General features: G+C 41.2%; 1 pseudogene across 1 annotated transcript; it reads left to right on the top strand.

Moving 5' to 3' along the window:
* The first annotated feature begins 490 nt into the window (after nucleotides 1-490).
* On the top strand, nucleotides 491-46,863 carry LOC311170993 (chondroitin sulfate proteoglycan 4-like; annotated as a pseudogene). The gene is made up of 11 exons: nucleotides 491-560; nucleotides 6,172-6,335; nucleotides 6,746-10,308; nucleotides 11,986-12,439; nucleotides 15,413-15,587; nucleotides 24,632-24,830; nucleotides 28,593-28,724; nucleotides 34,331-34,499; nucleotides 43,668-43,866; nucleotides 44,493-44,770; nucleotides 45,085-46,863. The product of its transcript is annotated as a chondroitin sulfate proteoglycan 4-like (transcript).
* The last annotated feature ends 14,085 nt before the right edge of the window (nucleotides 46,864-60,948 follow it).

Here is a 60,948-nt window from a genome sequence, read left to right as displayed (position 1 = left end):
ACCTCCACCCGCCATAATTTATTCTAGTTAAGGGAACCAGCAGCTTCAAGGCCATTTTAGAGTCCTACCTGTTCCAAGAATCTTCTTTCCTCCTACCAACATCTCCAGCTTGTGTTCCTCACTCTCCATTTGCTATTCCCGCCTAAACTCGGTCACAGATATTGGCAGGGTGGGGAAGGAGAGGCCCTTCTCTCTGCCCTCCAGTGCACGCCCTAGGCCTTGGGGCCTCCACACTAGCCTGGTTTCACCTTCAGCTGGCAGAAAAGGTCTTATCCGGCTGTGGATCCTAAAGTAAGGCAGAACTGAAGGGGCACAATAACTTCGGGGTACAAAAGACTCTCCCCGCCCAGGTTCAGCCCCTAGTGTGGTTGGGGGCGGGGCCCCCTGCGGGTTTCAGGTCCCGGGCGCTGGCGGGGAGGGGCAGGCACAGGTAGCCTGGGCTCCTCCTGCCGGGCAGTGAAGTCCCCGTGGCGCTGGCTGCTGCGGCAGGATGAGGAGGCTCCGGGCGCCGCGCCTCGTCCTGCAGGCCGCCTGCCTAGGCCTCTGCAGGGCCCTCAGAGGTACGCGCCCCCCAATACTCTCCAATCCCGGTCCCTGGCCAGCCACGCGTGGAGCGCCCAGGAGAGGAGGTCTAAGAGGGTGTTCAGGGGGGAGAGCATGAGCTGGGGGCGGGGAGGGGGCGTTGGGGCAGGAAACAGTCTCGGTGACCCCCTACTTTAACATTAAGGCGGGGTATTCCTGTGCTGGGCGGCTGGGGGTGGGGACTCCTGGGCCCTGCGCTTTGGCTTCTCGCTTCTTGGAACTTCTTACTGCCAGCCCTAGCGGCCCCGGCGCCTCCAGTCCCCATCAGTTGGGGGAGCCACGTCGGGGCCCTGTTCCTGGCTTCTGCATGGTCTTCCCAGTGGATTTGGTTTCCAAGCTAGACTCCTAGCTGCACTCTGAGAGCAGTTCTTGCTGCCCTCCCTTCGGGTCCTTTGTAGCTCCTTACTCAAACCCTCTTGAGAGTGACGACCTTAAACTTATCACCGAAATTCTCTGGCCCCTGGCCTGCTGTTTTATAAGCCTCTCATATCGGTTTAAATCTTCACTGGAAGTGCTTTACATTTCTATGGCGCTTTTCAGAAGTGAAAGATGTCTAATAGAAACATACTTATTGAAACTTGTTCCTTAATTGAGCTGACACTTGAGCCTTCCTGCCCTCTGTGGCTCTTGAAATTTAATTCAGTTCAATAAAAGTCTTCCTTGGCGACGTTTTTAGAGAACACATTCTAAATCAAAACGCTCGTATATCTTTGTAGTATTTGGATTACATTCTGAGTGCTTATTTATATTAATTTCGACACACTCAAATAGTGCTCTTGCTGCCTACATGCCTGATGATTTTATGGGGAGTTTTGGAGTAATGTTTCAGCATGACCTGTTGTGGGACACCTCTCCCCAGCCCTGTTTGCCCTGGGTCTGCTTCCAGACCTCCCATTTCTGCTCCCATTCTGCTGTTTGAGAGCCCTGTCTACCCCAGAGCTCTTCACTTTTCTTCTTCTTTCCTGTTCTTTCTCTGCCTCCTCTCTCCCCCCTTCCTGCCTGGTGCATTGTATCTGGAACTGGAGGGCTAGGGGTGCAGTGATCATGTCTTTGAGGAGCAAGGTTGAGCTGCAGGCCAGGAAGATCTAAGAGGGCAATGAATGGAGTTGGGTGATGAAGGGCTTCATAGCCAGGGATCCACCTGTTCTGTGTAGGGCAATGAAAAGCCCATGGCTTCAATCTGGAGGCCAGCATGTATTCTCAGGATGAATTTGGGAAAGTTACTTCAAGTCTTGCTTCTATAAAATTGGAAAGACAATAACTTCATCAAAGAGACTTGGGGGAAAAAAACCACTGTGTAAGACCTTCTGGCCATTTGAGAACTACTCAATATATGCTCATTTTCTGCCTTTAAGACTCATCACGCCTTTTCCTCATTTTTTTTTTTTTAAGCGATGTGAAATGACTTGGCCAAGATCATTTCCCTTTCCTCATCTTAACCCAGTTAACTTGGGTATGAGGCAAAGGTTAATGAGTGACATATCTATTTAGGGATACAGAATGTTGATAGGGGACATGTATTGAATAAAGAATTCCATACCATGTGCTTTAACATTTATATTGCCCTTCACCTGGGGCTCTAATTGCATGGAAGATATTAGATACCCAGGTCTTACCAAAAGCTATTTTTGGGGCACTTTGAAGAATATTTTTTTCAGTAGCCAGATGTGTGATCTGAATTTAAGATTCTTCTTTATCTCTGTGGTTGATTCAGGCTGTTTGAAGAATGTAAATGTCAAGGGTTTCCAAAGTCATCTTTTATGGAGAGCCTACTATATGCCGGCACTGCTCTAGGCACTGGAGATTGGGTAGTGATCAAGATTTACAGAGTCTCTGGACCTCAAAATCTTACCTTCTATTTGGGGTAGGTGGTATTGGAACTACAAAATCATCAAGAAAACAAAATAACTAGAGAGGCTGATTGGGGCCTTGGAAGGAGTAGCCAGCTGTGTGCATTTGCAAGTGTGCATTTGTGTTTATACATGTGTACACTGATTGAAACTTCAGGGAAAGCCTCAGTAGCCTTTGCCTATAACCATTTGCCCTCTCACCCTTCCTGGCTCTGCAGATTCTCCCCTGGCTGCCCCCTCTTCACACTGCCCAGCCAGGCTGGAACTTTGGTTCCTTGCAGTCACCTCTCTTCTCTCCAGTCTCTCCAAGATTCGTTTTTTCCCCTACCAGGTCTTCCCAAAAGCCATTGCCTTACCTCAAAGCCTCTTGCTCTTCCTTTCTAGATTACTTTGAGTGCTTCTGCTGTGGTCTACACTTAACAATTAATAAGCAACTGTAATTGCTTGATTAGCAGTCTGTCTTGCTCACCATTCATTCTCAAATACCAAACAAAATACTTGGTATATTTGTGGATGAAATAAATGTGCAGAGAATGGGGCATTTGAATCTGCTTAGGAGAGACACTCTATAGTTAATTACCCCCGCTCCCCAAACCATACCTTCTGCTGTACCAACGTTCAAATATCGCTTGGATGTGCTCTGATAGACTGCAAGTCCCTTTGACTAATTCCCCTACTTCCAGTTCCATGACAGTACCTAGCACATAATAGGTGCTAATAAAGAACCCCCCCCAATGCCCCTCAAACAGATACAAAACCAAAATCAAACAAAAACCCAGAAAGACAGAATTTGGAAGGAAAAGAAACTAGTTCTAAGATCGATGAAATGAATAAGATAATCACGCTCCTGGGTAGAAATTATAAAATATATGAAAAGTATTTTATCTACTTTACTACTTCATTTTGATTGCCATTCAACCATTTTGCCTTCTATTTAAGCACAAAACCAGGAAGTTGCTCTAATTTTTGTTCAACTTGATTTTCTAACACTTCATATAGAAATCTCACTTTTTCTTTTACTGCGGGGTGGGACACCTGTCTTTAGGAACAAACTTTACGTTGCTTCTGTTTGCTTTTTATTGTTATTTTGAGGCACCTAGTAGGGGCCACAAAAGTAATGCTTCAGCCTGTCAAACCAGTATTTTAAATCTGCCTCCTTATTTTTTCCCTGGGGGCCATGGAAATTTTGCCACCAGTGGGTCTGGAATTTAGTGCCAGAGAGGTGAAACATGGGAAAAATAGGGATATTGTTTTTATTAATGTTACTTAGTGATTCTCAGCAGATTTTAAGATTTAAAAAACATTTCCTGATTTTGAAAACATAATAAAATCTCTTAGTCTGTCGAAAATTGGAGTAAGGGGATTCAGTAATGGGACGGTCAGAAGATAAGCTAGGATTAACTACTGGGTTTGAAATTGCTTGTTTCATCTTTCTCACGTTAACTCTGTTGAGTTTAATTATTAATGATTTTTTTAACTAGAGAAAAGGTTGCTTACACATTATCTGAGAAAGCCTGTGGAGATCTTATTCTAGTTTTTGCTAGGCCTGACTTATTCAACTATGAAATTAAGGTGTTAGCTTAGGTTGGCTCAATAAATATTTGCTACCTACCTATCTTAGGTTGGGGTTCCTAGAGAAAGAGACTTAGGCAGACATTTTTTACACAAATATTAAAACACATTTCTAAAAAACAAAACAAAACACTCACCACCTTCTGTTACAGCCTCTCCATCCTTACTCCCGCCTCTTCTGGTAGCCTCATGTTCTCTCACTAGTGCTTTTCATGACACCCCTAAGGGGAGCTATAGTATAGCTGGAGTCCATTTTCAGCTTGTACGCATATGATGAACTCACCCAGCCAGCAACCAGGCTCAGGTGTTGTGCTCCTCCATCAGCTGGCACCATAGTCCACCCCACCCTCCACCCCACCATAGTCCTATGTGTAAGTTGAGGAAAAGGTGCTGGCATAAGAATGTTTGACACGGAGCTTTGGGCACCACTGCATGTAGCTTGCTTGTGCCTCTGTGTCCTATCATAGTCCACCCCAGATATATCACTTCCATCTCTTTACCCTCTTCCTCTATCTGTCATGGCAATTCTGTGATATTTGTCCCATGGAGAGTGGGTCTATGCCTTTTTTGTGCTTCTAGTATCCATTTAGCTATGAGTTCACACTATTTCGGGCATCTTTGCAGTGTGTTATATCCGCCGTCTCTGGAGAGTGCTCCTCTTGTGCCACATGGATTCAGGCAGTTGAACAAAGAGTCCTGGAGTCCTTGGTGGATTTTTCAGGCATTAATCCTCTCTCAGGGAACCAGGCACACAGGCATACCAGGCAGGGAGGCTGGCATGCAAGGAGACAGGCACAGACCAGGTAGGGAGTTGGCTGGAGGCAGGCAGGCCACCCAGCCTCCCAGCCCCCCATGAATCTTTACTTCTTTTTCTGGGCTCTGGCATTCTCTCGTGGTCTTGCCTCTTCTGTAGTCACATGTCCTCCTGTAGCCATCCTTATACCTCTGGCCTCTAGGCTCAGGTGTGCACACTTACGCATGCGTGCACACCTATGCTCCAAGTGTTCACAATTAGGCACGCACGCCCCGCGACCACGCTCCCAAGCGCCTTCTGCATTAACACTGTCAAGGCCACAGGTGATAGCCACAGAAGCTAGTGGCAGAAAAAGCCTGACTAAATCATTTACCCTACAGCTTCCAACTCGATAAAATGTACCTTCCTGCCCCTTTGACCAGTACATTCAATTCTGGGTGTTTTCTTCCAGCCTTTGGCAGGACAGACTGGGGAGGTCTTACAGCTCCTTCGGGACTAGTCCCACTACTCCCACATCAAGCCCGACAAGGGGATCAGGGGATCAGGAGCAGAGATGGGGGTGTATTCTCAGGGGTCACATATTGCTTGTGGAAAAAGGCCTCAGTATCTTCTTTAAGTAAGAGAGTAGTGCCAACCCTAAAAGGGGAATAACCACATCTGTAGGTCAAGAGGGTTTAGAGGCGTCTAAGGATCCAAGAAATTAAAATGTCCTCTTTGAACGTCAAGATTCCATTCTTTCTCAGCTATGGCTTAGTCTTGTCAACGAAAACCTGTTTTGCTTGGAACTTGAACTTTATTTGGAACAAGACTACTCTGACCATCAGTGCCCACGTGGGAATTCCTGCTGTAATAAAGAAGACTTTATTTACTATTCTAGATTTCACACTTAGCTTGGAATTGTCGACTAATGCCTCCCAGTTTGTGCTTACCTGTCCCCAAAGCTTCATTCAAGTTTAATAATAGACACCTGATTCCATTTTCCTCTTTTTAAAAAAATACGATTTGTCCTATATTTTTCATAGCTTGATATTTCTTATCCAGCTAATGCTTCCTTCCATTGTTAGACCAAATAGTTCACCATCAGTGATTAACCCTTTGAAAGGGAAAGAACCAGCATTGGGTAAATGGAGAAGTAAAGTTGCAATTAAGTATCATGAAAGTCTCAATCTTTTTTGCCACCCCTTTTGAGAATTCTGAAGAGGGATTGACTCTTCAGAGTTGTTCATGTGGTGCAAGAGATCACTGGGCCTTTGCACTCCCATGTCTGATCTGTGGACAGAAGCAGGGATGGCCTTGGACAAGGCAGCTTTCATCAATAGGGTCAGTCCCACAAGGGCGATGTCAATATAAAATGGAATAGTCATTGCATAATACTTTTACTAACCTTTACATCTTTAATTTTTTTTTTCATAGCATCTTTTTATGGTGAAAACTATGAGGAGCTCAGCATCATAGAAGTTTCCTCTGAGTTATCTCTTCAGTTAAGATTTCAAGCCAGCAAATCACAGGGATTACTTTTTCATGCAGCTGGGAAAAATGACTACTTTGTAGTAGAACTTCTATCAGGAAATTTATGGGTATGATTTTTAAAAATCTTTAAGCATTCAATTAGAGAGAAAAACAGTGAGAAAAAGAACAAAATAGTTAAACATTTGAGAATTGTTATTTCACTAGAATAAAATCATGCCATTTATAGGGGCTGGGATCTGCAGTTTTATCAGCATGTCTTAAATGTTCTGACTCAAAATTTTTTTAACTAGCATTCAATATGCAGCCCATAACCTTAATGTGCAGTTCATAAATGTGGGAGGTGTCTTCATGTCCAAGTTTTCCTTCCTTCCTTTCCCCCTTCCTCTCTTCTTCTCCTCTCTCCCCAGCATCCTTTCCCCTCCTTCTTGTCCCCTCCCCTCTCTCTTTGTGAATGGACCCATTTTCTTAACAAAACTTTATGAGATGAGATTGATTAATTATGATTTTTCTCTTTTAGGTGAGAGTGAATTTGGGTACAAGTGAACAGGTTCTTCTTTCTGAGCAAAGACTTCAAGTGGATGACTTGGTTTGGCATTTGGTGGAATTATACCATGTTAAGGGCACTATCTCTCTGATTATTGACAAACATTATGCAACAACTGGACAGATCACTGGTGGGGTAAATGTTTTGCATTTTCAACTTGGAATCTACATAGCGGGACATAGTGGACTTGACATGCCTTACTTAGATGGAGAGTTCCCCAATTTCCGGGGGTGTATGGAGGATATAGTATTTAACCAGAGGGAGAGCCTTACATCTCTTAAATCTTACCCTGGTTTTAAGAAGATAATGAAGTATCACTAGGTGCAATGACCAGTTTTTTGAAGGGGAGGATGAAACCATCAATTTCTTTAGCTCTAGGTCCTAGGTCACTTTCCTAGAATGGAGGGTACAAGGGGATGGGCTTCTGGAATTTAATTTGCAGACTGGAACTCAACAAGCCTTGCTTTTATTTCAGTCAGGTAGAAAAGGAGATTTTGTTGCTTTGGAAATAGATAAAGGCCTACTGAAGGCTCATGTAGGAAATAGAAAAAGTAATACTCAGCTTTCTTCTTTTAGAGTTAGTGACAACAAGTGGCATGCTATTCAACTCAAGCTCACTGGAAGGTATCTGGACCTGATGGTAGATAAACAAGGAGTAAGGATATTGCCACCTTTGCAAAGCAAGCCATTCGTATCTGAAGGCCCCTTCTTTATGGGAGGTGTTGATCACCATACTTGGGCAGAAGTTAAGAGGTTAAAATTTGCTTCTGTGCCTAAAAAATCTCTTCATGGAATCTCTTTCAAAGGGTGCTTAAAAGGCTTGAAAGCAAACTCAAAAAAGAGAGCACTAAAGGATGGCCTTGTTTCTAGAGAGATTTCTGCTGGGTGTAAAACGAAGAGTATTGATAATGAAAATCCCTCTACAACAACAAAAAACCTGCTCCAGTCAGAAGTTTCCCTTTCCACTGCTGTCCCTAAGACTGGCACGCCTTTTGTTCAAGATATGAGTAGCTATTTTTTGGTTCTGAATAACTTGGAGGTCCAGGAAGGTGGGCAAGCCTTACTGGCACAAAGACATATGAAGGTGGGTGTGAAATTTAAGGATCTGAATATCCATCATTCTCAAATACTATATAAAATAAAAGAAATGCCTGCTCATGGGTTCCTTCGATTAAAAGTTCTCCTTGAGCAAGAAATGGAGAAGGCTTTTACTATGTTAGATTTGGGGCAAAGAAAAGTTTGGTATGTCCACAATGGTTCAGAAGAATCTAGGGATTATTTCACATTTGCAGTCTTTTTCAACATCAAGAAGGACATGCTATTAAATCCTCATCATGTTGCACATGTGTTTAACATTATTGTCATCCCAGTAAATGACCTCCCATATCTTAAACTCCCTGCAGGAAACTTGCTTGTCTTGTTTGAGAACTCTAAGAAAAGACTGACTTCCAATACAATACATGAATCTTCCAATACAATACAAGGACCCTGACACAGGTTCCTTGAGTCTTAGTTTTTCAGTTCTTGGCAACTTTAATGCAGATGCTGGGTTTTTAGAAAACATACTTGACCCTGGGTGAGACATTAATGGTTTTACACATGGGGATTTAAGGAATGGCAACATTTTCTATGTCCACAGGGGTTATTGGAACTCTCGGATTGTCCTGAGAGCCAGCGATGGAGACCTAGTCAGTAATACTGTGGTGTTATGGGTCACAGCTGTTCCTTGGGACTTTGAAGTGGCCGATAGACCCAGTGTGACTGTGCAGCAGGGTGGCACAGTGCCAATTACACAGAGTGACTTGTCAGTGGAGGTTAATGGTGAACAGCATGAAATGAAGACCTGCTATGTTATCACTCATCTGCCTTAATTTGGCCAGATTCAGCAGTGAGGATCAAGTGAGAAATGGAACAAGTTAATACCTTTTCTCAGCATTCTATTGATTGGGGTCAGATCCGGTACTGCAGTACATTCAAGGAATTGTAGCTTGAAAATGTTACGGATCACTTTACATTTAAAGTTATCATAGAAGGAAAAGTCAGCAAAGAGCTGATGTTTCTTGTTACTGTACAGTGGCTGAAGTTTACACTTCTGAAAAATGTTCCTCTTGAGATCAGTCACGTTAACAAGTAAGTGTTGAATTCTGATCATTTGCAGTATGTGACAGAGGGTGTGAATGTAGCCGAGAGGGAACTACATTTTAAGTTACTGATCCCACCTAAGAACGGAGAATTGTTCCTTGGCAATGAAGTTCTAAAAACAAGCTCAATCTTCAGCCAAAAAAACATTACAGACTCTGAGATAACTTATAAGCCACAAGGGAGGCCCTGGAAAGATGCACAAGATCCATTTGGATTCTTGATGCTTGCAAAACACATTGAATCAAAAGATTATACTTTCAGAATAAACGTCAAAGCAGAAGATATGCACATTATTTTAACTAGCAAAGGGTTATTTGTAAAAGAAGGAGAAAGGAAAGTAATTATGAAATCAGAATTATTCGCTCAGACCTCGGACAATCAGCATTTCCAATCTACAATTGTAAAGAGTCCTCAACACTGGAAGTTGAAACTTCTGAATCCTGCAGATTCTCTGGGAGGACATGACAATATCATTGTATTCACTGATCAAGACATAGTGAGTGAGCTGCTGGTGTACGTCCATGATGACTCTGAGATCAAGTGTGATGACTTCCTCCTTGTGGCCTCCACCATGGGACCAAGCCAAGAGGGAGTGGCCAGTGGTCTTGGCACAGAACAATAGTCTGCAGAAGTCAGTCACCATTTCAGTTGAGTTAAAGAATGATGAGAAACCCATGCGTGTGGTAGATAAGGTTTTCCACGTTGTGTGGAATGGCCAGTGCTTGCTGACCCTGGCAGATCTCTGTTACCACAACCCTGATTCCAATTTTGATGATGGGCAGTTGCTGTATATCTGGTGGGGCATCCTCAGTGGGGATTTGGTTTGAGCCAGTGACCCCAGTCAGAAACTCTACTAGTTCAAGCAAGACGACTTGAGGGAAGGATGGGTGCTCTTCAGGCATCGAGGGGCAAACTCGGCCCGCTTTGTGCTGTTTGTCACTGATGGTGTCCACTACACATCATCCCTTCTCGAAGTCAGTATGGCGGACCCCTGCGTCCACATAACTAACAATACAAGGCTGCTCGTGCAGAGAGGAAAGGATGGCCACCTCACTGCAGCCAATCTCAGTGTCACCACCAACCAAGATGTCAGAGCGGACCAAGAGATCCAATTCTACATTGTGCAGCCCCCAAAGCATGGCGGGGTGCTGGTCAACACCTCGGTGTCCCACTCATTTTCCCAGCATGACTTGAGGCAAGGGCTTGTGATTTATAGACATGGAGACAGTGGCAACTTTGATGTGTTCACCCTGACAGTGAAAGATGTGCACCTAGAAGTGGACGTCTAGGTGTGAGTATGAGCAGAAAGCCACCAAGGTCACACCCAGGTTCTGCACAGCAAGTCCCTTGTAGTAGAAGGAAAATCAGTGAAACTGAGTAGAGCAAGACTCCAGGTAGGTAGTTGTCCTGGCACTATCATCCTCACTGTCCCAGAGCCAAGTCAATTAGTTTGCTTTTGAAGGTTACCTTTTTTTTTTAAGATTTATTTTTATTTATATAAGAACTGGGGTACAGGCCACAGGCACGGGAAAGTGAGAGGATTCACCAGAGACAGAGCGGGGAGCAGAACAGGCAGATGGACTGAAGGCACTGCTGAGGGGAACAGCGGGTGAGACAGGAGAGGTCTGCCGCGCCATGTGGGTATCTCCCTGGCCGGCTGGGAATTGAACCCATGATGTAGAGGCTGCGGACAGCTTCATAGCGCTGCGTTCAACCTGTTGTGCCACCGGGGAGGCCCTGAAGGTTACCTTGTATGGGTGTCTCTCTCCAGCTATTAGGATGACTTTTTGTTTTTTAAGTGTAGGTGCCATTAGGAAGAAAAACTGGAAGGGTGTATGATTTAGATATGACTAAATTTCCTATATTTGGAAATGGAATATAAGTGATAATATAAAACTTTATTTTAAGCTTTGTGTTCATACATTCATGTATGTATGTGCATTTGCTTTAGTGCAGGATGAACTGGAAGTGAGAGGGATGTACATTATAGTAAATTAAGAGATTTTTACTTTTTCCATATTCCATAGCAACTCTGCCAGTGTTCCACTGGATCTGATTTATGTTTGTGATGTGATGAAGCGGGGTATAAAGACTTAGTATAACTTAAACATAAAAACAATTCATAAAGTAGCAGGACACACTATTACATAGCTTATTTCCATAGCTCCGAATTCAGTCCCTTTTTGTTTCTTGAAATTGATGGATAAAATTGGCTATTCCAGTGGAACACCAGGGTCAGACATCACACCAGAAACTACCTGGTTTTTGGGGGCTTCTACTTGGAAACTCCTAATGGCACAACCCTGCTGATCAGAGTTAGAAGAGAATGTTCTTTTTAGGGTAGTCCTCTGTGGGTCGCATAGCTGTGATTTATGGCAGTTGATTGCAAATGCAAGCCTATTCTGAACCTACCCTCAGGATTGCAAGCAAATTTACTTGTTTGCTAAATGAGGTGAGCAACATCAAGAAAGGTTGAATTCAAATCAGCAGTAGTTTATAAATGAAATTTGACTATGAGGCCCATGAGCTTTTCTCAATGCTTTTTCAGTATCTTAGAAAGTTTAAGCTTCACCACAAGGGGGCAGTGACTATAAATCAGTTACAATGACAGTTTTGAGGTAGATTTTGCGGAATCATTAAGTTAAATATACATTGAAGTTGCTGAGCTAGTTGAAGTAGGAAAGAAAAGTAAACTTTCCTCTAACGTCTTGCAATTTTAGTGACTCAATTTAGGGACTGCTTCTTCCATTATCTTTGATTTCTTCTCCTTATACCATTTTATTTCTTTCACTTCAACTTTCTGAATCTGGGCTTCTTAGTGGGCCTTGATTGATGCCTTTTTAACATGTTAGTAGGTATAGCGTTGACCATTATTTTTCTTTGCAACCACAGCTGAAATAAAAATATTATAATGGTCACTAGAATAGATCTAGGCTTAAACTGCCTATCACACTTGATTATAATGTAAGCCAATTATGAACAATAGAAAACAATTTGCTTCATCAAGAGTCCTGACTCTACATGTATTAATGTTTTTCCTTTTGTGATTGTGTTTTGCATTTGAACTCAAGTCTGTGCATGAAGATAATGTTCCTTCAGAGGCAGTGTTTACAGTCAGAACTCTGCCCTGCATGGACACCTGTGCAAATCTTCACCAGAAGATGGCTTGGGTGCAGATGAAAAGTCCCCCTTGACTTTCATGCAACAGAATATTGATAATGGTAATATCCATTATGTGCAGACAACTCCTGACCAACAACGAGACCATTTTTTATTGGATGTTGTGAATGGCTTCGAAACTGTGAATGTAGTTGAAAACTTGGCAGATATTATCCCTAAGTGGATTCCTCTCAAGGTACAAATTTTACAGTTCAGGAAGGTGGCTCTAAAGCACTTCTGGGAGACTACCTCAAAATTCCAAGCAAATATTTTGAGGGACTTGACTGTGAATTTGTTCTACTCAAACCACCAAAACATGGTTATGTTGAAAATTCTTATTTTCCAAGAGTATTTACCAGAAAACAGGTAATAACTCTCAGTTAATATATTTGTATATGTTGGATAAGGGAAAACCATTGGCTTTTTATCAGTTAGATTTGTGGACTTCCCAGAGTGATGGTACTCGAGAGGGTATATATTCTAGCCTCTCAATAGATTCTAGAAACTCTTCTACAGTAACCCTCTAGCAATTCAGCCATTGCTTAAATATCTCCAGTGATGCAGAACTCATGGGCCTATTTAGTTTAAAAACACTATTTAGTTTAAAAACACTATTTAGTTTAAAGATGGGCCTATTTAGTTAAAAAACACTCTTTTCTTTGTGTTGAGCTGAAATCTACCATTTGGAAACTGCTGGGTGGTAGCTTTGATAATCCACAGAAGAGATTATACCCTCTTTTCTTTAAATATTACAGAGAAGTTATCAAATTCTCTTGGATTTTATCTTTGTTGTATTCAACATCTCTAATTTCTCCAACTTTTACTTATATGCCGTGGATGGCAGGATGACCCCTGCCATCCTGGCTGCTGGGGTCCTAGAGGAAGTCCACGCTGTCACTGTCCCTCCCAAGGCCAACAGAGCAGAGCAGCAGCACTGTTTGCCTCTGGATGTGATTAGAGATAGGTGACCCAACACTTTTTATTTAATTTTAATTTTTATTTTCTGACATTGTTGTTCATTTTTGTATAATATTTGACTTCCCCTTTCAGGTGTAGTCCCCATTAAACCCCCACTACCACCACACCAGTGAACCATCACCATAGTCCCTTGTGTGCTCCCATCCCCTGTCCTCCCCCAGTCCCCTGCTTTATGTCCCAGATTTACACTTTGCCTGCTAGTTTTTTTTTTCTGGCTCCTTTGGTTTCTCTATATTTCTCCTGTAAGTACAACCATCTGATGTTTTTCTTTTTCCTCTGACTTATTTCACTAAGCATTATTCCTTCCAGCTCCATCCATGTTGCTGCAAATGGCATGAGTTTATCTTTTTTGACTGCTGAGTAGTATTCCATTGTGTATGTATATCATATTTTCTTGATCCAGTCATCTGTTTTGGACATTTAGGTTGTTTCCACATCTTAGCTATTGTTAATAGTGCTGCAATAAACATAGGAGTGCAGGTTTCATTTCAAATGAATGTTTTTGTATCCTGACCCAACACTTTTTAATCTTTTAAGATTTTCTATAAGTTATAGCATTTAATTTCTGGTCAATGGATATCTTTCTCGCTAGATATCTAGGAATAGACAAACCCCCCTTTTAGCCTGTAGGTTAATACCTATTAAATAGTATAATTTGGGAAATACTGGAAGGCAACTTCTACTTAAATGCTATGTCCCTAAAACATATTAGGCTAAAAATTCTCCTGCTCTTTGATCAGTGCCATCATCCATGTTTGTTTTAAAATTACTGAAAATAGTGTGTTCTGGGAACTTGCGATCAGGCCTGTGATCTGGAATTCCTCTGCCCCCGGAAGTCCAAAGAAATTCTCCTAGCACCTGTGTACAAGGGGACGCAACTTTCCCTTGAGACTCTTCATAAACTTTTAAACTCTTGTCAGAAACACCTCTAAGAGATCAAAAGTCTTTGCTCAAAGGAAGTGCGCCATAGGAATGGGTGAAGTTGAGCTGTTAAAATAAAAATTTGGCCGTATTTTATCAAAACAAACACAGCTCCAGAGACATATTCAGAAGTTCAACTATTCCTGTTTGGGTTTTGGAAGTTCTCTTCATTGTATGTTTGGGTCACAGACTCACAAAACCAAATTCCCTCCTAACTTTAATTTGGTTTCTGGATTTGTCTCTGTCCTCTTCAGTATTTCCATGAGAGCCTTAAAGACATGAAAAGCATTCTGATCAAATTTGTGGTTGTTACAAATCCAAACGGAATAACTAAATCATTGGCTGATTATTTCAGAGTGAAAATAATGTCTAACAGGAATAAAAGTAAATATTTGCATTTGGATTATCATGGAGAGGGAGATTTTTCTTGACAGAATAATTTGGTTCCAATATATTTTATTTTATTCTGTCCACAGGAGATGAAAGGTAACTTGTATGGGTAGCATCTGTTTAGAGGTGCACCAAAAAATAATTGTATTCTGAAAGAGGAAGAGCAGGATTAGGAAGTAGCAGGTGTAACCTCTTATATAAAGTACAACCAAGGGAATAATGCATGCTTAGCTCAAAAAAGAGAGGTTTAGGGGGCCTGCCCGGTGGCGCAGGGGTTGAGCGCTGGGTTGCGAGTCTCCCCTCAGCCTCTGCAGCGCTGGTTTGATTCCCGGCTGCTCCCCGGCCACCGGAGGGGGTTCCCACATGGCACGCAGACCTCTCCTGCTGCCCGCTGTTCCCCTCAGCAGTGTACTTCGGTCCTTCTGCCTGCTCTGCTCCCCACTCTGGCTCTGGTGAATTCTCTCACCCTCCTGTGCTTCTGACTGTACCCAGTGCTTGTATAAATAAATAAATAAATCTTAAAAAAAAAAAAAAAAGAAAGGTTTAGGGAAACAATAGTTTCCCTGGTCCAGGTATCTCCAAAAAAAACAAATCTAACCAGTGAGTGGCAATTTCAGAGCCCAAACTCACATTCTGAATTGTCCAACAAAACAATCCACAACTTCAAAAATTACTAACTCTAAACAAACACATAGAGTCTGCACTTTGATGGATGTTGTTTCAGTGGAAGAAAGGATGGGTTATATCATTTATCTGCAATACATTTTGGTGTGAGAAATACCCTTTCACTCAGTCGAGCACTCTCTTTACCACCTGATGTTGCTTGAATCCTCTATTTCTCCTTAAACTTATTTCTAGAACGCAGTATCACATCATAAAAACGAACTTCCATCATATTTTGTACTCTATCAGAGTAAAATTTCATGGGATGAACACGTATCTCTGTGCTTTAGAGAGGTAGAAAAAAATGAGAACTTCTTTTATAGAAATTTTTTCATATTTAAAAATTATATTTTACTAAGTTGGTGATATGTTTGTTGTTGACTATAGGTGGAAAATGAATTGATTAACTACATTCATGATGGCAGTGAGGAACTTCTTGACAATTTCACCATCTTTGTGAATAGCTCAGAGCTTGGAAAACTGAGTTTGCCCCAAACTTTTTGTGATCATTGAATCTATAAATGATGAAATTCCAGTAATAATAGCCAATAAGATCCTCCAGGTAAGTACTCCAGGCTCTTTGATTTATCATGATAACATTTGGGCTACCATTTGAATTTTCTTTGGCATTATATATAATATTAAAATAAGACATATGACTTATGTATAATTGACATATTCCTACTGGCTTTTGAAAATGTTAGTTATTACTAAGCCATGATTTACTGTCATACTGACTTCTTTGAGTGGCATACACTCACATTGTATCCCCTGAGGCATGGCCTTTCCCAGGTAGCTCAGGAAGGTAAATGCACAGGGGAGACTCCTGTGAATCTGGGAGTGTTGTGATTAAGAGAGTAGATTGTGCAGTAGACAGATCTGAGTGAGAACTGGCTCCCCATCATTGGCTGTGTGACTTTTGGCAAGTTATTTAGTCCTCTAATTTGCCCTCAGCTAGCTGATAGGAAATAGAGGAAGAATTGTGAGGATTAAGTGATAAAATGATGGACAGTTCGCTCACAGTGCCTGACAGGTGGTGAGAATTCAGTAACAATAACTATTACTACTAAAAAATTCTGAGGTCACATCAGTTTAGGGCAAAATAAGGCCATTTTCAGTCATGTGATAATATTTTGCCAGTCTGGGATCTTCCATTACCCTTCACTCTTTGTGAAAAATCCCTGGGGATGGTCTTAAACACTCACAGATAAATACGTCTTGGCTGCCGCATGGTATCCACTGTTTTGCTCCTCTTCTGATCTGGATGTTTGTTCTCGAGGCAAAGGAATGATCCTAGCAAAGGTCAGGCGTCTGCAGCAAGTCTGGCATTTTTTGGACGTGAACAGCTTAGATGGAGGGAGGATCTGAAACAGCGCTTTAAAACTGCAGGTTGCAGCCTATTAGTGAGCTATGAAATTGATTGATTGGATCAGGACCAATATTTTAAGAACAAATTAAATAGACTAGAACAGGTAGTATCAGAACACACTGCATGTAGTGAAGGTAAATATTGTTTTAGTAAACTTTTGCTTTATACATACATACATAAATGCATACACAAATACACAAGTGTACTAGGTAGCTGTGTAAATGTACTCCTAGCTTTGAGTGTTGATTAAAAAAACATTGTGAGCCATTGATTGAGCAAAGCTAGATGTTTTTTCTGGATCAGTTGCTTTTGTAAAAACCACTCTCTTATTTCTGGAAATATCTGACTTTTTATAGGTCAAATCAAGTCCTTGACATTCATTTAAGAAAACTTCTGTTTACCAGGGCAGCTAGAAACTGGCACCTAGATGCTAACTCCCGCTAAGGCCCCTTCACTAGACTTCTTTAGCACATGGAAGAGATTGCTGTGCTGTGCTGGTGGGTGGGGCTTCAGATTGTTGACCTCAGCTTTGACGTTTTTCTGTGACTGCGTATCATCACAGCCCTGCCTACAATCTGAGCCCTGCCTGCCCACTCCCAGCCTGCGAACTTGCTCATCCCAGCAGGACAGGAGGTGGAATGAAGAGGACCAGAAACCTTGTTTGCAAACCTGGCTGATATATTTGGGTACTGCTATTGTAACCCAAAGTCAGGGTGAGGAGGGGGAATACAGAAAGAAAATAATAAATGAAAAGATTTTAAATATTTGAGGAGAAAGGATGTAGACAAGGGCATAGAATTGTAATATTGGTTTCCCATCACATGTAGAGTAATATGAATGAAATTGCTGTAAGGATTTTAGAATAATGAAATTTTGTGTATGGAATTTTATGATATAATCACACTATCATCAATCTCAGCATAATTTAGATTTGGGTAAGAGCCAAGGGATAGCCAGGAATAGGTCCTGTTAATTTTGAGAGCTTGTGTGGACAGTTTATGACATCTAAGACATTCTTAACATTATGCCCTACTTTATATTTTGGAATATGTTATCTCTGTAGTCTCCATGACAGTATATGATAACAGTGGCAAATGAACTTTGAAAACTTTTTGGAAAGACTCTGTGTGTTGAGGTATCCTCACAAACTGATAACTTTTATTTTTTAATTTTTTTTCTTTTCTTAAATTTATGGCAATATTAGAAATAGGGCATTTTGGATAAAGTGAATTGTGATAGGAAGAACAAAGACAGCTCCTACACCTTTCTCAGTTAATTTGAAGTTTGGGTGAGCACCCTTTTCATATATTTAGCAGTATTCATCTGCGTTTCTTCAAGAATAGCAGAATTCTCAGATGCTTGTTTGTTTCTTTGACCTAAACAGCAGCACATAGAAAGGGAAAAGTCCTTGAGAAACAGTGTCACATGTGAGTGGTGTGCAAAGCCTGTTTATAATCTTTGTTTTATTTTTTTTAATTTAAATTTTATTTTTATATTCCCCATACAATTACAACCCCCTTATTTTTACCCCAAGCCCTCCTTTGCCTGCCCCCCACCCCCCACAGAGTGTCTCATGTTCATAGTTATTTGTTGATTTTGATATTTTCTTTCTTATAGTTATTCTTTTTCCTGGTCCCTTATTTAAGTTCTCTAGATTCCTGCTATGAGTGAGACCATCCGGTATTTTTCTTTTTCTTTTTGGCTTATTTTGCTGAGCATGATCCCTTCCAGCACCATCCATGGTGCTGCAAATTGCATGTGTTTATCTTTTTTGAATGCTGAGTAATATTCCATGGTGTATATGTACCACATCTTCTTGATCCAGTCATCTATTTTTGGGCATTTGGGTTGTTTCCAAATCTTAGCTATTGTAAATAGTGCTGCTCTAAACATAGGCGTGCAGGTGCTCTTTGGAATTGATGTTTCTGTGTCCTCTGGGTAAATACCTAGGAGTGGAATTGCTGGATCATAGGAAACTCTATGTTTAGTAGGTCAAGAAATCTCCACACAGCTCTCCATAGTGGTTGGACCAGTTTGCTCTCCCACCAAAAGTGCAGGAGAGTTCCTTTTTCTCCACATCCTTGCCAACATTTGTTGTTGCTAGTTTTTTTAATATGTGCCATTCTCACTGGTGTAAGATGGTATCTCATGGTAGTTTTGATTTGCATTTCCCTGATTACAAGTGATGTTGAACATTTTTTCATATGCCTGTTGACCATTTGCATTTCCTCTTCAGAGAAATTTCTTTTTAGCTCTTCTGCCCATTTTTTGACTGGATTATTTTCTTTGTTTTTGTTGAGACTCATCAGCTCTTTGCAGATTTTTGTGACCAGTCCTTTATCATTAGTGTTGTGTGCAAAAATGTTCTCCCAGTTGGTGGGGTTTCTCTTTATTATTGTCTCTTTTGCTGTGCAGAAGCTCTTTAATTTGATGTAGTCCCAGCTGTTTATCTTTGCCTTCACTATCACTGCTTTGGGTGATGTGTCTGTAAAGATGTCTTTGATGTGCATATCACGTAGTGTTTCGCCTATATTTCCTTCTATGTATTTTATGGTTTCAGGTCTCAGGTCTAGTTCTTTAATCCATTTTAAGTTGGTTTTTGTGCATGGTGTTAGGTAGTATTCTAGCTTCATTTTTTTGTATGTAGCGACCCAGTTTTCCCAGCACCATTTATTGAACAAACTTTCTTTGCTCCAATGCATATTCTTTGCTCCTTTGTCAAGGATTAGTTGACCATAAATCTGTGGGTTTATTTCTGGATTTTCATTCATTGGTCTGTGTGTCTGTTCTTGTTCCAATACCATGCAGTTTTGATGATTATGGCTTTGTAGTATAGACAAACTGATAACTTTTAATACTACTAAAGATTGTCCCACATCAGGCTTGTTAACTTTCTGAAGAGTAATATATAAGCATATGCATGTCACTGAAATAGCAGAGCTGTGGGAATACATTTGCCTATAATAGATAGTTCTATAAAAGCTATAATTATTAGTTACTTCTTTCCAGGCAGAAGGTACAAATTTAGGGGATTATTTCAGAATGACTTCTTTTTCTGGATTCCATACATATCCAATGGTAGTAATGACTTCCAATTACAGAGTCATAGTGATAGCTGATGCTTACGTAAGACTTACTCTGTGCCTGACATTGTTCTAAGTTCTTTACATTTATTTACTCACTTAACCTTCAAGAACTCTACAGGATAGCATTTTTAATTTTAAAATTGAGGAGTCTGAGTCACAGAAAGTTTTGGATACTTTCCCACAGTGGAAAGAGCCACTGGTAGGCAGTAAGTGTAGACCTAGAAGGCAGGTTTAAGCCCCAAACCATGATACCCTATTGCCTCTTCCTTCACAGTTACAGCTAAGAAGTTCAAGGATCTGGTGAAGTAGACAGCCAGTATTGCACTTATTCCCAGGTTAAAGATGAGGAAATTAAAGCTGAAGAGGTTAAGTGACTTATCCACAGTTACCAGTGGCAGAGTGTGGGAAAAGGGAGTTCTAAATAAGGTCATGTCACTTAGGGTTCACCAGAGAAGCAGAACTAGTATGATGTATAGATGTGTATGCGTGTGTAAAGAGATTCTATTCTATCTCTGTCAGTTTGTCTTATTATTAGGAATTGACTCACATGATTATGGAGTTAGGCGTATCCCAAGATCTTCAGGATGAGTTGGCAAGATGGAGACCCACTAGAGCCAATGGTTTAGAAGCAGTCTGAGTCCCAAGGTCTGAGAACCAGGAGAGATGATGGTATAGTTCCCATATGAAAGTCAACAGACTTGAGAACAAGAAAATGTTGATCTAGTTTGAAGACATACAGACAGGAAAAAATTCTCTTTATCTGAGGATCAGCCTTTTTGTTCTACTACCCTTTTTTGAAATTGATGGGATAAGGACTACCCACATCATGGAGAGCAAACTGCTTTACTTAGTCAACTGAGTTAACATTAATGTCAATCAGAAACAACCTAGGAAACAACCCAGAATAATTTTTGCCAGGTATCTGGGCACTCTGTGGCTCAGTCAATTTTGACATACAAAATTAGCCATCATAGGCTGTAGAACCCATGCTGACTTTGATTTTTCAAATAGCATTTTCATAAGACATTCAGATAGCCTATATGACTATTCACTCTCCTTAGAACTCAGAGGTGGTATCAAGAAGAATAATTTGCCATCTAGTTTGGAGAAGGGAGTGGGGTTGCTGAGAGTAGAGCTGCTAATAGCATTTCAAACTTGGGATGGAAGTTTAAAGGCAGAAATCTGAATGTTATCCAGTTTGTCCCAGCATTTCAAATACACTTCTTTCTCCTGAAGTAACATTTCCTTCAGGCACACTACTTGTGGCTGACCGATCCCCAAGACCATTCTGTGGTTTGGGAGGTTATTTCTATCCTGAAAAACTAGAGTTTGGAACTGGAATTATACTGCCTTGGGTAAATCCCTTACATTTTACTGTAAAATATATTCTATTGAGTACTTTTGTATTCAAGCATGAGCAGTGATTTTTTTTTTTTTTGCATACTTGATAAAATGTGTGTCCACTAGGGGGCTTCATTTTCCTACTTTTCAACTTCCACTTTCAGTAATACTGTACATTTTGTTTTGTTGTTTTTATGTTGAAAGAATCATTTGCTTGTTTCTTATAAGCACTCATTAATCACTGAAAAGAACTTTGAGAATCAGGGACCGTGAGACAACTGGGACAGTAAAATTTGAAATGATGACTGAAGACCTGGGTGAGTCAAATGGTAGGATAGCAAATTTAGGCACATTTCACGTCCTTCTTGTGAAACTCAAAATAAATAAATAAATAAAGATCTGAGTTTTTAAGTATTAGGACAACAATTAGTTTTATATTGGATCATAATTATTATTCCAAATCCTACTGATGTCTCTTTAAGCTAAAGGTGAACTGAAAAATATTTCAGATTCACGTTTTTCAGACAGCTATCCTTTTAGTCATTATTTCCTGGACTTTGGATCACTTTTAACTGAACTTAAGTGTGGGGTCTTGGTTTTCTTTGGCCCTAAAACTTCTATCTAAAGTTTCTATCACCAATGCTGGGCACTAAATCAGGTGTTACCCAAAACATTTGGGCTGTTAACTGAATTTGGTTTGAGAGAAAAATGAAGACCCGAATTCTACACTTTTGTTTTGAGTGGGAGTTTTTCCATTTGTTTTGGAAGAATGTATATTCCAGAGGTGAGAGGGCAAAAGCACTGTTTCACAGAAAAGTAACTACAATGGAAAACTTGCTTTGCCCAGCTTGTCTGAGCATGGTGTTGGAAAAAATGAACACAAGTCACAGGAAAAGAAAGGGCAGTTCATTTCCAAATCAGTTTGAGTTCCAGAAGAAGTGAGAATAAGACACATGGATAGATTTAAAAATGTAAAACATGAAAAACAAGAATGAGTGGGTTTGGAATTTTATGTAAAAACCCAGCTTGTATATTTTATAGAAACTGTAGCCTTTCTATGGTGTAGCTGAAGGCTAAACCTTAAATTTGAACATTAGACTGATTCACATTTCTGGTAGTGATTAAACAATTGATATGCTTAGAGTTTAGGACTGAAAAATCTTTAGAAGGTATATTCCAAATTCCAAGCTATAGGAGCATCTGTTGATAATACAATCATTAAACAGGTAAAGTATTCATCCTGAATTACAGAGGAATACTGTGGATTCAACAAAATCTGCAGTGCATGTTATAGAACGATCTCAATAGTGGTAATCATGATACTTTAAATTACTACTAAGTAATATTAAGTTACATCAGTCCCCAATCCAAAGCTGGTGAGGAAACTGGGAACATAAAGGTAATGCTTATTATGTGTCAGGTGAAACTTGTATTAAGCTCTATACATATTTTACATCACTCAGTACACATACTAACTGTATGATTCCTCGTTTACTGGTGAGGAAATTAAGGCACAGAGAAATTTTAAAAAATGCTCATGTTTATACAGCTAAAGGGATATATCATGTTTAATTGGAAAATATAGGAATCCTATGTACTTTCTTATTTCCCTTTCCCAAATTCTTTTAAAGTGTTATTAAATGATGAGTGGGCATGAATTAAGCTATTTATCGACTGTTTGTTCTACTGAGGAAAACAGTCCCTCAAACCAGAAAGGTTATCAACTGAACCACTTAGAATTGAATTTTTAAACAAGTTGATAACAATTGTAGATGGTAAGTTCAGTCAGTGAGCAAAGAATGACTCATAGGCTTAGGGATGTACACATAGTGTTTCTGCAGGTGGGACATTTATAATAGAGAGAAATGTGAAAACTTAGTTTGTGATAAATTCACCTGTTTTTAGTGTGTGTGTGTGATTACAGAAACTCCAGTTAGGCTACTTCCATCAGATGTGATTAAATGTTTAAGTAAACATTTTAAAATTAAAACGTTCAAAACAAAACTCCTGATCTTACCCTCCAAATCCACCCTTCCTGCATCTGCCCTCCCTGACGTGATGGTGACTTTGTCCTTCTACCCACAGGGGTCTCACTCGAAGGGCCGTCTTACCGCTTTCCTTCTTTCGCAGCTTACCACATCTCATGCGTCAGGAACTCCACTGACTTCACCTTCCACATATGAAGTGGTTCAACCACTTCTTACCCCGGCTCAACTAGCAATTGTCTTCTCTCATCTCTCTCCAGAATGAATGCAGCTGCCTCCTAACTGTGCTCCCTGCTCTGCCCTGGCCCTCCCACTCCATTCTTCTTCTTCTTATTATTATTATTTTTAAAGATTTATTTATTTATGCGTACAAGAACTGGGGTACAGGCCAGAGGTGTGTGTGGGGGGGTGAGAGGATTCACCAGAGACAGAGCAGGGATCGGAACAGGCAGATCGCCCTAAGCACACTGCTGAGGGGAGCAGCGGGCAAGACAGGAGAGGTCTGCTGTGCCGAGTGGTATCTCCCTGGCGGGAGATCGAACTCGTGCTGCAGAGGCTGTGACTAGCCTCATAGGTTGCGTCTCAACCCCTTGCTCCACCAGGGAGGCCCCCAGTCCATTCTTGACACAGAATCTTTATGGCTTCTGTTGGGACCCAAGTCACATCACCTAAGGCCCTATGGTGACACTCCATTGCACTCAAGTGAAAGTCAAAGTTCTTACAGTGACTTTCAACACCTGCAGGATTTGACCTTTCCTTTCATTTTTTTACTCAACTCTGCTTACTCATTTTGCTATTTCTGTTCCTACCACACTGACCTCTGCTTCTCCTAAACAGACAAGGCTGTTCTCTCCGCATGGGGGCTCTTCCCCTCAAAATCCACATGGATCCTCTTTTACTCCTTCCAGCCTTTTCCAAATGAATCTCCTATTTAGCTTTCTCCCATTCTTGAGTCCCTTATTTAAAGTTTCCCCACACTGCCTATGACCTTCTACCAGGTTATATGATTTTTTTCTTTATTATGTCTACTGTTTCTTCCCTGTGTTCCCTCATCCCTTCCTGCAGAACGTAGCTCTGTGAAGACTGTTTTGTTTGCTGAGATATTATAAACCCCAGTAGATGCCTGGGACAAAGTAGATACTCAATAAATGATGAATTGTCAAATTAAGACGTGGCAATGTGAATAGATTTTAAATGTAGTTGGAAGAAAAACTGTTGCCCAGAACAACTGTCGATGAGTTTTCAGCCTAACAAACATTGCAAGACCAGAGGACCCAAATATTTGCTTGCCTGCAAGACAGTAGGATAAAGGAGAATTTAAAAATGTGCAGTGTGCTTTTTCCTCAAATATTTAAAAGTTGATGAAATCATTTGCTTCTTAAGGAAATGAATAGAAATCCTTAGATGAACCCATGAAATAGGTTCTGTGATTATCCCAAATTCCACAGAGACTCTTAACTTCCATTCCTGGCATCTACCATGCACACAGAAGTTGCTTTGTTACTTCCAGGTTTTATTATTATTATTATGCTTTATGTAAATGTCTATGCATTGAAGTAATTTTGAGTAAATAATTGTGAATACTATTTTTTTATTGAAACCTCATAAACCTCACAAATAAACACTACCAAAAATCCTGCATTTCATTTGGCATTATTTATACGTCTGTTTTGAATTAAGAAAACTCCTGTTTTTAAAACTCTGGTGAATTGCTTTATTTTTTAGATATTTGTTCAAGGGGTGAGCATATCATAGCTGTCCAGTTTGCTGATGTGGGGTGATTGGACTTGGCCCTTGTAAGATCTGTGGTTCCCTTCTTTTTAAGGTGTGGGTGAATTCTGTCACTGAGGTTACCAAGGGCGATCTTTGTGCAGAAGATGGGGCCTCCTCCCCATAGGATCTCACCTTCTTGGTTACTCCACCCAGCAATGGGCATTTGACTCTCAAGTTCCTTCCTGGCCAAAGCATCCAGAATTTCACCCAGGCTCAAACTGACGAGGGCCAGCTAGTGTTTGTACACACAGGTATGTCATAGAGAAAAACATGTAACTGAAGTGGATTTCAGTCCAAGGATAACATGATAGTCAGATCTAATAGTTTCATACTGAAAACCACACCATCAAAAAACTTTCAGGACTCTATGATTTATTTATTTTTAATTTTTTATATCATTGTTCATTTTTAAACAATATTTGCTTCCCCCCACCCCCTCAGGTGCAGTCCCCATAGAGTTTCCTTCACCAATGCACCTGTGCACCATCACCACAGTCCCCTGTGCTCCTTCCTCCCTCCCTCCCTCTGATCCCTCTCCCGCCTCCTCCCCTGCAGGATGTCTCTGATTTATAATTGTTTTTGCTTTGTTGTGTTTTGTATTTTTTTTTATGTCTTGTTTGGCTCCCCTATATTCCTGCTATAAGTGAAACCATCTGACTCTATGATTTTTAAAATGTGACCAGTTTTAGGGGGCTAATAATACTAGCAGACATTACAGAGTACCTGTAACTCACCCTTGGCTCACTCACATTGTCAGGTAAGGTCTGTGCTCAAATAGAAACTTCCCAGTGAGCCTTCTCCTCATCTCCCAACACCACAGCCTTTTTCTCTGTCACCCTCCCTCCATCCCTTGTCCTGACTGCCAGCATAGGATGTCAATCTATACTTTTATTGTCTGCCCTACCCACTAGACTGTAGATGCTACAAGACCAGTATCTTTGTTTTGTTTGCCCTTGTATCCTCAGCAACCAGAACAGTTTGCACAGACCTGCATAAATCAACTCTAGTTAGTGTTTGATAAAAATTTGCTTAATGAAGGAATATTGAACACCTGTTATGTGCTAGGTAATGTTCCAGATGCTAGGGATATATTAGTGAATAAAGCAAACATATTTACAAATGAATAAACATGTGAATGAACATAACTGTAATTCTAAGAGACCCTGGTGTTAAAAAAGCCCTTTTATTTTTGTTCCTTCTGTTCATCAATAAATCAATAAGTCAGGCAGCCACTGATCATCTGCAGAAGGGGTGACCCAGCCTGGCTTTGTTTCCTGGCCGCCCTTGTCACTGGAGGAGAAGCAGCAGCCCCCAGCTGCGGGAGGAGATGACAGGAGTGTGAGCCCCAGGCGCAGGAGGGGACAGCTAAAAGTTCTATCTTTTCAACCATTTAAAATTATCTTCTTTGCAGATATAGTAAAATAAATAAATAAATAAATAAAGACACAACATCTCCTACCTCTACATGGAGGATTTTCTATATTATCTTTGTATTTAATGCAAAGACTCCCCAAATAATCTGAATAATCTGAAAATAATTCACTATGTGAAAGGTCTCATCCAAGGGTTCCAAATCTATAGGCCAGGGCACATGAGGTTAGTTTTATTACAACCAGATCCTAAATCTCTCCACAGATGTACCAAAGCAGTTTGGTTTCTACACTGAATGGTCTTCCTGAACCATCTTTTCCACATATGTGTGTTTCCATTTTTTAAATGTGTGCAGATGTGCTGATTAATAAAAGGCAATTCATTTAAGGAGGCACTGAATTATAGGAAATTTCTGCCAGTTATGTGTGGTTTTGATTAGTAGATCCCACACACCCAAGTATTACTAGGTGAGGGCTTAGAAGCTTTTTTTTTTATTTTTATGAAAGGGTTATCATGTTTTCCTAATTGAGAGAAGCACCGTAGAGACCTGCACAAAGGAAGTTTCGAATTTCTGAAACCATGTAGCTTGCAATGGAAAGAAATTATTGACTCCCTAGTCCATGGTAGGTAGTGCAGAAGGCATAGCCACAGGGTTCATTTCTAGTCTGCAGAGGTCCTCTGAGCGATGGGGAGTAATGACCCCACTTTAGCAATGAAGAAACTGAGACATAGAAAGATATAAGTTGTTCTGACCCTAAGGCTTGGCTGTCTCCGCCAGACACTCAGAACCCATTCTTTGAAGGGCAGAATAGATTGAACAACTGAAGTCACTATTTGTAACGAAGGATTAACATGAAAATTAGCTCTCTAGATTGATTTATCAACTACCAGGTCAATACTTAGCTTTTGGCAAATAAATAATTTCTAAAAAAAAAAAAAAAACAGGAAGGAGAATTAAAGGCAAGTTCCTTGAGAGCTACTCCATTACATTTTCTAAATGGATGTGGAGGCAGTAATAGCCCTAAAAGTGGCTGGAACCCAGCTGCAGATGAATCTGTTGCTGAAACCAGCTGGTTCTCCCTAGTACATCTGTCCATCATCAGCCCCAAACAAAGGCTTAGGTTTAATTAGTCTCTCTTAGCATTTTGTATTTGCAAAGTGCTCTGCCATTACTTTAATTCACTGTCCACACAACAGCCTTAGTAGGTTGATAGAACCAAGATGTGGGAAGTTAAATGATTTAAGGTTGCTCTTCTGAGAGTACTATCAGGAAAATCTGAAGTTGCACAATAGAAATCCACAGGTCAATCCTACTTTCATCTTTTCCTCCTTTCTTCTCTTTGGTCATAATTAGCACAAGAGTTAGGGCATATCCAGTATAATATTCGAGTGCTTATTTTGATAGAATCCCTTTGATGCCATTCCCATTTTGTTTCCAGATTCATGAAATGTTCAAAGTGCCTAATGGCAGAAAGCATTCTCTTTCTAATTTCATGTTTCATTAAATACAAGACTCAAACTGCTCTTCAAATCAAAACAAGCAAACATACAAAAATAACATTGGGTTGTGGGACCCTGTTCTGAATTAGACACTCATAATTCTGTCTTTTTTGGAAAAAAGTGATGACTCTTGAGTGTATTGGGAAATTTTTAAAAGTCTGTAACCTTTTTTGGGTGAGAAATCTCAGTTTGCTTAAATAACAGACACAAGAGACTGTTAAGCTATCGACCAGCCCTTTATTAAATCTTGTTATTAAGGGAATAGTTTGTCCGTAATTGCTGAGTCTGACCATGCCTCCTTTGTTCCTTGCCTCACGTCCCTGAGGGCAACAAAGAGGGCATTTCTACCCATTACAGGATGCAAAGACCTGTGGGCCTCCAGATTTACAGCTGGATGAACATTTTCAAAGGGAGATGCGGATGCAATCATGCTCTTGCCTGGTGCTTTGGGTGTCTGGGTTGGTAACGCTCTCCTGGGGACTGGATCTATAGGGGGTCTGTCTCAATTTTTGCTTTACACATAAGTTAATTCATAACTTTACTGATATCACTAATCCCTAGACAGAGTGTGGGCGTAGAATTCTCTTCTTGCAGGAATTTAACGCAACCAGGCCTGGGTTCTTCCCCATGCTCCTTTTACCCTCTTAGCAGAAAACAGCTACCTTGAGATAGATGAATAATTAGAATTTATTTGGGAGGACTAGGCTAAATCTTGTTTACATCATCTCAGGTTTGATTTTCAGGATGTCAAGTAAGTATTACCAGCATTTCAGAGATAACTTCTCTCTGTGTGTATTACATGCGTGCATTGCTTTTATTGGTATAAATTAATTCCAAAAGAATAAAATCAGGTGATGAATATATTCAAATATTTTAAAAAATTCTTGGAGGTGACATCTTTGCTTTCTTTTATTATGTCACATAGGAGAGAGGCAGGAATGTACATTTAGACCTTCATTGATTTTTTTAAAATTTCATGTTTTGGCAGTGTGATGAACTCAGTGACTATAGTAACACACTCTCCAATGATAGAGCCTGTTTTTTGGGGGTAAAGAGAAGGCAGGATCAGGCAGAAGAGAGGGTAAAAATGGGTGGCTTTTGCAGAACAACATAATTGACTGGAGTAATTTCTTCTTTTGAAGGAGCAATGTCAGGAAACTTTAATTTTCAGGTTACTGATGGTTTGAACTTTGCACCAAGACAACTTTTTAGCATCCTAGCTCAAGCTCTGATCATTAACTTAGAAGTAAACAGAGGACTGAGCATCTTTCCAGGTAAGATTTTAACTTGAGTATTTGGGTTTAAATATTTTTCAATTTACTTAAAAAAATTCTGCCTGCGTGGTATAAAGTATCATCTTTTACTTTTGAAAGATAAAAACAACAGTTGTGAGTGCCACAAAGAATTCTCTCTTTGCAGGAGTTTAACAAAAGCTGAGCTGGGTCTTTCAGCACTCCATCCCTCCTATCTCCTCTTCTGTTCCTCAGAAGAGAGCATTCTGGTGAAGGGCGAGGGCGAAGACAGCTCAGTCATTTTTACAGCCCCAACATTCTTCTTCCTAGTCTTAGAATTCTTTTTTTTTAATTTTATTTTTTATATTTCTTACATCATTTTTCATTTTTGCACAATGTATGCATTTTCATTTGGTTATATTCCCCATACAAAACCCACCCCCCTTATTTTGGCCCTAATCCCTCCTCTCCTCCCCCTCTACCCTGTTAGTGTGTCTCTGGTTTATAGTTGCTTGTTGATTTTGATTTTTTCTTTATTATAATTAGTATTTTTCCTCGTCCCTTATTTAGGTTTTCTAAATTCCTGCTATGAGTGAGATCATCCAATATGTTTCTTTTTCTCTCTGGCTTACTTCGCTGACATGATCCCTTCCAGCTCCATCCATGTTGCTGCAAATTGCATGAGTTTGAAGCCCAAACATAGAGGACTGAATCAAGAAGATGTGGTACATATATACACAATGGAATATTACTCAGTAATCAAAAAAGTCTTAGAATTCTTGAAGAAGAAAAGTGAGCCCGACATGTCAGTGACTGCTTTGATCTTGGGTTTTCATTTTTTCAATATAAAAGCACTATGCACCAGGAAAGTGAATGGGGTTTTACCAAGTACTGCTTTGCCTCTAGACTGCTACTTGCTGGGAATCTCATCTGACTAAGATGGGAAGATCCAAGTGATCATCTCTGGCCCAATACCTCATTGCAGAGATAGGGGAAGATTTACCCAGTGAAGGGAAATAAAAAGAAGGAAGATATTTGAAATCGTTATTTCCCCCCAAAATCACTAAGGTAGACAGCCCATGAATAGTAAAATTCATATTCAGTTAACAAAAAACCAATCAGCCTGTGTACTGTGACTTGTTTAATTGACATACATTATTACCAGTAGATATAGATGGAGAAAGACACTAATTTTATTAGTTGCAGTTATTCTTCAGTCACTTTAGTCAGTTGTTCTGAACTACTGGGAAGCCTGAAGATTCCGGTGCCTGGGGCTCACCTTACACAGTTGAAAGGGAGTTATTGGGGTGGGACTGGGTATCACTAATTTTTAAGTCCCTGGTGGTTCCAAGATGCAAGATCCGCGTGGCTGGGCACTGGCCTCACCTTTCGTTCCTTGCATCTGTATCTCTGCGTGGTCATAGATGTTTTCAGAGAAGCTGACAGGATCTGTGACTTAGAAAGATGTAACTTGGTCATGCAACCAGTAAATGGTGAATAAAGCTCACATAGTTCTGTAGGTAACCTAGGGGTGGGGAAAATCACTGTTCGTAACTTAAAGAAAACCCAACAATTTTTAGGAGAATTTTTGAAGTTTTTAGTTACCTTAAGCACTTGAGCTCATGAAAAGAAACCCTATAGACATCTAGTGAAAGATAGGTTAACTCAGATTCTTCTATTGTAGAACATTTTTGTCTCCATAATTTTCCTCTGAGAATAAGTATAATGCTGCTATCAATATTTTTCAAGGGATCTGGGGTGCCATTTAATGTTTTAAAGAATGAGAAAACCACTGCAACCTTATAATCTGAAGGATATAGTAATCTATACAAAAAAGTTTCCAAAATCAGAGTAAATCTGGTTGCTGGAAATTATTGACTACCTTTCATTTTTTTTCCTGTAAACTCAGGTTTAGAACAGTTGTATTAGATTAAAGGAGAGATATAAGTACCTACAGCCTGGGAGTTTTTGAATTTCTGATGCTTATTTTACTATTAATTTTGCAGGAAACATATTTTAAAATGGCTCTAATACCCGTCTCACCTTTGTGGAATGGTGCAAAACGTGGTTTTTACAACTCTGAGTTAAATATTTAGACATAAACCCAAGCAATCTCCTTTCCTTTTCCATCACGCCTGGTGCCTGCCCCCAACCCCCTCCCCAAGTCTCACAACCCTCTGCTGGCATTTACATGTTTCCCCCAAATCTCTCTCCTTTTTCCAAGCTTCCCCCAGCACATTAGCTGTTATGCTTGGTTTCTCTGTCACTCTCTGTCCCCAGGCTGTGACTTGTTTACAGCTCCACCTCCTGAGCAGTAGGAAGGAAAATGATTTTTCATGTACATTTCCATTAGGTGAGTCTACATTTATTAAGTTCTCAATTGGGTGGGTGTGGAAATAAACTGTGGAGTCACAGGTTTAGAGTTGGGGTGGCCTTAGGGGGTCCCTGGTCCAGTTGTTCTTGGCATTTCTCTAATCTGACATTCCCAAGTGGCCCACTCTGTTCTGAATCCGAATTCCCTGGTGCTTGGTTCTGACGACATCTCCTTGTCCTCTCTCCAGGGATCCAATTGCATCTTGCTCAGTCTGGCTTCTGTAGCAGCCACCAAGGATGTTGTTCCCTGCTGCTGTGCAAAGCTGTGGGGTGATAAGACAGATGTCACACTCTTCCTCTTCCTTTAGGACTACCCTGCATGTCAACTCTGAGTGACCTCTGCCTCCCTCATTGGTCAGCTGGTCTCCTGGCTGAAGGGGATGGGAGACACTCGAGTCCCCCGCCCCCTCGGCTGTGACTTTAGGTGAATCAACCTGTATGTTCTGAAGTAGCAGGGAAAATCTATTCCATTTTATCAAGCTATAGATTTTATAGGAATATAAAAGAAAATAATCTATTCTTATTATAGAATGCACATTCAGGTACTATTGATACCTGCATTTTTGTAATGTTTTATGTATTTTTTACCTACTGTACCAGTTGTTATAAAGATCTAAATGAAATCCTGCATATAAAAATAAGTTTTGCCTAAAAGCAAGTTTTGATCATTCCTATTTGGCAGATAAAAAAACATTGAGGTTTGGGAAGCTTTAAAGTTATATAACTAACAGGCGTCATAAGCCTTAAGGACAAGCTCCAAGTCTGACCCCAAATCCTGTGCTCAAATCCTCTCCTTTCTGTGCATGCCTACACTGTGGGCTGTCTCTATCTTAGAATGTCAGTTTCCTGAGAATGGGGCTGTTATGATAGCTGTTTACTTTGTCTCCTCAGTCTTATTCACAGATTGATTGTACAACCAGGAAAAAACATACAGCAATTAAAAAAAAAACAGCAATTATTTATAATAGAAATTGTATGTGTTTTGCTCCCTTCACTTAGGGAATTGTTGTAACCCAAATTTAGTCCACATTTTTTTTTTTCACTGGCATTGATCTGATACCAGCTGGACTTTCTCCACAGCACACAGACTTTGGCTGTTCTGTTTTGCCCCCCTTCAGTCTTAAAAGGTAACCTGGGATCGAGACTTGCAAGAATTTGTTGGGTAAATCAAAGTAATTTTAAGAATACTTAGTCGGTGAAGGTTTTAAGGTTAACTGTGGCTTCTATGTCTTACCAAGTTAGAAAGTCATTCTCTAACTCAGGTATTTTAAAGTAGGGAGGATTATAGTAGTAGATGAACTAGTATGTGAACTAAGAAAAAAATCTACTCAATATATATTTTTATTACTCTACACACACACACACACACACACACATTCATGCTTAATTTCTTTCTGCAAAATGTATTACCTAGAAAGGATATTTGTAATCAGTTTTCCACCTTGAGTGCTACTGTTGGCACTTGAATGTTTGTATATCTTTTTTTTAAAGATTTATTTATTTATTTATACAAGCACTGGGTACAGTCAGAAGCGTAGGAGGGTGAGAGAATTCACCAGAGCCAGAGTGGGGAGCAGAGCAGGCAGACTGATGAAGAATATACTGCTGAGGGGAGCAGCGGGCGGCAGGAGAGGTCTGCGCGCCATGTGGGACCCTCCTCCGGTGGCCGGGGAGCAGCCGGGGATTGAACCTGCACTGCAGAGGCTGCGGGCAGCTTCGCAACCCAGCGTTCAACTGCTGCGCCACCGGGGAGACCCTGTTTGTATATCTTTAATGGTGGTGTATTGGAACATACTGTGGCCTTAGGACCTAGTTTTTCTGTTTATCCAAATTGTACTTGGCTCTTTTTCAAAGAGTGTTGAGGAGGTTTTGACCTTGAGAGTTTTGTGAAACTCATCTGGAATATAAGCTTACATAGGCCCCGGGTCAAGTAACCCAACAGTGAATGGTTGTAGAAAACTGTGTGACTTCACTTCCCTTGGGGTTTGCTCATAACATAAAGCAAATCACATCTCGCCAATGGGCCATCTGTTCTACGGTAAGAGTTAAGAGCTAGAAGACAGAAAAAAGAAATCACTGTGTTGCAAAAGGGCTTAGAATGGAGATCGAAAAATCTTTTAGTTGGTTGGTCTTGAAACACGGAATTAAATATTGTAAGATTTAGTGGGAGATAAGCAAGAACTATAAGAAAACATTGTCAGTCCTCAAGGAAATAACTAAAAACTTACTAATTGGGGAAATAAAGAGTTGTTTTTTTTTTTAACCTCCAAGAGCATACTAATCATGCAAAACATAAGCTAAGTGACGCATGAATTGTACAGATTGGTAAATTCAAGGGACAGAAAGTCCTGCAGGCTGGCACAGTGAGGGGATTATTGGCCAAGGTAAATCTTGACCTGATCCTGTGGGTTGAACAGTACTTTGCTGGGTGTCATCACTGGTTTTTCTCCTCAGATTGTGGTCCACAGACCTCTGTTCTGAGAACTGATAGAAACAGAAAGTGAGAGGAAGAGTTTAGAAATTTTAGAGTAATTTAACATTGCTGTACCATTTTGTTGTATTTTATAAGGTGATTGGTCCATAATGGACTGGGGGGCTGGGAGCACTGACCTTTCATCACAGACCTCCTCCGGAGAAGCGCTGCTCTAACCTGCGTGTCTCCAAGCCCCTCTGGCCTTTGGTTGTCGGTGAGGTCACATTAGCCCACAAACCTCTGTTACTGGTTCTCCCTCAACACCCCCTCCACCGCCCGCTGTTCATGTGACCCTCCCCTCCCCACATTGTCCACGCAGCCTGCATGTCTGGGGGTCCTCATGTTTGACCTCTCCCCGAGGGTGTCCATAAATGGACACTGCATTGAGGACCTGTGCCACCATCAGGTTAGGACAGCTCTGTCCTGCCAGGGGAGTGTGCTGGCTCCCCTTCTCTCTTTGCTAAACCTGCCGTGGAGCTGGGTGTCACCTTGTTTCTCTAGGAATCATTTAGACACGTTGTTTCTCTAGGAATCATTTAGTCATTGTCTGAGGAAATTATCTCACCTGTTTTTCCTCCATCTCTAGCATTGAGGAACCTGCCCCTCCCAGTAACAAATCACATTCATAAATAGATGGCTTGGGGGCTCAGAAGCCCCTCACAGTCCAACTTTAAGTTAGAGCTAGCCAGTGCCACCATCTGCAGCCCTGCGTTTTCCAGAGTTCCCAGGGCCCTCTGATGATCAATCATTAGCCAGCAGCCTGCAGGTGCTTGATACTCAGCATGTTTTCATATTCACTTAGGTTCCAAGAAACCCCTTCTCACCACCTGAGAGCTGTGACCAATGACGTGGACAGGGCAGGAAACAGAACTATAACTTTTATGGTTGTAAATGCCCCGAGGCTCGGGAGGCTGGTGCGCGTCAACTCTGACAACAGCACAGAGGATGTTTCCGTGTTTACCCAGTGTCTGGTGAGTCCCCACGTCGGTGAGCTGGGCAGGGCCGAGCTGCGCTGCAGAGCAGGCCCCTTGCTTGTCTCCATCCTGTTAAGCCAAGCGGATGTACCCCTTTGCCCAGGCAATTACTCATTTTAGCTGTGCTGATTTCAAAACCAGACGCTTGGTGGTGAGCATAAGGCGAGGCACAGTTGTCAGAAAACACTGCAAATTTAAACTCTTGTGTCTAATAAGTAAAAGGCGTCCTTTTATCACTAAAGATGAATTTAAGTGAAACCCAAAGCAGAGTTGCAGGAGTAAATCCTGCAGGCTGTGTCTGTGTATACTTCATAATATAGTTATACTAACTATATATTATAGTTAAATGTGTGTATGTAGAGTGTGTGTTTATTTAAATTCTACCCAGAGTCATCTGTTTTAAATGTCACTGGTATTTGACCACCACCACAACCTACTTACCTTTTTATTTAAATGAATAAGCCAACAAACCTTTTAATTTTTTTTCCTTTTACACCCCAGGAATCTGACTGACTAGGCATGTTTGCTTATATATGATTTCATGTTCTAAAATTATGTATTTCCAGGTGGCCTTCTAGAATATAACTCGTTCTCATTTGCCATATAACCATCTTTCCTTTCTGAAATAGTGTGTGTGTGTATCTGATAGTTGATTTGACTGTAGCTTTACATGACTAAGGAATAAAAAAATTCAAAGTCAAGTTTAGCGGAAATAGCAAGAATGAAACACTTGTCTGCCTTTGATCTTCAAACCTTTTCTCTCTGGTGTGATGTGGCAGAATTGGTATTGGCTTTTGCTTTGCAATCATCTTGTGTGGGATGCATTTAAGGGAACAGGTCATAAGGCTAAAGAAGGTTTGAATTGTGACATTGCAAAGAGGAGGGGTAAATTCTCTAGTTCACAGATGTACCCGGGAGGAGGAAAAAAAGGTTAAGAATGAAAATTCTATTCTGTGGGGAGATTAATGATGATTATTTCAAGTATTAGTGTCCATGACTTGTCATTGCAAATATGTGATATTTTATATCAATATAGTGCACATAGGCTTTAGAGGTTATGGTAGCTAGTATCCACCAGTTATGCTGTAGTAACAAACAACTCTGAGACCTCATTGGCTTACATGCACATACATTTACTTCTCATTTATAATGGGAGAGTCAGAATTTGAACTTGGATTATGCTTTGACCTACTTCTCTCCTCTTGGAGTTTGTATATAGATTAACACAGAAAATGAATGCAAAATGCTTAGCACACTGTCCCACATGTAGCAGACACTAAATAAATGGTAACGAAGGCTGCTGTTACAGTCTTTTGTTCTTGGAAATGCTAGTAACTGACAGTCTAGTTTCAGAGGAGAAGGCAATTTTCTGGGACACGGCAATTGCTGTTGTGTTTTCTCTGATGTGTTCCAGTGATTTAATGAATGGTAATGAGGTCATTAGAGAATGACATTGGCTTCACCCTGTAACCCACTTATCATTTCCCTTTGGGGGAGAATCCCTATTGTCCTAGAATACATTTCTCTGAGTGATGATGAGAAGAGGGGGCTGAGGAAAGTGTCCAGGGGTCTTGTGCCTGCATGGAGCACCACATCCTTGGGCTGAAGGAAGAAGGAGGCCTGGGGCCAGGAGCATCCCAAAGATCACATCCCAGTGAGTCAGAGCAAGGAGGGTTCTGTGGAAGGGACTCCTCAACAGATCAACTAGTGCCGCTGTAGCCAAGTAGAGGTGTTTTGGTAGGATATGTTTGGTTCAATTTCTAAATTTCTCTGAATAAATTTCATTGTTTTCCCTTCCACTTCAACAGTAATGAAGAACATGAACAAGGTGGGGAGAGGCAAAGTATGCTAGGATGTATGAACCAAAATGCTTACTCCTACTAGGCATTCTACTGAGTATAAAAACAACACATGCTTATTGTGAACACAAAATTAGAAAACATTAAAGTAGTAAATTTATATTAAATAGAGCAAGGCATCATCAGTATATTCAGTGCAGTTGGTTGTCCTCTGAAGGCATTCCAATTGTGCTTGGCTTAGGTATTCAGAGTGCATATTTTCATTTGTGACTTGGGAAGAGAAGAAGCTTATTATTTACCTTCCTGGCTATCTATCCCCTTTTCAGATCCTGTCTTCTTTTCCACATACAAATGTAATGTGGATTTTTTTCTTAAATGTGAAGTTTTATGGTCTGTGTCAAATAGGACTCTGGTCAGCACTCAGCATTTTATGAGGGCCTCACATTCACTACCCAACAGTTCCAGAACATTTTGGGGGAAGTAAAGAAATGGTGGGGATAGATTTTGGAGGTAGTGAAGTTGATCAAAACATTTTCTCTGAAATTACTTAAAAAGACATTTATTGAGCACACGTGTGATTTGACTAGTCCTCTTCAGTGTGGTTGATGAAAGAGAAAATACTCAGGAAACAATTTCAGTTGTAAAGAGTTCAGAACTATTGGGCCAGTTCAAGTAATCGGTTGACTTCAGCTGTATATGGATTCCTACACCAGTTTTTGTAGTTTCAAGAGTCAAGTCCAACCAATAACCTGCTAAGTGTCCAAACTGGGGACATGTTTAGACATGATGGTTGAATCCTTTTCCACACTTTTACTTTAAAGGGGGAGGGGGGAGGCAAAAAAACATTGTACCATTTGCACATAAAACTCACACCCTTCCTTGCTTTTGATGGATAAAAAAAAAAAAAGACCACTTTAACCAGTGTCTCTGGATGGATAAGATTTATGAGTAAAATTTAGACACTTTCCAAATGCTTCATATCATACTTAAGCAAAACAATTGTGGGGAATGCATTTATTATGTTACAGCACAACATATTTTCTTATCCTCAAATAAATTCACTGTTTTTTTCAACTCAAACCTGTCTACTGACCAAGATAAACAAGTAACAGGCTAGTTTCACCATAATATTACATCTGCCTAAATGGGAAAAGCTAACCCACCAAATCTTATACTGAAAACCTTATATCCTGAAAAGTTAGACATATAAATACACAGAAAAGGTGACACATCCAATTTTGAAATGAAATAAAAGCTTTTTACAAATTTGAAAAATCATCATTCATTTCAAAGCATGTTTGAGCAGACTTGACTTCTATAAAGCACTAATTTATTTCAAGTAGAGGCTAACAGTGATTTTCATTCCAGTGCTTGTCGAGATAATTTAGAATCATTAAAAAGTGAAGTGTTCTGGTTTTGAGGTTTACGGTGCCTGGCCTTTTTCTGTTCTGCAAAGCTTGTAATTGCATTTCTGCCATTTTGCTGCTGTGGGTGGAAGATCATCCATCTTACTCTCTGCTTGTTGCTGCAACACAGAGGCAGGTCTCCAGGGCCACATCTAGAAAATAATACAGTCGATTTGGGGTAATGAATTTTGTCTAATTACCTCTTCTCCCAGAATCTGGGTTTATTGCTCAAGACAACAATTACATTTTAAGAAATTGTGAACACATGTCCCACAGAATAGAAATTGGTTTATTAGTTACAACTTAATGGGAAGTATCATGGGACTGTTCAACTTTGACCTTTTAATTTTCTGAGCAGAGAAGGGTCAGTTTTTTGGTGGTGGTGACAACTCCTCCTGCACCCCAACTGCTACTTTCTTGAGGTCTCTTCAGTGATGAGCCTAAAGGTCACTGAACTTAGCTGTCACATTAGATATTTTCCACTGTTTTTTTGTTTGTTTGTTTGTTTAGGCAAGTTTGAGTTTGTCATTATGTGTCACTGAATGATGTGCTAGCATATTTTTCCATGTGTAGAAATTATGGTGTTATGCAGTCACTTAGCATCACCTACTCCTTGTTCAAACTGGAAGTTGGCGGTTGGGTTCTGGTTCAATGGCTTTGGATAACCACAAATATTTCTTTCTCTTAGAACTGTTGTGAAATTGTTCCTTGAAAAAACAAATAGAACTAATTTCCTTTTCAGCGAGAGTGGTTTATCCTTTCTCCTTGTGTTAATTCCTATGACCATTGTAATAAATTGCTATAAACTTGGTGACATGAAATAGCAGAAATTTCGTCTTATAATTTTGTAGACCAGAAATCTGAACCCCATCCCACTGGGTTGAAACTGAGGTGGCAGCAGGACTGCTATACTCCCTCCAGAGTAAGGGCAGAATCCTTCCTTGCCTCTTCTACATCCAGGTAGCTGCCAGCATCCCTTGGCATGTGGATGCATCATTCATTTCTCAACCTCCATGGTCACATTGCCTTCTCCTCTCCTCTCTATGCCAAACCTCTCTCTGCCTCCCTCTTGTAAGGATGCAGTGACTGCAGTTAGGACCCACCTGGATAATCCAGGATACTCTTCCAATCTCAGAATCCTTGACTTGATCACATCTGCCAAGTCTTTGCTATCAATGGTAACATTCACACATTCCAAAGATTAGGACCTGATATCTTTGGGGGATAGTTTACCCTCTATACATATTTATTACAAAAGCAAGATGTCTTATATTACCATCTGTTGTTTCATAACAAAGCACCTTTTATGTGTGTTCATTTGGGTGCTTTATTTAAAGTCTGTACACTCTAAATAAATGGCATAAGGGCCATGAGAATCTATCTTTACTCCTCTATACCTGTGGATTTGGACTTCTCTCCAATTAGGGCTATAGATGGATATAGTCCTAGGCACCTTGCAAAGATTTTTGTTTCAGTATTTCATACAGAGAGTGACCCAATCATGGAGAGACATAAGCCAGAATCTCTAGGATAATTATTTGGACCTAGGTTTCAGTTGCACACACACACACACACATTTCTGAAACTTTTGTGGACCAGTTTCTGACATGTTACTTTTTTTACCTTGAAAACAGGGATTTTCTGTTAAATGATTTTCAAAAATCATGAAATTAACATTGTATAATTTTCAAAATCAAATTAACATTGATACAATGCTATTATATCATCTATAGACTTTATTCAATTTTCAAAAGTTGTTTCAGTGAATGTCTTCTATAGCAATAGAAAAAAAAAAAAAACCCAACATAAAGCAGTATTTAGTTGTCAGGTGTCCTTAGTCTCTAACCTGGAGCCATTCCACCATCAATTGACTTTAGGTACTATGCCATTTTCTAAAGGGATCAGGTCAGTTATTTGTAGAGAGGCCCTCAGTTTGATTTAACCTGATGTTTCCTTTTTTGGTTCAAGCTGTGCGTTTTGGGCAGGAATGTCACGAGAGATGATTGGTACTATCAGAGCATTGTGCCATGAGCCTGGACACTCTTTGCCCTGCATGCTTGTATGTTTGCTTTGTTTGCTCAGGTACCATCTTTCCGGTTTCTCCACTGTGAAGATACCATTTTCTCTTTTGCAATTAATAAGTATCCTATGAGGAGATACTTGGGAACTATTCAGACATCCTGTTTCTCACCACAGTTTAGTGCACTGGTTTTAGTAATCATTTTAAGATTCTTGCCTGAAGCATGTTATTACTTTGGTGGTTGCCAACGGATGATTTTTCCCATTCTATTTTCCTTTTATATTTATTAGTTAGAATTCTACACCAATGACTTTCTAATGACTTTCCAGAAAGACTCCATCTGTAAAAGAGAAAATAGCTGGGCTAATCTAAATCCATAGAAAATAAAAATCTGCCCTCTCCTTAATCCAAGAGTCCAGGTATTTGGCTAAGTAGCTTATATATCTATATTTAACACAATGAAAATATGCATAACTGTTGGAGGTTGTTCCTAAGGTTACTTTCTATTTGAAGTAACAAAATACCTAACTCTCTATGAGATCCTTCATGCTCAGGTTTATCCTACATTTTTTCTTCTAAAGTTTTGGTCTCTTTCTCCCTCTTCTTTTCTTTTCTTTTTTTTTTAAAGATTTATTTATTTATTTATTTATTTATTTATACAAGAACCGGGGTACAGGCCAGATGCACGGGAGGGTGAGAGGATTCACCAGAGACAGTGTGGGGAACAGAACAGGCAGACTCACGAAATACACTGCTGAGGGGAGCAGCGGGTGAGACAGGAGAGGTCTGCCGCCCCATGTGGGATTCTCAATGGCCAGCTTGGATCGAACTGGTGCTGCAGAGGCTGTGGACAGCTTCACAGCGCTGCACTCAACCTCCTGTGCCACCAGGGGAGGCCCTCTTTCTCCCTCTTCTAATACACACACACGTACGCTCATGCCCTGTAGAATCTGATTCTAAAAGTCGGCAAGGCAATAGCTGTCTTCTAAACATCAAAGAGTCTACTTACCTCAGATCTTTCTCAGAAATGACTAGCAAGTTGATATTCTACAGGGCCCCTCACTCCCTTCACTTCTGTATCAACTCAGCATTTTCAGTGACTTGCTCTCCATTCCTAAAGCTCAGACACTCATGATGAGTCTGATCAAATTCTCTCACTCTTCTGTGTAAAATAGGGCAGTTGGTTATTCACAATTTCTTACTCTTGAAATGCCTGTAACAGATCTCTTCTGCACTAGGCTCCTGAGTAGAAAGCTATATTTAAGACTCCTCCTCAGTGACTTCCCTCAAAGATTTCCAATCTTCATCTCAAATGTTCCTGTCTATGAGAACCATTTTTTCCCTGGGGCATTCACTCTCCATCCTGTCAACATCAGAAGAGCCTTGGATTATTTCAGTAACTTGTGAAGTATTTTTCAGGGAAGCTAATTTTCACTTATTCCAGAGGAGTGATAAATAAGATCGGCCAGCTTCCAAGAAAATCTTTCCTTCTGATAAAGAGACTGCATTAGCTTTACTACTAAGAAACCCAGTCTCATTTTGTTTATTATGCCGTCTTGTCTCTCAAGCAGCATGGGGCTCCTTTAGGAACCATCCACCTATTTCTAGAAAAAGAAATACATATATGACTGATCTTTTGCCATAAATCTTAAGCTGAAACTAGAAATGGCAAAACCACTAAACAAAACTGATTTATTCCCCAGGTACTCCTGGGGAATGAAGTCACTAGTTAGTACCAAAATTTGCTATATTTGGAGAAGCTCCAATTTCTCATAAGTAACCTTGCTTCTCTAAGTTTGAGGACATGTTAAGAGGAGATATTTCCTTTGCCTCATTTCAAATTCCTGTTTCTTTGCCCCATCCCTGACAAGAATACACAACAAAAACTCACCAACAATTTTTGGCCACTCTGGGAACAGGGAGTTTTTATTCCATAGAAACTTACTATACCCCAAGACTAGAGTCTGATTCTAGATATACCCACTGTAACCAGCAGTGAACTGGAGTAATACATCACCGACCTTGTTAGTTAATACAGCATTTCTAAAACTGGCTGGTGAAATAGACTTCTCTGAAAATTATACCATAATTTATCCAACTTTTTTGATGCGGATACTTAAATTTTATCTTGACAAAACCCACCTGTAAGTTCAGATATCACAATCATGGGGAACAGGTCAGAAAAAAGATGTAACTTGTAGGAATGAAGGATTGAGTACTTTATGGTCAGCCTTCCCTCTTCTGTGATTATAGTTTTAGAACTCCCAATAACTATTGTTTGAGGAAGGACTACACACAGGGTATCTGGATAACAAAATACTGGAGAGAACTTCATCAGTTGAATAGGAAGGACATTGATAGGCAATAGGCATTAGGAACTTAGATTAAATCTTGAAAAATACCATAGAAAAATCTTGAAAAATAAATATCAATGAATGTAACAATTGCAATAGAAAGAAATACATCATACATCAAAATTCATGGGTTTATAATGATTCCAAAACAAAACCAATGCTCATGTTGGAGATTAGAGTCAGGAGATTCATTTTTCTAAAATTTGGTATGTGAAGGAAAACAATCAAGTACTTATTCTGTCTTTCTTGTATGTATGTACATCAGTGTAACCAAATATTGCTTTATAAAATAATTGGATAAGAATGAAGAAGTAATGATAGACTAAATAATATCCATGTTTTGCCATTGTAAAAACAATGTATTTAGGCAATTAGTATCAATGACTCTGTAATGTTGTTAAGTGACAGGATGCTAGGGAACTTTAAATAGATGGATCAAACTGGCAACCCTTGAATCCATGTATCAATTTTAACATAATCAAAATAGAAGCAACACAACACTATTTTGCCTTGCAATGAGATGAAGAGGAAATAAACAATATAATCAGAAAATACTCTTACCAAAAAATTGAACCTGATTCTTATTAAGCCTCTAGATTTAACTAACATTATATAGGACATCAATTTCTTCATCAAATTGTAAGAAAAAATTAGAGAAGCAAACCTACGGTTTTGAGACAATGCTAAGAATTACCAAACAGATGTGATGTGTAGACTTCAAAGAAGCTATGTAAAAAAGAAGTCCCATACTAGATTATCAGAGGTATTTGCACATTAATTGTACATTTGATATTAAGTAATTATTTATAACATGTAGGTGATAACAGTATTGTGATTATGTTTTTTTTTTTAAGATTTTTTTTTTATAGAGGCATGTTTTATTTATTTATTTGTTTGTTTTGTTTATACAAGCACCGGGTACAGTCAGAAGCGTGGGAGGGTGAGAGGATTCACCAGAGCCAGAGCAGAGAGCAGAGCAGGCAGAAGGACCGAAGTACACTGCTGAGGGGAGCAGCGGGTGGCAGGAGAGGTCTGCGCGCCATGCGGGACCCTCCTCCGGTGACCGGGGAGCAGCCGGGGATTGAACGCACTGCAGAGGCTGCGGGCAGCTTCGCAACCCAGCGCTCAACTGCTGAGCCATCGGGGAGGCCCTGTGATAATGTTTTAAAAGTCATTCCCAATACTTATTAAAGCATTTACAGATGAAATGATATGCTGTCTGTGATTTGCTTCACAATCTATTGGGCAGGAAAAAAGGGTAGAAGTATTTCTGTAACAAGATTGGTTATGAATAGTTGATATCTGACAGATAAATGGAAGTTCATTATAAACTTTCGCTAATACAAATACATTAAGCATTAGTCATCTCCAAATCAGTACGTTTACCTTTCTCTGATAAATAGGTTACATTGTAATACAGTCACCTAGTTTAACATATAAGTTGCCACATTTCCAATGTTCCTGCCTTTGCAGACATGTACAGTCATTGCAGCATGAAGAAACATGTATCTCTTCCAGTCAGTGTAAGTGTCAATTCTCATATTATTCCTGAAGCCCGGGGTTGATTTTTCTTACTCTCTGGCCAGGTCAGTGAAGGGCTGATATTTTACCAGCACTTGGACCATGAGGCAACAGGCTGGACTGCAGAAGACTCTTTCACATTGACACTGTCCTCTCTACCTGCGGCTCTGGGCCCTGAGGAGTTTCGTATTACCATTTCATATGAAATTAAATGAACCTGCTCGGCAGAGTTGTCTGCTTGCAAATACAGGTAAAAAATCACCATGATAGGGTCACTACTCTATTTCTATTTATTAAAGTAGGGATAACTTGGAAATAAATCTTTCCCTTTTTAATTGTTAATGCTATAATGTCAACCTGTGAAATAAAGCTTAAACAGTTCTAAAGATGTGTTGTTTCTTAGTGTGTGCTCTCTCTCAGGGCCTCTTCCTCTCGTATGCCTTAACAATTGTGGAGAGAGGAGAGCAAATTAGCTTTCAAACATTTTACTTCTGCCTCTAAATAGGGACTTCACCATGCCCATGAGTGGAAAGTGTTGACAGAAAATGAAAATGGCAAATGGTAAATTCTTGAAAAGAAAGGGGTATTGAAAGCTACACCTGCTTCCATGGCACGAGAAAGTCCAATACTAGTAAAGCAAATTAGGAAGTTAATATTTTGTAAGTGAATCTAAAGATGTTGAAACTCCTTTGCCTGAAATATTGTCTTAATAGTGTAAATGTGCCTATTTAAATTTTTTTCCATATGCCTTGGATAGAATGCTAGTTCAGTACAAACATCTACAGTGTTTTGAATAATCCATGGGGACAGGCAAATTTGAAGGGAAAAGGCCTTGCAGCTGTCATCTGAAAGTCTATTGAAATGCCACTATTTTCTTTATGTTTTAACAGGAGGGAGACAAGGTTCTAATTGACCCATCTAAGTTAGATGCTTCCAACCTCTTATTGAAATTTCCCAAATCTCAGCGTTCTTTTTATGAAGTTTGATTCCAGGTGACATCTCTTCCTCACCATGGAACCATTGTAGTTGGTGAGAGAAATATTACCGAAGGAAAATCTAATTTCTCCCAGTATATAATTAATAAATTTGGAATCACATGACTTCGTGGTGACTCTGAATCACTGACTGATAATTTTACCTTTGTCGTGTGGCCCAACCACAAGAGCAAGTCTGCCACCAAGCCAGAGACAGACTTTCTTTTTTTTTTTAATTTTTTTTTTTAATTTTCTAGAGGCATGTCTTATTTATTTATTATTTGTTTGTTTGTTTTTTGGTTTATACATGCACTGGGTACAGTCAGAAGCGCGGGAGGGTGAGAGAATTCACCAGAGCCAGAGCAGGGAGCAGAGCAGGCAGAAGGACCAAAGTACACTGCTGAGGGGAGCAGCGGGAGGCAGGAGAGGTCTGGCGCCATGTGGGACCCTCCTCCGGTGGCCGGGGAGCAGCCGGGGATTGAACCGGCGCCGCAGAGGCCGCGGGCAGCTTCGCAACCCAGCGCTCAACCGCTGCGCCACCGGGGAGGCCCGAGACAGACTTTCTTGATGAAATATTTAACATTACCATCTCTCCTGTTAACGACCAGGCTCCCAAATTAAAGACCAAAGGGCTTCGGTTGAAAGTTCTGCAAGACACTAGATTGGCTCTGGGACCTGAAAACCTGAAAGTGGAAGATCTAGACAGTCCTCCAGAGGAGATCAGATATATGGTCATCAGCCATCCTAGTAATGGCGTTCTGCGCCTGGCTTACCATCTGGACATGCCTGTTCATCATTTCACTCAAGCTGACATAGATAACTCTCAGGTGTGGTTCATACATGATGGAAGCCCATCCTCTAGAGTGTTTTACTTTAATGTGACTGATGGCCAACACCACCCACTCTACAAGCTCTTCCACCTGGATGTCATGCCCATCTCCATCTTGAACCTAACTGACCTATTTCTCACTCAAGGCCAGACAACAGTCCCTGCCACCAATGCTCACCTGTCAGCAATGACCAATGAAAGGAGTCCCCAAATCACTTACAAAATAACATGCCTCCCCCCCAACATGGCCATCTGCTCATTGAAAATCAGGAAGCTGTTAGCTTTGAACAGGAGGATCTGGATTCAGAAAGACTCTCTTACCACATGACAAATCTCACTGCCCCAGAGGACCTGCTGCAGTTCTCAGTGTTTACATCAGAAAGCAACCTTACAGGACAGACCCTGAGCATCAGAGTGCAGCCTTTACTTCGGGTTATGTCAAACCTGACAGTTGCCAATGAAGTGGCTCACCAGCTGAGAAGAAATCACCTTGATGCTACCGAGCTTGCCAGTAGGACTAACAGTGATCCCAAATTTGAAGTGACAGCACCACCTGTCCATGGAAGACTTGTACAAAGAGTGGGCCACAGCACCGCAGTGGAAGAAGCCACTGTTTTCACTCAAAGAGACATTTACCAAGGGCTGGTGATACTTGACCCACATGCCCATCTGATGTGCACTGATATATAGAATGACTCCTTCACTTTCTTGCTCAGGGCAGACCACGTACAGCTAGCGATTGGTCATCTCCCCTTCATGATAGTGCCACCTCATCTCTTACTTTTGAAAACTTGTACCCCTGAGGTTTCTTTATTAGTTACTATAGATAATTCTGTGACCTCAAATCTCTCTCAAGAAAAGCCTATGGTTTCCTCAGGACTCATGGCACAGACAGAAACTCTGGGGAAACTGACCCAGACACAACAGCAGCAAGCGGATCCCTGGAGACCCCACAATGGTGAAGAGGCTGCTATGGCTGGCAAGGCCTCTTCCACCAGCATCATTTGGCCACCAGCTGTCACTGAAGCCAGTCCTGGGGTACCCACCCAGTCAAGGGAAAGTAGCTATTCTCTGACGGCTATCCTGCTCTTGGCCGCATTGGTTTTCCTGCTGACTGTAACTGCAATGGCTTTGTGTGTTTGGCTGCTGTGCTGGATGGCAGAAAAGGCAAAACCTCTTATCAAGCCTCAGACTGACCTGGAAGCCACAACCACAACTCCCAGGCCAGAAAGGAGCAGAACTATTCCTCCTGTCACAGTGACACCTCTCCTGAAAAGCTCTGGCAGTCCCCCAGTCGACACTCTGAGGGTCCCACAGTGTGAGCAGGTGGCCTCTCCAGTCCCTGAACCAGTAGGAAAATGTGCTCCTGCTCCTTGGAAGATCTGGATGAATCTGGATCCCTACGTGGCCAAACTCTGTTGACAAACCAACCCAATGCTGAAGCATAACCAGTACTGAGTATAAACTGAGGACTATTGTTCCTTTTTGACCACCTACTATGTGCGTACTGGGATAGGCACTGGGACACAAATACAAAAAAATACTGATGGAGGTCAACTGAGAAAAGCCTGCCTTTTGCTGGTGACCATGCTCAATTGCTGCCCATGGTCGACATTAATAGGTTTAGTGAAACTTTTGTACAAAATGTATCTTATGGGCACTTCAAAAGAGCTTTACGTGTACTCTTCTGGACGTGACCCTCTCAGTGTGCATAAGATCTGGTCTAAATTTAAAGTCCTTGCCAGGGTGCTTTAGAACATGCTGGCCCAATTGGCAATAGTGGTTGGGAGCACAGTCAGTGGAGGAAGAAGGCTTTGCATGCTTTTTATTGAGGATTTACTCTGAGTGAGTCAGCAGGAAGTACAGGAACTGTTTCAGCAAGTTGAAAAGGTAATTTATCAAATCAGTGAGTTTGTTTCTAGTGTTTTTATGTAATGTCTTTTCCTTCTTGGCGTCTGTGAGTTCGACTTCCTAATGCAGGAAATACCCTGGTGCTCCAGATAGTGGGACAGTCTGCCCCCCTTTGAAGATAGTTGCTGAACACATGTGTTTCATCAAGAGGCTTTGTCTTTCTGACTTGTAAAATCAAGCCAATGGTGCAAATATAACATGAAGGCTTAAGGAATAGAAAAGTTTGCTAAATGCTTTTGTGAGACTCAATTTGGCTTACTTTACATGACTTGAAATAATGGCAAATATGTACTTGACTTGTCTAGTTGAGCCTACCACTGGCAGACTCAAGATTCAGTATCTGTATTTATAAAATGCAGATCTCAGTACTTGTATTAGTTAGGAATGCTTTGAGTTGGAAATCACAAGACATCTACTCTGAGTGGTTTAAGTTGTGGATTGGCAAACTTTTTGGTGTGCGGTCACATAGTAAATACTTTAGGCTTTGTGGGTCACATATGAGCTCTGTCACAGATTTTTAAAAAAAAAATTTAAAAATGTGAAAACATTTCTTAGTTCCTAGATTAACTCACAGATTATAATTTACCAACCATTTGGTTAGCTAAGCAATGAAAGTGTTGAATTATTTCAACCGACAAGCAACCTGAAGGTGGACATTCCAATGATGGTTCAGCAGTTCAGTCATCCAGGACTGAAGCTCTTTTGTTCTTTTGTTCCTCACGTTGTTGGCATTTCACCCTTTTGTTCAGTTCCTTGTGACTGTAAGATGACGTTGAAGCTTCCAAAAATACAGTCACATTCAAAGGCAGAAATCCTAGTCAGGCACAGAGTTACAGCATAAAGATTTTTTTTGTCTTAGAGAGGATCTCATTTTTGTTATTCTTACTTCTTTAATATTATAAGAGGAATCCTTTCCCAAACATTTATCCCCTTTTACGTTTCATTTTCTAGATCCCAGTAACATGATCCTTATCCCTTGACCAATCACTGGCAAAGGGAAAAAGAATTCTCTTGATTGACTATTTCTCCCGAGGCTGGGAGGGGATTCTGCCAGGTCAGAGATCAATGGATCTGCCCACCATATAATGAGGGAAGGATGGGGGAATGGCAGGCAATTAGATAGGCAATGAATAGGGTCAATTAACATACTTTTCGAGTATTGAACTATTTGGGAAACAGCTTTTGATCTTTCAAGTCTCCTTTTATTATTTTAATGATTTTCTTAAAGCCAGCAGTCAGTGTTACTAGGATGCACAGCAGAGTCTTTCTGCCTGCCCCCTCTGCCGCACCCCACACTGCCCCAGGATGTTTGACAATGTCTGGAGATATTTTTGAGTTTCTCAACTGGTGCTACTGGTATCCAGTGACTATAGACAAAGGATGTTGCCAAATATTCAACAACATCCATGACAGCTCCAACTAAAAGGAAAAATGTCAATAATAGGCCTCCCCTGGTGGCACAGCAGTTAAGCCCTGGACTGCAAAGCTGCCTGCAGCCTCTGCAGCGCAGGTTCGATCCCCGGCCACCGGCGAGGGTCTTACATGGCACACAGAGGTCTCCTGCCATGCCCGGTGCTCCCCTTAGCAGTGTATTTCATCAGTCTGCGTGTTCTGTTCCCCATTCTGGCTCTGGTGAATTCTCTCACCCTCCCGCGCTTCTGACTGTACCCAGTGCTTGTATAAATAAATCTTAAAAAAAAAAAAAAAAAAAGAAAGAAAGAAAAATGTCAATAGTGCCAAGTAAGAAACTCTGGTTTAAGCCACAATGAACAATTTTCTTGTAGACCCATGAAAAGATTAATAAACCCATTAGCAAATGTAGGCAAAAACATTATTCTAAAAACAGAAGGAAATGTGAAGCAAAAGGGTAGAAATTCCACAGTATGTTGGAAACTGATTGGCTAATGGTAAACATGAACATTTTTTAAAGATGATATATTAAAAACCAAAATAAACTACTGGGTGGACTCATTTCTTCATATTCCTTGTCTGGGGAATAGACATTCTTGTATTTACAGGTGGGATACATCAGGAGAAAAATTGTGGTAGGGTATTCACAAAAGTAAAGATGAGGTCAAGGATTCTCCAAAAGTCTGAGGCTTCCGATGTGTGTTCTATGTAGATAAAATTCTTTTTGTCACCTCTCCCTTTTCTGTCCTTCTGGGTTGCTTTTCTCTCCTAATCCAATTTTAACTGCTCTTTGTGTGAACAGATTTCAAGTCTACTGAACAAGGGAGGCATAACACAGATGGGCCCAGAGGCAGATACCCATAGCTTAGATTCTAGGATCTGATGCTATGGACATCTCTTGCTGAAGGAAAAGTCTCTATTCCTCCAGAAACGATTCTCTCCTGCCTCCTGGATGTTTGGATTATATATAGACCTTTTCAAGTGTTTTGCATTTAATCCCTTTAGGAAGTAGGAGTTTTAGCTCAAGGTTGGCTAGATCACTATACTGTGCAATTCAGAATTGTTTCTAGGTCTATTCTAAGCCAGCCACTCAGAAGGAACAGAATGGCAATGTGTGCAGGGCCTGCATGCAGAGGGGAAGGCTACGGAGCATCTTTGCATCTGGTCAGTGGGTTTTGCTCTTCCTTGCCAGCTGGGCATTGAGACTGCCTGTCCTCTGTGGAAAAGCCAGACCTACTTGGCTCAGTGGCCGATAGGCCTGTTCCTTGCTTTAAGCAGAAGATCTCTGGAGCTAGGGTGAGCAGACTAGCCAAACAAGTAAGTCTGATTCCTCCTCTTAATTCCTCTTCTCTTAATTCTGCAACTCCAGAGAAATAAAATTGGTATCCATATTGGAATGAGGCATACACTGCTCTTGCCTGCGAGAGCAAGATCATCAGTGTGAGATCCAGATGTTGAGCTTTGGTGGTTAATCAAGTAATTAATGTAGAGCTTGGAAAGTTTTCTTATAGAGGCTCAGAATATACTACTGATTTGCAGACGGGTTCAATTAGAAGGAAACAATGCCTACCATTTGGTGCTGGCTCAAGCAAAACATAAATAAAAAGCATCAGTAAAATCTTGTTTTGTCTTGAAAATGGAAGTTCTGGAAATTGAAGATCAGTCTGAAATCTTTCGTTCCCTTTGTGGAGCTATAGCTGCACATGGTGTTAGCTCTTTGTCATAATGAATTCACTGCCTCTTAACAAATGACTGGGGGAATTCATTAGTGGAGACCAGAGGTTGGGATCAGAAGAGTAGCTGATTTTTGCTTAAGAAACCTTACATATTGTCTGGAGTAAGCTGTAAGTGGATGGTCTAACATTTTCCAGCTCCAGAGGCCTTGGCAGATACTCTGTGCTTCACAGAGACCTGGAGAAGTTTCCTTCCAGCAGTGCTTTCCACTTATTAGGCACCTATTGTAGATGAGACACTACATATTGCTCCTGGGCTGAACTTACAAGATGTCCTAAGGGGAACCTGTTGGTCTGATTCCTCTAGTAGGCTCTTCCAGAACCATACAAGGCCTGCCAGGACAGAGCAGGAACAGCAAAAGGAGGACAAAGAGAAACAGAGGTTCAGAAAGGGCTTCATTCTTTCATTTGAAGCCCTCATAAGTGAGCACTGCTTCCCCAGTGAAGAAGCAAGAATCGGGGAACTCAGTGGCCTATCATCCTCCACATTTCTCAGCCCTGCCTTGCATCGCCTATTCCTTGGGGTGACCCATTCATATGTTCCCAGACCTAGTGACACAACTGGGTGGTTGAAGCATGGACTTTAGTTCTTTTGGATCCTGGCTGTCCACTTCCAAGCAATGTGACTTTGAGTAAAATGTCACTGTCTTGAAATTCTGGTAAGTTTTGAACAAGGACCTCAGTTTTTAGTTTCCATTTTATGGGGTCCTGTAAATCCTGTAGCTGGTTCTGAGACCTCGTTTAGTCAATGAATTTATTTGATAGTTGCATCAAACCACTGCAAAACATTATTTCAAATTCTCTCAACTTACAATATTTTCTGTCTCTAACTATGGCTGTGACTACCATTTCCAAGTGTGTTTATAGCTCTGAATGATGCAGTGTCCTACCCTGGGGTGCCGGTCTCCACGGCATGTCTGTGGGAACTTGTGCTCACACAGCCCCGAAGTAGGGAGAGTTAACTCCCCATGGAATAGCCCTTGTCCGGTGGGAAAGTGGAGCTGATGATTAAATACTTCCTGTTTTCATCCCACAGTGAATAGTCCAAAAATGCATTCTGTACGGCTTCTTAGAGCAAGCTGAAAATTGAGCACACTAAATTGTGCATGGACCCTCTTCCTTCCTTGTTTGTTATCTCTGACCCTCATCCTTGCTCCCACTCACTGGAGACTTTGCTTTTGAGAAAATCCAGGCTGATACAAGAGTCTGCAGTCTCCTTGCATCGTGTGCCCTGGGACGCTGCCTGGGCATGTCCAGACACTGTGACTCTTGCATGACCCTGGGCACAAAGGAAGTCTGGTGACTTGCCTCCTGTAGGAACCTTCACCTGCTGCAGCTCAGGTCTGTGTGACAGTGCCGCCTGCAGCTGGGAGCCAGGATCCTTGTGCAGAGGATGGACTCAGGCACAGGCTCTGGTTTGGAACCATGTTGAGAATCCAGGATTTTACCAAACCCCACTTCTAGTTGGAATCTTCCTCTTCTCTGCAGTTTCTCTGCTGGTGGTGTTGGGTCCCAGAAACAATAACCTGTTTAGCCATAACTTTTAGCAAGTCCAAATTGACTGCTCTTTGTGATAGTTTAGAAATGCTGATCTGCCTTCCATTTCAGCTCTGTTAAGATCTTTGCAAAAACTGTATCAGCAGCCATTCCTTTTTTAATAATAACTAACTGTATTGAGATATTATTTATATATCACACAATTCACTGAAAGTAGGCAATTCAGTAGCTTTTAGTATCTTCACACAGCTGGTCAGGCACCACCACAAGCACCTTTGCAACATTTTCATCACCTCAAAATGAACCCTGTATCCATGAGTAGTCACTCTCCTTTAATCCTTAAGCTCCCCAGTCCTAAGCAATTATTTAGCTACTTTCTGTCTATGGATTTGCCCATTCTGGACATTTGCTGTAGTTAGAATCATACAATATCTATGGTCCTTGGTGACTGACTCCTGTAACTCAGCATACTGTTTTCAAGGTGGTTCGTGTTGTAGCGTGTCACCTCCTGTTTATGTCCAGATGTTTCATTGTATACATAGACCACACTTATCTGTGCATCACTTGATAAACCTTTGAGCTGTTTTCACATTTTTAGCTATTATGAAAAAAATGCTGCTTGTGTTACCTGTTTTTGCATGGCTCTCTCTTGATTTCTCTTAGATACACAGTAGAAGTGGAACTGCTGAGACACATGGCAACTTTTCCAAAGTGGCCACCCCATGTTATATTTCTCCAAGCAGTGTGTGAAGATTTTCCACATCTTCACCAACACTTGTTAGTATTTGTTCTTTGTTTTTTATCCATCTTAATTTGGAGGCAGGCCCTCAAACAGAAGAATGAGTATTGAATGGACATCAGATACTTTTTATCGAGGGAGTTTTTATGGTGGGACAGAAATAGAATGGATTGGACATTTGATGTTTGAGTCCACAGGAGTAGCGGAAACATTTGTCCCCTCCTTTAATAATTTGTCAGTCATTTATATAACTAATTATTTGGGGGATGCAACTTCACACCTCCACTTCACTCACCCTCCACCAAAGTTCCAGTGCTGATTTCCTGTCCTCTCCCCACTCCTTCTCTCTGGTAACCTGTATATTTTTCACAGAATTGTTTTTGCTATGTTTTGCCAAATTGTTTTCTTTGGTTATTTATATTCCACAAAAGAATAAAAACATCTGGCAACTATCTTTCACTTCTTACTTGCTTCACTTAGCATAATCACCTCAAGATCCATCCATTTTTTTCCCAGAAGGCACCATTCCATCTTTCTAAATAGTTGAGTAGTGCTCCATTGAATAAATGTTCTACAACTTCTTTATGCTGATGCAAGGGAAAAATGTTGGGTTTATAAACGTAGAAATTTTTTTTCCTCCCTTGACCTCCTACTAACTCTTAACTGCATTTCAACATTACAGGGGTTGAAACCTTGATTAGTCAGCAGAAGGACATATATGAGGGAAGAAAGACCCTTTTCTTCTTCGAGTTGAGGCCTAAACCATAGGCCTCAACTTAAAACCAAATTTGAAATCTTGACTATTGCATAAGTTTGGACATTTTAATGAAATTTAATGAAATGGTGCCTTATGATTAGAAATTCTGGAGGATTTCCCCTGCCCCTGGCGGAAAGTGGGAGGCATAGCCACAGAGTGGATTGAAAGGGGTAGCGGGAGCCAAAACTGGAGCTGTGTTCTGCTTGCACTCTAGGTATTGCTTGTTCAACACAATGTTTATGCGAGAATGCTGCCTCTCCATGCATCAGAATCACACCTCTGCTGGGTGCTGCTCAATTTTATTCCAAATTTGGTTTCACCACAATAATGCCCTATCTACATTGTACTTTCTCCAAAGGGCCTGTGTGATCACACCAGTGGGATGAGCTCAATCAGTGGACACTTATCCTTTCTGGCCCCTTTCCTCAATCTAGGAAATCTTCTTTCTGAAGTGGAGCCCTCATCCAAGGGCAGAAGTTGAAATGCCAGCATTCATGTCTTAACCTCCATGCAGCTAATGTGCAAACATAGGCAACAATGAGGGGAAAACAGAGTTTGTCCAGACCACTCTGGTGACAGGTGCTGGTGGCAGAATGACATCCTGTTATAGAAGCAGTGATGACAGAGCAGAGTGTCCAGTTGTGCTACTAGTGGTGAGGCTGCCATGTCTGTGGCCAGCAGGGAGTAGGGAGTCTTTGTGGGTTCAGTTCTGTAGCATGACTGTGGCAACAGTCATGGCTCTGGTGCCACCATGACTGGCTTGCCAGTGCTACCAGAGATTTGGTGACTTTCTTGATAGTCTCTGCTTATTTTAAAAATACTTCTAGATTTACAAAAAAGTTGCAGAGCTAGTGCAGACAGAGCCCCCTCATATAGATTTAATGCTGACACCTTATATAAGGATGGTGCAGTTATCATAACTAAGCAGCAGCCATTGGCCTCACACTATTATCTAAGCCAACTACTTTATTTGGATTTCATCAGCTTTCCCACTGTTACCCATTTTTCTCTCCCAAGACCCAAATCAAGTCACCATGTTGCTTTCAGTTGCCATGTCTCCTTAGTCTCCTCCCATCGATGGCAGTTTCTCAAAGTCTTTCCTTGTTTTACGGAGGACTGGTCAGTTATTTTGTTACATACATTTCAAATTCAACAGATGTTTCTTCCTTACTTGACCAGAGTTTGGGTTTGAAGGACAAATACCACTGAGGTAAAGCACCTTTTTTCTTTAGAGGACGACTCTCAGGGGCTTCATGATCTCCTCCCAGCTTCTTACTGATGAGGGTGACCTTGACCAGTTAAAGGGGAGTCTTCCAGTTTTCTTGACTGTGAAGCTGATATTTTTTTCCCCTGTCAAACTCGACTACTTAGGAGTTTCCAGCCCACACTTAGAGAGAAGGGAATTAAATTCCATCTCCTGGAGAGGGCATATCTCCATATATTATTTGGAATTATTCTGTAATTTCAGAAGAAGGAAGATTTGTCCTTTTTCCTCTATTTATTTCTTCAATTCTCAATCTAGCACAGGAAAAGGGAATCCGTTAATACAAAGAGAGGGGGAATCTCTTAGAACCCAGTGTCAGAAAATAAAGCCAGCATTATAGGATCTCAGACATAATTAGAAACTAAGACAAGAGACCAAATAGAAAGATCATGAAGATGCTTTCTGTGGTCTGTTCTGTCTCCTTACAATGAGTGGGCTTCTGTGTCAAGGCTCTTAGTTTCATTTTCTTCATGGTTTTAACCAGCCAGAGCATCTAAGATGGTCTGAACGTCTCCTTCATTCTCATGCTACATCCTCTGACTGCAATCAGGAGTCACCGGGCTCAATTTTCAAGAGAAAGACACTTTTAGCCCTACCTATCGATGTAGTCTACCTGGCCAGGTGTTCACTTGAGTCCAGTTAGCTCTGGCCAGAGGGTAGGATTACTTGGTAAAGTGCATTCATCTTGTCACCTCTTTATAAAGGCTCTAAGAAAATGCCAATTAAAAAAATGGGAGAGTACTGGGTTGGCACTGTGAAGTGCTCCCACCTTCCCTTCCCTTCTTCCTAGAACAAGGGTTCTGCTATGAAGATCACATTCACATCCATTTCAGATCCATACACAGACACTTCTGCCCCACACAGTGCTCTAGTGGTCATCTCCATTCTCTCCCATTTCGTAGTTCCTGCCTCAACTCTTGTTAAGCAGATAACAGAGCTCCGAGGGTGACTGCTCTGGTGGGGCTTACCTTGTGACTCTCCAGCTTCCCCATGCCCCCCATTTCCAATGACTGCCAAGGTCCCTCAGATAATGGCTGAAGGCAGTAGACCAGATAAATGATTTGCTTCTCTGGGTCTCAGTTTTCAAGGTGAAATGGGAAAAGTAAACTACTCTCCAATATCATGGTGTGCTTTGATTCTGTATTGAGGGGCTCTAGGGGTATTCCTAAAACAACAGAAAAGTGAATGTAGTATAGATGCTTCAGGGCCCCAGATGACACACCCAAACTGGGTGATGCAGAAGCATTTAGTCTCAGAGTCTACCGGATGTGGGGAGAGTCTGAGGGGATAACAAACAACACACTATCCCCAGGGCCGGAGGTACCAGGAGCCATCACTACCCCTCAGCCAGAAAGGGTGAAAGGAAGGAGGGGTTCTTGGAGGTGGAAAGTGTGGCTGTGACCTTCAGTAAATAGGGGCAGCCAACCTTAGAGAGTGGGAGGAAGAGAGTGAGGGGGAAATAAGCTATCTCTCCCTGCCCCCTTCTTCAGATCTCCTGCCAGTGGTTGCTGTCAACTGAATCTAGTCAGAGACCAGAAAACCATGTTGCTTTTGATTCAGTCCAGAGGGAGTAGCATCCCAGACAGAGAGCAGGCTGGAGAGGGTGGAAAACAATGTGGAAAAACACAGGGAAGGTGCCCATCTGCCCAACACAGGCAGATATCTGGCTGGCGACTGAGGCACACTTGGAAACTTACTTTCTCAAGTTGTACCAGTACAAACTCCTCCTTCCATCCATTCGTCTGTCTTCTCATTTCATCCTCCCATAACTCTATAGGCGGCCCCAGGGTTCTTTTCCTGTTACAGATGAAGGAGTAGCTTAGTTTTGCAAATGGAAAGCATTTCGCAAGGCTTTCCTAGTAGTGAAAGAACCTGGCCATTGCTCCTGCTTTTCTTGGGTTTTCTCCTAGCTCTGAAAGCCAGAAATCTATCTGTGGTCTCCTCATCCCACCCCGGTGGAGATGCTTCTAGATAGAATGTTTTGCTGAGCAACCCCTCCTATGAGCACAGGAAAACCCCTAGTAATCGTGTGTGTGGGGGGTTTGGGGATGTGCAGAAAAAGGAACCTCAAATTTCTCCTTCTGAGTAAGCAAGGTTCACATTCTTCCTGGAAAGAGTTTTCTTCTCTGAGGCTGCTATTGCCACGGTCAATTGAAAACTGGGAAGCTGCTTACTGAAGTGCTTGCCTGTGCTTTGGAATGTAATTGAAAACAACTGGTCTACTTCTGTGGCGACTTGTAGGGCGTTGGAACCAACACTGGCAGCTGATCAGGGTGAGGGCAGGGGCGGGATGGTTTGGAGGCCGGGAGGGGAAAATAGTGGTTGGGTTGGGGCAGGGGAGAAATAAGCTTTGTTGGTTAGAAGAAGGGAAAATAATTTGAGGTTTCCATGTAGAATAAATGTCCATCTGAACTGCCCTGATGGTAAAATAGGTGGTGGATGAGAAAAGCTGGGTGACTTTTAGAATGACAGCATCATCTCAGATGCAGGCAGCTAGCAGGGTAATCCACAGCAGGACTGGCACCCCAGTCTCTCTAGAGCAAGTTGATCAGAAACAGGCATCACCATCAGATGTTTTTTATTTTTTAATTTTTAAAATTTTTTACCATCAGATGTTAAGGAGCAGTGGGGAGGCTACTTCACAGAGCTATGGGGAAGATCCTGGAGTTGGCATCCAAGCTGTCACAGGGCAAGTGCCCATTAACTTTCTAGCTAATAGTCCTGCTTCAACAAGTGGCATTAGAAGCAAACCCTTTACCTTCTCTTTCCTACAGACCCCATATTCTCTTGCCTTAGATTTTCTTCATGCATCAGAATTTTATTCCTAAGTAATTGGTCCATACCAAGTGCAGATGCTGGCTAGGTCCACATCTGGACTCAACCCCTCCCTGAGCAGTTCATCTTCTAGCCCTACAGGAATAGGGTCTGGGGGGTCCCTCTAGTAGATCTGACTTCCATTTTCTTGTGCCTTGAAGGACAGAGAGTTGGGGGGCTAAGTTCAGAAAATAGGACTCTTAATTGCCTCTCCTTATAAGAGATAGGACATTTCCCCTGTCATATTGAGAAATCAGGGTTAATTCCATACAGAAGATTCAAAATGACATTTTAGGTAAAACAGGGCTGTTTCTTCCTAGATATGTTTATGGTTGTGACATTAGGAATGAATGTGAACTGATGTAAAGTCCTGCAGTCATTTTGGCTGGGAGTCAGGGCCTCTGAGGAGTCACAACAGGTTGGGCCATAGAAAATTTCAGAAGGAGCATCTCCCCCTTTTCTGGCCTCCATAAGATTATGGCGTTCCAGTCAATCCCTCAATGTAAACATTTATGTTCTGTGGTGCTTAGGAGAGGCGCATAATAACCATTGCTTTGAATGGTGCCAGGTATATAGTAAGCACTCAATAAAGGCTTGACATGAATTAACTGGTTTACTTATCACAAACATCCTATGAAGGAGCTACTAATATAGCCCCTCAGTTTTCTCATTTGAAACATTTAAAGATGTGCTCAAGGTCAGGCAACTAGGAATTGCTTATGGAGATGTTGTGACATGCTACACACACACACACACACACACACACACAGAGGTTGATTTTAGGAATAAAGGACTTACACCTCCAGCTTCTCAGAGTGTGACTGCAAACAGCCCTTCCCAGCAGCCTTCTTTGGGAGTGGCCTTGAACAAAGAGAATTAATGAACTCAGGGCCTGTTCATTTCCCTGAGCAGTCCACATCCCATGACTGATTGACACAGGGGTACAAAGGCTCAGCCCTCTCATTCCATCTAGGATAATTCTGATGGTCTAGCTCAGCTTCAGAATCCTGAGGGGTTGATGTCACTGAGACTACTTTGAAACTCAACTTCTCCTTTTGCCCAGTCCTGCTTATTTCCTTTTCCTCCCATAGCAGTTGATCCCAGAAGCACTCCCTGATAAATCTCCCATACTCTAAAACCTGACTCATAGTTAACTTCCCAGGGCACCCAAACAGCAATGATACTAGAGCTGCAATTTGAACTTGGGACATCTGGCTCACTGTCTGTGCTCTTAACTTATACATTCTACTAACTCTCATGAGAGGCATAATTTTTTAAAAAGATTTATTTATTTATTTATACAAGCACTGGGTATAGTCAGAAGCATGGGAGGGTGAGAGAATTCACCAGAGTCAGAGTGGAGAGCAGAGCAGGCAGACTGATGAAACACACTGCTGAGGGGAACAGCGGGTGGCAGGAGAGGTCTGCGCGCCATGTGGGACCCTCGCCGGAGGCTGGGGATTGAACTGGCGCTGCAGAGGCTGCGGGCAGCTTCGCAACCCAGTGCTCAACCGGGGAGGCCCAAGAGGCATAATTATTAAGGCTGAAAGGAACCTTAGAGGTGAGGTAGGATAACCCCATTTTAGTCCCTACAATTTTGAATGTTATTTGAAAATAGAGTGACTTGTCCCTTAGCAGATGCTCTGTGTGTGCTCATTGGGAGGGGATGTATGTATGATGTATGGACAAGGAAATTACAATAAACAGTTGTCCCTGCAGATGTTTTAAAAATAAGAGTAGAAATTTGTAGCTGATCTTTAGCAGAATTGAGTTTCTCTATGATTTTCTAATGAACCTCTAAAAGCATGGGCATTCAAGAACTGATGGCCTCCTAAATGGTTCCAGGAGTGACAGAGTCAAGGAGGGTGGAAGCTACTGCTGCTTTCTGCATCAGGGGCTTTCTAGGTGTAGCATCCTTGGTGAGATGCTGAAAGATCATCCCTGTGCCATTGTCATAAGTCGTCTCATAGAATTGTCTTTTTGACCTGGAAAGGACATTGGGGGTTCATGCAACACCACTCAATCTTCTACAGGTGAGGGTACTGATCTATGGGTTTCCCCAGCTGATTAGTTATAGAAATGGCTCTGGAACCCTGTGTCACTCAAAGACCCTTTCTATGACTTTGTCTTTCCTTTTGAAACTGCGTAGAACATTTCCAATATTATGAGCATGCCAGAGACAACGGGTGTACAGTAATTATTCCATGTGTTCCTCTAACACTTCCTAGCCTCCTTTGCATTTTGGTTAGAATCATGTGACCATATAGCACTGGAATGTGAGTAGAAGCAGAGTATGTGCCTCTCCCAGGTTAATGAGTTCAGGTGAGTGCTGCTCCCATCCTTCATATGCCCTGCCAAGGACACCTTGGAAAGGAGGTGAAATACATGGCAAAGTTGCAAGATAGAGGAAGACTTCCCAGCCCATAAGAGACCTTACATAAGCATAAAACAAGCCCTTACTCTCTTAAGCCATTGAGATTTCAGAAGTTTGACCTTTAAGAAGCTAGCATTCCATACCTCAATAACGGACTTCTAGTTCAGAGCCAGCTTGCCTGAATAGGATATAGTCAACCAAGTTTGGCAATAGCAGCCACATTTGAAAAAGTCAATAGGATTGTGACACATATCACTTGGATACTCATTGCTTGACTCAGATGAAGCGGGCCTGAGAGAAGGAAGGAATTCCAAGGCTGAGAAAGGAAAGGTAGCTGCTAGTTGAGTGCACCTTCTACTCTTCAGGATGTCATGGAAATAGAGATTCACAGATGGGGCGGCCAAGTGGGCAGCCCTCGCACATTCTACCACAGTTCTCTTTCTGACAGTTGTAGGAACATCGCCTTTTCAGCCTGAGCCCAGGTGCATCCCGTCTTGCAAGTGCACTAGGAACAAGCAGGAGGAACTGACCCAATGTCACTTCTCTCTGAAACTCTGCTCCAGACTCACTTCATGCTCCCACCTGTGGTGGTTCTCAGGACCTGGCTCTAAATCTGAGACATCCACCACCTTCTCCTGACGGGCTCAGCTATGACTCCAAATGGGACACTAAAGTAAGAAAAGAAAAAGTAGGGCAGCATTTCTGCTGGGCTGTTGGTTTTGTGGTATCACTGGTTGACTTTTAGCTCTGGGCCCTCAAATTAAATGTGAATTACTGGCCCCAATGTTGAATTCTGGCCAACTGCCTGGCATTCTTTGTATTTTCTGCCAGTGGGCCTAGCATGCCCACAGTGATGGCGAGCTAGGTTGCCATAGCCTTTCTCCCTCTGCTGCTCATTTCGCAATGTTTTCCCAATGATGTTTTTGAACACACATCTCTGTGTCAGCTGGTTGAAGGTCAGGCTGTTATACCCTTACCTCATGTAGTTTTAGAAAGGGCTAACTGTTAAAGGTTATGGTTAGTGGTTTCATTGCATGCAGACTC

The sequence above is a fragment of the Talpa europaea genome (assembly GCF_964194135.1).
Source record: "Talpa europaea genome assembly, chromosome: 5".
Lineage (NCBI taxonomy): Eukaryota > Metazoa > Chordata > Mammalia > Eulipotyphla > Talpidae > Talpa > Talpa europaea.
This window is presented reverse-complemented; position numbering and strand designations above follow the sequence as displayed.